Source organism: Hemiscyllium ocellatum, chromosome 31, assembly GCF_020745735.1.
Source record: "Hemiscyllium ocellatum isolate sHemOce1 chromosome 31, sHemOce1.pat.X.cur, whole genome shotgun sequence".
In the NCBI taxonomy this organism is placed as follows: domain Eukaryota; kingdom Metazoa; phylum Chordata; class Chondrichthyes; order Orectolobiformes; family Hemiscylliidae; genus Hemiscyllium; species Hemiscyllium ocellatum.
This window is the reverse complement of record NC_083431.1, coordinates 37,408,073-37,480,161: the sequence shown is the minus strand read 5'-3', so window position 1 is coordinate 37,480,161 and position 72,089 is coordinate 37,408,073. Positions and strand designations below refer to the sequence as shown.

The 72,089-nt window shown below is 43.6% G+C and overlaps 1 protein-coding gene and 1 long non-coding RNA gene across 2 annotated transcripts in view; one reads left to right on the top strand and one right to left on the bottom strand.

The window, feature by feature from the left end:
* Positions 1–17,990: 17,990 nt before the first annotated feature.
* LOC132830537 (claudin-4-like) lies at positions 17,991–56,755 on the bottom strand. Its single transcript, XM_060848304.1, has 3 exons — positions 56,188–56,755; positions 21,429–21,448; positions 17,991–19,345 (listed from the first exon to the last, which is right to left on the bottom strand). The coding sequence occupies exons 1-3, from the start codon at positions 56,684–56,686 to the stop codon at positions 18,734–18,736; spliced, it is 1,131 nt and encodes a 376-aa protein (XP_060704287.1). The 5' UTR covers positions 56,687–56,755; the 3' UTR covers positions 17,991–18,733.
* A 10,270-nt stretch (positions 56,756–67,025) lies between these two features.
* Positions 67,026–72,089, top strand: part of LOC132830539 (uncharacterized) — a 6,874-nt gene continuing 1,810 nt past the window's right edge. Inside the window, exon 1 of the long non-coding RNA XR_009646384.1 lies at positions 67,026–67,077. This is a non-coding gene — a long non-coding RNA (uncharacterized LOC132830539). The remainder of the gene's footprint in view (positions 67,078–72,089) is intronic.

Sequence of the window (72,089 nt, the reverse complement as noted above, 5' to 3'; positions counted from 1 at the left end):
GTTGCATGCAGCTTAGAGGGGTAGTGCTCACCAAAGTCAAAAAATGTGGCGTTGGAAAAGCACAGCAGGTCGGGTAGCATCTGAGGAGCAGGAGAATCAATGTTTCAGGCATAAGCCCCCATTCCTGATGAAGGGCTTATGCCTGAAACGTCAATTCTCCTGCTCCTTGGATGCTGCCTGACCTGCTCTGCTTTTCCAGCACCACACTTTTTGACTCTGATCTCCAGCATCTGCAGTCCACACTTTCTCTCTCATACTCACCAAAGTCCACCAGTCAGTGGTTTCTAATGCAATCAATCAGGGGCAGTCTCCCATACCCAGTCCACTGGATTGGCCACTGTCAGGCCTTTGGTCAGGGTGATCTCGGTGAGCAGGTCCATGGTTCGGCAGTCCAGTGAATGGTCAAGGTTCAAACTTGTGGCTTCATAGCATAAAGTCAACTGGGGTAGGTGAATCAGATCTCCCTGCTGTAGGAAAAATGTTGTTAAACTTGAAATAGTTCAGAAAAGATTTACAAGGATGTTTCCAGGATTGGAGAATTTGAGCTATCAGGAGAGGCAGAATAGCATGGGGCTTTTTCGTCTGGGGTGTCACGGCCTGAGGGAAGACCTTATAGAGATTTATAAAATCATGAGGAGCTTGGATAGGGTGAATAGCCAAGGCCACTTTCCCAGGGTAGGGGAGTCCAAAATCAGAGAACATTGTTTTAAGGGGAGAGGGGAAAGATTTAAAAGAGACCTAAGGAGTAACATTTTCATGCAGAGGGTGGTGCACGTATGGAACGAGCTGCCAGAGGAAGTGGTGGCGGCTAGTACAATAGTAACTTTTAAAGGGCATTTGGATGGGTTCATGAACAGGGGGGGCTTAGAGGGATATGAGCTAAATGCTGGCAAATGGGACTAGCTTCGTTTAGGATATCTGGTCAGTGTGGACAAGTTAGACCGAAGGTCTGTTTCTGTGCTGTATGACTCTATGACCCTATGACTCTATGAAATGTATAGCCACCAGTCAAGGGTCCGAGTAGTTCTCCTCTGGAGGATAATTTTAAAGGGAGGCAACAATATCGGAAAGGGAGGATTATATAAAGGAATGGAAATGGATCGTGCAGGAGGGGAGTTTGTTTCACCCCTGGCTTCAATGGTAGCTGGGGAATGTATAAGCACTGGCTTCTCCTTCATGAGCAAGAAACTGGATGTGAAAGATTGCAGGTGTAGGCACAGTACATGGGTTGGTTGGGGAGCTGGGAAGACGTGAAGTCTATGGGATGCATAGGAAGGGCTATGGATGTTTAAGACTCACCCACACGTTGCTGTAAAGTTTACAAGCTACTGAGCAAGAGCATTCACTGTCATCCTCCATCATGCTAGAAATCAAAAATGTGCAATGTGGAAGAAAATTACTGCAATCAATAGGAGAGGATTGGGTAAGTGGCTCAACTTGTAAGAGAGGGGGCTGCAGGACCCATCAGGTGTTTGGGCTTTTAAAAGGAAAGAATATTGCACACAGACTATGCACTGTACTGTACTGTAGAGTTTCTATTCCCTTGTGCAAAGAAGGCCAAAGGTTTTATCAGCATCTTAGCCCGAGACATGTCAATTTCCTGTTGCTTTTAGATAATGCAGCAGGCTCTCAGCACAGACCTCCATCTTGCTACATTGTCTATACCCATGGAATTATGCCTCATGCTGTAGCATTCAGGACTAAATAATGAGATGGTCTACCAGATGGAAGGTGAAATCAGTGACATGTATAAAAACTGTGCATTGTCACCAAAGTGTCCTCAATAACTCTTCTCTCTCCCTCCCACTATTTCTTGTGTATTCCCATGTTCCACAGCTGGGGAGGCAGTGAGCTTGCAGTGGAGTCTGTAGGCCCTGGGGTTTTGTTGGATGATCCCATGGGCACATTCTGATAGGGTCAGAACTCAGCATGAATTTCGAGGGGTGGGAGAGGGGCAAGCAAGTTTAGGGTGGTGGGCCTGGCACTCTTTGGAGTATCTTGAATATTTACATCTGAGGTCATTGTGTGTGATTCCTTCTCCAGCTGGATGCCTCCTGGCACCACCCTGACTCCTTGTGAGAAAGGGCACCTGGAAAGTTCACCATATTTCCTGTCATCTTCCCTTCAATCCTGACGACCAATGGCTGGGGCAATGAAGAGCAGGAGCAAGCTCCTCTCCACCAGACCTTGAGAAAGTAGGTAGATACAGATAGGCCCCAACTGTCCACGGATGGCCTTCATTCCTGATTAATGACTTTTGCCCGAAACGTCGATTTTCCTGCTCCTTGAATGCTGCCTGACCTGCTGTGTTTTTCCAGCATTACTCTAATCTAGACTCTGATTTCCAGCATCTGCAGTCCTCACTTTTGCCTTGTCTATGGATGCAGCCCAAGATAGATGCATGATTCACTGCGCTGCTATAGCTTCTGATCAATGAGGACCTATATATCTCACATAACTGTCTGTGCATGGGGACAGCATCACTGTTGTTGAGGGACTGAGCAGGTAGTTAGTTTCCGGCAGACCTCCGAGTGTCAACTGCCTGGGATATTTCTTCCCTGGCCAGCTACGGAGCTGTCGCTATGAGGAGCTCACTAGACTGTACTCCTACTCTCTCTAAGTCTACAACAAATGCAGAATTTAGTCCAGATACATGGAAAATGGTGAGAATGCATAGTAATTTTATCAAAACACAACAGCAATTAGATTAATTCAGAAATATTCATGACTAATCCAGTAATGTGATGCACAATTTTTTTAAAAATCATCATTCTATCTAGAAATCTGGTCGCACAATGCCCATGTATTCAGTTAAATGAATTAGAATTTGCTATAAATTCTGTGTCTTACAATTGTCCACAAACACCTGATGAAGGAGCAGCACTCTGAAAGCTAGTGCTTCCAATTAAACCTTTTTGGAAGATAACCTGGTGTTGGGTGATTTTTAACTTTGTACACCCCAGTCCAACACCAGCATCACCAAATTAGAATGAGAATTAGGTTTATTGTCATGTGTACTCAAGTACAAAATACAGGAGTATAGTGAAATGTGTACAATGTCACCACACAAGGTGCCATCTTAGGTACAAAGTAGCTAGGTACATATCTTAGGTATGAAAATAGATTACATACAAAAATAGAAAAATAAAGAGAAAAGCTAAAAGTTATACATTACAATTCTTCATAGTATAAATCAGGATGTCAACGAAATAAGGGTTAACTATTACATGCCTTCTATAGCTTGCAGTCTCTCCAGGCTGTGGGCTTTCCACACAGAGTCTTAGACTCATAGAGATGTACAGCACGGAAACAGACCCTTCAGTCCCACTCATCCAGACCAACCAGATATCCCGGCCCAATATAGTCGCACCTGCCAGCACCTGGCCCATATCCCTCCAAACCCTTCCTAATCATTAACGTGCCATTTAAATGTTGCAATTGTACTAGCCTCCACCACTTCCTCTTCATTCCATACATGTACCACCACTGCGTGAAAAAGTTGCCCCTTAGCTCCCTTTTATATCTTTCCCCTCTCACCCTAAATCTATGCCCTCTAGTTCTGAACTCCCCCAACCCAGGGAAAAGACTTTGTCTGTTTATCCTTTCCATGCCCCTCATAATTTTGTAAACCTCTATAAGATCACCCATCAGCCTCTGACGCTCCAGGGAAAACAGCCCCAGCCTGTTCAGCCTCTCCCAATAGCTCAAATTCTCCAACCCTGGAAACATCCTTGTAAATCTTTTCTGAACCCTTTCAAGTTACACAATATCTTTCCAAAAGGATGGAGATCAGAATTGCACGCAATATTCCAATAGTGGCCTAACCAATGTCCTGTACAGCCACAACATGACCTCCTAACTCCTATACTCAATATTCTGACTGATAAAGGAAAGCATACCAAACGCCTTCCTCACTGTGTTTTCTACCTGCACCTCTACTTTCAAGGAGCTATGAACCTACACTCCAAGATCTCTTTGTTCAGCAACACTCCCTAGGACCTTACCATAAAGTGTATAAGTCCTGCTAAGATTTGCTTTCCCAAAATGCAGCACCTCACATTTATCTGAATTATACTCCATCTGCCACTTCTCAGCCCATTGGCCCATCTGATCAAGATCCTGTTGTAATCCGAGGTAACCTCCTTCGCTGTCTACTGCACCTCCAATTTTGGTGTCATCTGTAAACTTACTAACTGTACCTCTTATGCTCGCATCCAAATCATTTATGTAAATGACAAAAAGTAGAGGGCCCAGCACCAATCCTTGTGGCACTCCAATGGTCACAGGCCTCCAATCTGAAAAACAACCCTCCACCACCATCCTCTGTCTTCTACTTTTAGCCAGTTCTATATCCAAATGGCTAGTTCTGTCTGTATTCCATGAGATCTAACCTTGCTAACCAGTCTTCTATGGGGAACCTAGTCAAACATTTTACTGAAGTCCATGTAGATCACATCTACCGCTCTACCATCATCAATCCTCTTCGTTTCTTCTTCAAAAAACTCAATTAAGTTTGTGAGACATGATTTCCCATTTCCCCTCTTACCCTAAACCTGTGCCCTCTAGTTCTGGAATCCACCCACCCCAGGGAAAAGACTTTGTCTATTTATCTATCCATGCCATTCATGATTTTATAAACCTTTATAAGGTTACCCCTCAGCCTCCAACCCTACAGGGAAAACAGCCCTAGCCTATTCAACTTCTCAGTATAACTCAAATCCTCCAACCCTGGCAACGTCCTTGTAAATCTTTACTGAACCCTTTCAAGTTTCACAACATCTTTCTGAAAGGAAGGAGACCAGAATTGCACGCAATATTCCAACAGTGGCCTAACCAATGTCCTGTACAGCCGCAAAATGACCTCCCAACTCCTGTACTCAATACTCTGACCAATAAAGAAAAGCATACCAAACACCTTGTTCATTATCCTATCTACCTGGGACTCCACTTTCAAGGAGCTATGAACCTGCACTCCAAGATCTCTTTGACATCTTAGATGTATGCTCATAGAATCCCTACAGTTTGAAAACAGCCATTTGGCTCAACAACCCTCAGAAGAATAACCCACCCAGATCCAATCCCCTCCCCAATTACTCTACATTTCCCCCAACTAATACACCTAACCAACACATCCCTGAACACTATGGACAATTTAGCATGGCCAATTCACCTAAACTGTACATCTTTGGACTGTGGGAGGGAACCAGAGCACCCAGAAGAAATCCACACAGTCACAGGGGAGAATGTGCAAACTCCACATAGAAAACTGCCCAAGGCTGGAATCGAACCCAGCAGCAGTGCTAACCACTGAGCCACCAAGCTGCCCTCTGGGATTGATTATCTTTTTATTGTTTCATCATCACAAACTTGAAGTTTTCTAAATCTCAATCACTGTATTCTGCGCTTTAGTGAATATTTTAAGATATACAGATCAGTCTGTCTGAGTGGTTGGTCAAGAGTAAACAGTGGAACACTGATAGCTGATTTTGGGATTCTTTGCAGTTGGTTGAAATCCATTTGTATTCATGATTTGGAGATGCCACTATTGGACTGGGATGTACAAAGTTAAAAATCACACAACACCAGATTACAGTCCAACAGGTTTAATTGGAAGCACAGTAGCTTTCGGAGTGCCGCTCCTTCATCAGGTGATATCAGCTAGTGTGCTTCCAATTAAACATGTTGGACTATAACTTGGTGTTGTGTGGTTTTTAACTCCATTTGTGCTGTTTCCTTCGGCAGTAGTTGGTTAGCAGTACTCAGTGCAAGAAAAGTTTTCTTATGCAGTTTCCTTCCCAATGGCTTGCTGACGAGTTGGTTGCTTGTGTCAGAATGAGAGAATTCTGTTTCCTGTAACATACAGGTGACCTGTGGGTGGTTCATTGACTGTGACCTTCACAGCACAGTAATGCTTGAACCCCGGCTAGTACACCGGAATCTCACTTCACAAATACACTTTTTCTACAAGCACATCCAATCCAGGGTTGCAGTAGTGTTTTAGCTCCCCCCCACCCCCCCATTTCTTTGTATATTCAAAAGGGTTCAGAAAATATTTATAAGGATTTTGCCAGGGTTGGAGGATTTGAGCTATAAGGAGAGGTTGAATAGGCTAGGGCTGTTTTCCCTGGAGCATCGGAGGCTGAGGGGTGGCCTGATAGAGCTTAATAAAATCATGAGTGGCATGGATAGGGTAAATAGACAAGGTCTTTTCCCTGGGGTGGGGGAGTCCAGAACTAGAGGGGATAGGTTAGGGTGAGCGGGGAAAGGTATAAAATAGACCTAAGGGGCAACGTTTTCATGCAGAGGGTGATACCTGTGTGGGACGAGCTGCCAGAGGAAGTGATGGAGGCTGGTACAATTGCAACATTTAAAAGGCATGTGGATGGGTGTATGAATAGGAAGGGTTTGGAGAGATATGGGCCAGGTGCTGGCAGATGAGACAAGATCGGGTCAGGATATCTGGTTGGCATGGATAAATTGGACTGAAGGGTCTGTTTCTGTGCTGTACGTCTCTATGACTCTATGTGGATACAGATTTTAGTGATTGGCGTGTAAGTAAGGGCTATCAATGTTGCAAAGATCAAAATCAGTAATTTTGGTGATGAATAAGGCGTGGCGGTTTTAATCTCATACAAACAAGGAACAAGAATAGACCATTTGTCCCTTTGAAGCTGCTCCGCATCCATTTAGTGGAATTTAGATTTCTTAAATCAGCCATGATCTTGTTGAATAGTGGAGAAATTCTGTGGGCTGAATGGCTTATTTCTGCTCCAATGTATTATGGTCTTAAGGACACAAGAAGCTCCTCACTAGCCATCTCACTGATTTGTTCCAACCTTTTCGCCATGGGCACATATTGTTCAGGGACTGGGAAGATTCCACCAATTATGCTTGTGAGAGCTTGCTGAGTGCAAATTCTGTGATGTCTTTGCAAGTTTGAAACAATGGCAATACAAAAATGTTTCATCAACTGTAAAGCATATTAGAATGCTATGAGTTTGTAGTATGTCCTAAATAATTTCAAGTCCAACTTAAATTATACACAATGTAATACAGAACTCTAAAAATCCCACTCTATTTTATTTCCAAATTGTAAGTCTGGGTTTTTTCTTAAACTTTATTTCTTTTGATAATAGGATTCAGGGCTTAGAGCAAGTTAAAAAAAAAATAGAAATTTCTCTTTTTCTCAGTGACGAGAATGGAATGCAGTACCACAAGTATAGCCTCTCCAAACAATGTACACCTTAAAGACATAAAGAGCTAACTCACTGTGCTGAGGCTGCAAAGAACTATCTGTCTTGCCAACAGGTACTTATCATTTGGAAAGAGAAGACTAAGCCAGGAAAATTTAATCATTTGGTCTGACCTTGTTAGTTAATCATTAGAGACTGTCATATAGAATGCAATTAATGATCACTGAGGGTGGAATTTTCCCATCTCCATTTGAAGTGCATTGTTGAGTGAGATTCATGGTGCCTGATTTGCCGTGGCTCACAATTATGTTTCTCACAAACCTGCTGCTCTTCACCTCATTAGTTAGGCAACCAAAGTCTTTGGCACCTTTATCAGAGAATGACATGGCCAGAGTCAGAATTGCTCACCTCTGCTTGGATCTACCAATCTGCATGCCTCTGGCACAATATTTAAAGGCCAGCTCACACCATTTCAGATGCTCCAAGCCAGAACTAACCCATTATACTGTGGTGTTCGAGCCTCAATAGTCAAGGGATGACCTGGGTGATAATCAAGCTCACTCCTGCTTCACAAGCAAGGACTTGCAGGGCTTGGTGGATGTAGTAGTGAACAGGAGGGCAGTTGATCACCACAGAAGATCACACAACTAGACCGAGCCAATCTGATACATATTGCAGCAAGGTAAATGTGTGAATATAGCAGGCAAGAGTGCGGACTGCAGATGTTGGAAACCAGAGTCTAGATTGAAGTGGTGCTGGAAAAGCACAACAGGTCAGGCAGCATCCAAGGAGCAGGAAAATTGACATTTCGGGCAAAAGCCCTTCATCAGGAATAGAGGCAAGGAGCCTCCAAGATGGAGAGATAAATTTGGGGGGTGGGTGGCGTGGCTCAGGAGAAGGTAACAAAGTGTACAATAGGTGAATGGGGGTGGGGATAGAGGTGATAGGTCAGAGAGGAAGGTGGGGGAAGATCGCAAAGGGTACAATGGGTGGATGGAGGTGGGATGAAGGTGATAGGTCAGAGGGAAGGGTGGAGTGGATAGATGGGAAGGAAGATTGACAGGACAGGTCATGAGGATGGTGCTGAGCTGGAAGTTTGGAACTGGGGTAAGGTGGAGAGAAGGGAAATGAGGAAACTGGTGAAGTCCACATTGATGCTCTGGGATTGAAGTGTTCCGAGACAGAAGATGAGGCGTTCTTCCTCCAGGTGTTGGGTGGTGAGGGAGCGGCAGTGGAGGAAGCCAAGGACCTGCATGTCTTCGGCAGAGTGGGAGGGGGAGTTGAAATCTTGGGCCAGGGGTGGTGGGTTGATTGGTGTGGGTGTCCCAGAGATGTTCCCTAAAGCGCTCTACAAGAAGACTTCCCCGTCAGGGAAGTAAGCTTTGGCGGCATGGTGGCACAGTGGTTAGCACTGCTGTCTCACAGCGCCAGAGACCTGGGTTCAATTCCCGCCTCAGGCGACTGACTGTGTGGAGTTTGCACGTTCTCCCCGTGTCTGCGTGGGTTTCCTCCGGGTGCTCCGGTTTCCTCCCACAGTCCAAAGATGTGCGGGTCAGGTGAATTGGCCATGCTAAATTGCCCGTAGTGTTAGGTAAGGGGTAAATGTAGGGGTATGGGTGGGTTGCGCTTCAGTGGGTCGGTGTGGATTAGATTAGATTACTTACAGTGTGGAAACAGGCCCTTCGGCCCAACAAGTCCACACCGACCCGCCAAAGCGAAACCCACCCATACCCCTACATTTACCCCTTACCTAACACTACGGGCAATTTAGCATGGCCAATTCACCTGACCCGCACATCTTTGTGACTGTGGGAGGAAACCGGAGCACCCGGAGGAAACCCACGCAGACACGGGGAGAACGTGCAAACTCCACACAGTCAGTCGCCTGAGGCGGGAATTGAACCCAGGTCCCTGGCACTGTGAGGCAGCAGTGCTAACCACTGTGCCACCGTGCCGCCCCCCCACACTGTAAGTAATCTAATCTAATCTAATCTAAAAAAAGACATCCAGTCTCTCCAGAATAGAGGAGACTGCATCGGGAGCAACGGATACAATAAATGACATTGGTGGATGTGCAGGTGAAACCTTGATGTTGTGGAAAGCTCCTTTGGAGCCTTGGATGGTGGTGAGGGAGGGAGTTGTGGGCGCAGGTTTTGCAATTCCTGCGTTGGCAGGGGAAGGTGCCAGGACAGGAGGGTGGGTTGTTGGGGGGCATGGACCTGACCAGGTAGTCACAGAGGGAACAGTCTTTGCAGAAAGCATAAAGAGGTGGGGAGGGAAATATATCTCTGGTGGTGGGGTCCGTTTGGAGGTGACGGAAATGTTGGCGGATGATGTAGTTTATGTGAAAGTTGTTAGGGTGGAAGGTGAGGACCAGGGTTTCTGTCCTTATTACGGTTGGAGGGTTGGGATTTGAGGGCAGAGGTGCAGGCTGTAGATGAGATGCGTTGGAGGGCATCTTCAACCACATGGTGAGGGACATTGCTGTCTTTAAGAAGGAGGCCATCTGGTGTGTTCTGTGGTGGAACTGGTCCTCCTGGGGGCAGATACGGCGGAGGCGGAGGCGGAGGAATTGGGAATACGGGATGGCATTTTTGCAGGAGGTAGGGTGCGAAGAGGTGTAATCCAGGTAATTGTGGGAGTCGGTGGTTTTGTAAAAAATATCAGTGTCAAGTCAGTCATCATTACGTCCAAACATGTGCAAGTTAGGTGAATTGGCCATGCTAAGTTGCCTGTAGTGTTAGGTGAAGGAGTAAATGTAGGGGAATAGGTCTTGGTGGGTTGCTCTTCGGAGGGTCGGTGTAGACTTGTTGGGCCGAAGGGCCTGTTTCCATACTGTAAGTAATCTAATCTAATCATTAATGGAGATGGAGAGGTCCAGGAAGGGGAGGGAGGTGTCAGAGATGATCCAGGTGAATTTAAGGTCAGGTGTGAATAAAGCAGGCAGTGCTTGAGTGCCAATGATCTTCTGTGCTCCGTAAAGGTATATGCCATCATCTAATTCCCGATCACAGTGTAATCACCCATTCTAATCCTGCCACTGCACAGACATCTCATCAAGGTTCATGGAATACAATTCTCAGTATTGTGTGCAATATGTCTACTCAGCAGCTTGCACACAACCCAACCTCCCAAACTACTGACCTTTCCTGTCCTCCTTTCATCCAACTTACTCTTTGAAGACACCTTCCCAACTGGCCTGCTCAAGCATCACCACTAACTGACCTACTATCCACTTCCATTGTACTCAGTCCTTCTCTTTGTTTCATCACAGAAGAAATTGTCCACAACCAAGCCAAGAATTTCGAGACTGGCAAAGGGATATCTCTCCCTCCAAGGAGGAAATTCTGGTTTTGGCTGTAGATAAGCGTAGCTGCTCATGTGAGAATGGAGAGACCGCAGTAGCTAACCACCCCAATAAGCTTCATCGTGCTGTGCTCTCCTGTAAGTAATTCTTGTTGCACACAGAAACGTGGTCCATATTTTCTGTTAACCTGGGCCTATCAGACTGTTAAATTGGGGAATTTTGTGTCCTTTGATAAACTTTACCTTTTGTGACAACTGTGGAAACAGTAGCGTTTGATCTCCAGTGCACTAACCCAGCAATAGTAATAGTAATTTATTGTTGCATGTATTTATGAAAATACAGTAAAATGTGCACAAGTCACAATAAGCAGGCACCATTTTAATTACATAAATTATAAAAATAAATAAACCATACAAAATTAAATCAAATTGTATTTCTTGTTCCATCCACAGCTTGTTGACTTCCTCTGTGGCTACACTCTGCAGTCACCAAAGATGCCCCTCAATCTACAACACCAAGGAGGGAGCACTTTGAAGCAACTGCTGACCATACCCACAACATAGCCTCTGCCAAAGCCGCCACATTACTGCCGATACTCCAGCCACTGCCATCTTCTCAAACTACTGACCCTTCCTGCCCTCCTTTCATCCAACTTGCTCTTTGAAGACACCTTCCCAACTGGCCTGCTCAAACATCACCCTAACTTCCAGGAGACTGTTCTAACTCTCAAAGACTGGGGCCTATCTCAACTGCAAGAAGTGATTGACTTTTCAAATTAATTCTCAAGGACAGAGATCATTCACTGTGCCACCATTGCAGATGCTGCCAAAACATCAGAGGAAAAGATTAGACCCCAATTCATCGATGCTGAAACAGTTGCTCAAGCTATGACTATCATGGTCCTGAAGAGCGGACAGATTCACTGCTCAACAGCTCCGCAACCTCTGTCTACCACCCCAGCTGCAGAAAGACAAAAAGTGTTGAGATAAGATTCTCGCTGAGAAACAGTGATTTGCTATTAAAGGAGATTATTGCTTGTTAACAACCTTTTTAACTGCACATCTCACCTCATTAAGATACAATTTCCCATCCTACCAGCTGCTGCAAGCAAACTAGCTTCTGAGCATTCTCAACATGGCAATTTCAACTTGCTGCTTACTCCAGAAGAGCTAATGTTGGACACCAGGAACCAGCATCTCAAGGCACACTGCTAAGGCACCAGCCGCACACACATCTCACATCAACGGACGTTGACATCTGACATTTGACAGCCTCTAACAATACTCATAGCATATCTCCAATCCATTTACAGGATTCATGCCCATAAAATGGGGCAAAAATTTACTTTGTCTGCCAAGTCTGGTGTAAATGTCAGGAACCCTGCAGGGTAGCTCTGAACTCATAAGGGTGACCAGGTATGCAATGGCCTTTTAAAGATGCCATTGATGCTACGGATGCTGGTCAGTTCCAGTTAACTAATATGTTAGCCCCAATCCCAGGTGATTTAATTTTGTTTACTAACTTCTTGTGTGGATATTTATCAAAAGCCTGTTGACAATCTGAGCACATCATATCCATTGGTTCACCCATTTTGATTTTGCTCGTAACATTTCTCAGAAATCTCTGGCACATTTGTTCAACATTATTTCCCCTTCATAAATTCATGTTGTACAGTAGTTTTGAAATATCCGTAGTCATATCCTATATAATATATTCAGGTATTTTCACTATGGAGGAGAAAGTGAGGACCGCAGATGCTGGAGATCAGAGTTGAAAGTGTGGTGCTGGAAAAGCACAGCAGATTAGGTACCATCCGAGGAGCAGGAGAATCGATGTCTTAGGCAAGAGCCCTTCATCAGGAATGAGGTATTTTCACTACAGCAGGCTAAATGGTCTGTAGTTTCCTGTTTTCTCTCTCTCCCTTTTCTTAAATAATATGGTTACATTTGGAACCTTCCAAGCTACAGGCATCACTAAAAGAGGATCACCAATGTATCTGTTATGTGTGGAGCCATTTCTTTCAACACTGGGTGAAGGTTATCAGATCCCAGGGATTTGTGAATTTCCAGTCATGTTGATTTCTCCTATATTGCACCTTCACCACCCCTTTTTTTTTTACGCTTACATACTCTCACTAGACCCTTGGATCGTAGTTACTTCAAGAAAACTACTTGTGTATATATCTGTGAATCTACTTAGCTTCTCTGCCATTTCGCTACATCCTATTATAAACTCACCTGTCTCTGCCCGTAATAGATCCACACTTGATTTTGCTTATCTTTTGCTTTTTATGTACCAGTGGAAGTTTTTACAACTCATTAGCATGTTTCTCACTATTTTACATTCTTATTCTATTCTCTCTTACTTTATTCATTTCTTGGTCCTCCTTTGCTGAGTGCTTTGATCTAACATTATCTCTAAGTTTCCTTGTTTGCCATGGCTCTCTCACTTTTCCTTAAAGGAATGCATGAGTTTTGAAAACTAAGGATTAATACTTTAAATACCAATCATTGTCTATCTACTGTCAAAACTTATAATGTATTTTTCCAACCTGTCTCAGCCAGCCTACTCCTAACTCCTTCATGAATATCTTTGTTTAGATTTAAGGTCTCAGTATCAGAATGAACTACATCTTTTTTCACACTGAATGTAAATGATGTAATACTTTGGTCCCTATTCTCAGAAGGTTCTTTTACAACAACATTATTAATATTTTCTCATTGTATAATACTAGATCTTACTGCAACTAGTAGCCTTACTGCAACAGTAAAAGGTGCTGGTGAGACCACACCTGTACAGCTACAAGCGGGGAGGTGAGGGGGGGGGGGATATAGGTTTGCTCGCTGAGCTATAGGTTTGATACCTGGCAAGGTAACATCATCAGTGGTGACCTCCAAGTGAAGCGAAGCTGTTGTCTCTTGCTTTCTATTTGTATCTTTCTCCTGGATGGGGTTCCTGGGGTTTGTGATTATGTCATTTCCTGTTCGTTTTCTGAGGGGTTGATAGATGGCATCTAGATCTATGTGTTTGTTTATGGCATTGTGGTTGGAGTGCCATGCCTCTAGGAATTACATATACATATACAGCTAGAAGCAGATTTGGTCCCCTTATTTAAGGAAAGGCATAATTTCAATGGAGGCAGTTCAGAGAAGTTCACAGGGATGTTCTCTGGTATGGAGGGACAAAGTTAAAAATCACACAACACCAGGTTATAGCCCAACAGGTTTATTTGGAAGCACTAGCTTTCAGAGCACTGCTCCTTCATCAGGTGGTTGTCCATAACCACTTGACGAAGAAGCAGTGCTCCAAAAGCTAGTGCTTCCAAATAAATCTGTTGGACTATAACCCGGTGTTGCGTGATTTTTAACTTTGTCCACCCCAGTCCAACACCTGCTCCTCCACATCCTGGCATGGAGAGATTGTCTTATCAGCAAAGGCTAAACAATTTGGGATTCTACTCTGTAGCGTCTTGAAAAATGAAAGATGATCTCATTAACATATACAGGATTCTTTAGTGGCTTGACAGGGTAAATGCTGAGAAGGTGTTTCCCTTCATGGCTGAGTTTAGGACCAGAAAATAGAATCTCAGAATAAAACACTACCAATTTAAGACTAATATGAGGAAGAATGTCTCCTCTGAGAGGGCTGTGAGTCTTTGGAACTCCTTGCCACAAGAGAGAGGCCTTGTGTAAATATAAGATTAAAATAGATTAATTCTTGATCCATCAGGAAATCAAGGATTATGACAAAAATACAGGAAAATAGATATGAGGAATAATGAATCAGCTATGATTCTGCCAAGAGAAAGAGCAGGATTCTCCTGTTCCTTTCTTATGGTCGTTTCTAAAGTAGCCTTCTACCTGGTTGATTCCTCAACGATTGCTCCAGAAAACTATTTCAAACACTTTCCACGATTTCTTCCTCCACAGTGTTAATGCTCAATCAATTAATCTACTTTATAAGTAGATTATGATTGCTTTCCCAGGCTATATTTGCCTCTAATTTCCTGATTCATACCATACCCTACATTGTCGCTACTGGATCTACAGACCACCCCTACCAATGTTTGCTGCCACTCGTTGTTTTTGAACTTCATTCAAACAGATTCTATATCCTGGTCTCCTGATTAGAGATCCTCTTTCAGTAATACAGTGACCCCATACCTTATGATCATTCCCCAAATGTTTGCTTTTTGTCTATCTCCATCAAATATTGAATATCCTTTAATATTCAGTTTGCAGTCTTGGTCACTGCAGCAAACTTTGCATAATGGTAATTCAATCTTATCCTTTCACTTCTATTAGAACCATTAATTCTCCTATCTTGGTGCAAATGCTGCTCGCATTCAGATAGATGTGTTGAAATCTGCTTTTTTTTTAATATGATTCCATAATATTACCCTGGGTGATTTGAGGAGTTGTTTCGCTGATTTCCATTTTCATTTACCACTTTACTACTTCCTATAATCATCAACGAAGGAAAGAATTCAGTGTAATGGAAATGAGTGCCACAGCAGGTTATGAGTTTGTACAACCAGATGAGATGCTGGAAAAGCGCAGCAGGTCAGGCAGCACCAAGAAGCAGGAGAATCGACGTTTCAGGCATAAGCCCTTCTTCAGGAATGAGGAAGGTGTGCCAAGCAGGCTAAGATAAAAGATAGGGAGGAGGGACTTCGGGAAGGGGTGTTGGGAATGCAATAGGTGGAAGGAGGTTAAGGTGAGGGTGATAGGCCGGAGAGGGGTTGGGGGCAGAGAGGTCAGAAAGAAGATTGCAGGTCAAGAAGGCGGTGCTGAGACCGAGGGTTGGGACTGAGATATGTTGGGGGGAGGGGAAATGAGGAAGCTGGAGAAATCTGCATTCATCCCTTGTGGTTGGAGGGTTCCTAGGCGGAAGATGAGGCGCTCTTCCTCCAGGTGTCGTGTTCCTCCTGGACACCTGCATGTCCTTGGTGGAGTGGGAGGGGGAGTTAAAGTGTTCAGCCACGGGACGGTTGGGTTGGTTGATGCGGGTTTCCCAGAGGTGTTCTCTGAAACGTTCCGCAAGTAGGCGGCCTGTCTCCCCAATGTAGAGGAAGCCACATCGTGTGCAGCAGATGCAGTAAATGATGTGTGTGGAGGTGCAGGTAAATTTGTGACTGATATGAAAGGATCCCTTGGGGCCTTGCAGGGAAGTGAGGGGGGAGGTGTGGGCGCACCTCACTTCCCTGCAAGGCCCCAAGGGATCCTTTCATATCCGTCACAAATTCACCTGCACCTCCACACACATCATTTATTGCATCCGCTGCACTCGATGTGGCCTCCTCTACATTGGGGATACAGGCTGCCTACTTGCGGAAATTTTCAGAGAACACCTCAGAGACACCCGCACCAACCAACCCAACCGCCCCGTGGCTGAACACTTTAACTCCCCCTCCCACTCCGCCAAGGACATGCAGGTCCTTGGCCTCCTCCATTGCCCGACCATGGCAACACGACGCCTGGAGGAGGAGCACCTCATCTTCCGCCTAGGAACCCTCCAACTACAAGGGATGAATGCAAATTTCTCCAGCTTCCTCATTTCCCCTCCCCCCACCTTATCTCAGTCCCAACCCTCAGACTCAGCACCATCTTCTTGACCGGCAATCTTCTTTCTGACCTCTCCAGCCCCACCCCCTCTCCGGCCTATCACCCTCACCTTAACCACCTTCCACGTAGCACATTCCCAACGCCCCTCCCTCCTCCCTATCTTTTATCTTAGCCTGCTTGGCACACCCTCCTCATTCCTGATGAAGGGCTTATGCCCGAAACGTCGATTCTCCTGCTCCTTGGATGCTGCCTGACCTGCTGCGCTTTTCCAGCAACACATTATTCAACTCTGATCTTCAGCATCTGCAGTCCTCACTTTCTCCAACCAGATGAGATGTCAGCAATGAATAAGAAGGAAATGCGAGAGCAGGAAGTGTTAGTAGTTTGAGTGGATGAGGTAGATGTACGTTGTTGAATAAGTGAGATCCTGAGGCTCACAGGCTACGAAGATTTGTGAGATGTATTTGCTGGGGCTGTCAAATAAATGATAGCCCTTTGAGTGTGAAATAGCAAGGAAAAGGTGCTGTCAGTTAATCAGCAAAGTTGATCATTGACTTTTTTTCTGGCACTCTTTGCCATCTGGTTTGTGTGGTCAAACTACACCAACCTGTGCCAGTATCAGTACCCAAGCTGTGATGTGATGATCTCTTGATTCTATTCACCTGGAAAAGGATGTGCCATCCTTCTCTGACCCCCATCCAGCAGTGTCTGCTCGGTACATCTTTAAAGTGGGGAGCCATCTGACGTTTTTTCCTGACATGACTTGTACTTTAAGGCCAACACAGCCAGAGGGCCAGTTCCTGGCTTGCACCATCTGAATTAGAATCCAATTGGCCGTAAAATTTGATATCTCAATCTTCAAACCCAAGTCTACCTGCAGTGAGAACTTTTGCTCACTCACCACACAATTACAAATAACTTGTGCAAAATCTCATTTGCAGACATAATAAGCTGAGAAGTGCATGATGAAGTGAGATATCTCATCCAAGTTTTGTTGGATATGACACTATCCAACATGCTCACCGCCATACTTTAACTTCAACAGGGAAAATTCCTCCTTGTGGCTTAAGTCTTACGCACGGGTAAAGTGCAACTATTGTAAACAGTTGAAAAATAAAATGCACAAATACCACTAGTGTGAACATTCAGTTTAAATTCCACCACCTCAATTGGAACAAATACTCTGGTATTATGGTTTATTGCACGGATAGAGCTCAACTGACTGTGATGCCCCGTTCCCAACCCCACAAACCACCCATTATTTCACAGAACTTATTATTTGGTCAACCAACTGAATAGAATCTAGTTTTAATGATTAGCTACAATAAAGCAGAAATCTCAAAGCTTTTGTTTTCTTAAACTTATGTCCCAAAATTATTTAAACAATTCTTAGAAAATAACCATTAATGCTGAGAACATTGTGTTAAGAATCTTACTTTCATCTTTAAATCACAGTCTAATTATAGAATAAGTTAGAAGTTATCCTGTATTTCTCGGTGTAATAGTTCTTTGTGTTCCCCATTCATATTACGATTGGGCATCAAATCCACAAACGTGATTTATGTAAATCTCTTGTCAAATTCTGTTTCATTATGTGCCTATAAGGTACTTGATTATGTGAAAGGTTCTACATAAGTACAAGTTGTCCTGACTGAAATTCGATTTCTCAGTTTTGATGATTTGAGTAAACATTTTTCTTATTTCTCCAGTGCCTTCCCATCTGTTTTATGCTATGAACCAGTTACTGCTGCAAATGTAGTCAACCAAGGATCCAGTCCATGTCTGCCATAATTTACCTGCTCTTCTTAGTTATGATGCTTGCTACAGGAGTTTATTTTTGTTTTTTCTGTTGTTGCCTTCTTAGGCCCACCCCTCTTCTCTCCCACCTGACATTCTTTTTAAACCCACAGATAAAACTACAAGACATTGTGAAAGAGATGTACTTTTTTATTTTGGCCTTCATGATATACAGTCCAAATAAGTACGCAGACAAGACTGTTTGAAAAAGATAATCTTCAAAAAATACACGAATGGAAGGAACATTAAGAGAACAATATACAGTGAAAAGTCGAGATACAAGTTCCACCATAGAATACAAATGGGATCTGGTATTAAAATCACATTGTTTAATACACTGAACTATTCTGAGTGGGTCAAGACCCATTTCACAGCTATCACTTCCACGCTGGATGTGAAATGGCGGCGGCTGCCTCTTTCCCATTCTCCCCGGATATTCCGAGTGCCAGGTCACCATTAGAGTTAGAAAGGAAAGTTTTGATCTCACTGGAAACGCGATTACATTGCTATACATTAGGTCCACTGCTGCTGAACATCGATATTATGAAAAATATTAACATTAACATCTCTCAACAAAAATCCCTTTTTTAAACATCTCCACATTCAAACTCTGGCCACATTTCCGATCTCTACTCATGAGTTTGTGTTGGGTGTAAGTGCACTCACTTCAAATCCTTCCTTACATCCATCACTCTCAGAACAGGCAGGTATGGTTCAATGTTAATTACTCGAGTTGTTGTTAGGATATTGATATAGCAAATTAGTTTTACAGTACATTGATTTAATTCGCCGAATGCCAAACAATATAGACAGTGTACAACATTGGTCTGATCTTATCTTTGGAAATTGGTTCGGACCTATCCATTTCCAAGTTACACGTAGTTCTTGCTTGGAGCTGTAGATCTAGGTGCAGAGTATTTTGCTGAGTACGAATTCTCATCCTTGGGAGGACAGGTGCAGCAGAGCAGAGCCCCTCCGAGGATCAGCAGACCCGAGGTCCCCCAACCGACATACAAGGAGGCTCCAAGCTCCCTCCTCTGGGCGTCCGTCACCAGTGGGTTGTAGAAATCCTTAATGATGGTGTTTGCAGACCAGGACACTGGGATCAGGGTGAGCACTCCAGAGAGGATGAAGATAATTCCTGCTATAATTGTCACCTTGGCCTTTGTTGCCTCGTTTTCTATACAGTTGGTGCATTTTCCTCCAGCAATGGAGACCAGAATACCGATGATACCCACCACCAGGGAGATAACGGTCAGAGCTCTGGAAGCCTGCAGGTCTTGCGAGAGGGCCAGCAGCGAGTCGTACACCTTACACTGCATCTGCCCGGTGCTCTGAACAATGCAGTTCATCCAAAGCCCTTCCCAGATGATCTGCGCCACCACGATGTTGTTCCCAATGAAAGCGGTCACTCTCCACATGGGAAGGACGCAGGTGAGCAGAGCTCCCAGCCACCCGAACACACACAGGGCTATGCCCAGAATCTGGAGTCCCATTGATGCCATTCTTGGAACTTGGGGGCAGTAATCGGTGAGCTACTAAAACAAACTGGCTCTGATTTCCCGATCCGGAGCGAGCTGAGGACGATCTGAAATGCAGTGGCAATTATAGCCCCTGAGTGGTGGGCGGGCATTTGCTCCTGTTCTCGGTTTACCATTGCTGAGAACAGGGAATACCCGTTGGACCAGATTCCGAAGTTACTGTCATTTAGTTTCAGATTCTTTTGCTAAATGAAGAGGCACCTGAATGGGGCTGGTAAATAAAGCATTGGCATCTGTGTTGGCAGTTCGCCTCGTGAATAAAACAACGCCATTTTAGTGAATTGCATTACCTGCTGGAACTTTAGTTTCTCGCTGCATCGTAAAGTTTCATCGAGTTAATCTAAAACAAATCCCCTGCCAGCATTTCATTCTCTGATTCTTCTGATGGGAGGTGCTGACTGAACGGTGACCGTTGATATTTTCTTATCTGATTCTGATGGAATGCTAACGAATTGGTTTCAACACACTCATGAAAGGGAAGAAACAAATAAAAAAAAACAAAGGATCACTATCCTCCAGTCCCATCAATAAGCATGTAATTGACATCAACATCTTTGATTAATTTACACAAAAAATATTTGTGGTGCTGCATCATACTGATGTGTGCCTGTCCTCCAGGTCATTGTAGTGACAGCTCCTCTTTATCATCTCTGTTCCAGTCAGTGGCGTGCCCAGCCCTGCATCTGCTCTTTAACATTCAGTCTTAACCAGAAAATCAGCTGCAATGGCGTTTTGTCCCACTGCTGCAGCATTACCTCGGGTGTACTCCCAGGATCTGCCTACTACCACCACCATACATAGAGGAAATGCAACATGTTCATCCGCTTGCTGATTTGACCTACCTCTACCTTATTAGCGTACTATGGCTGCTAGATGCAAACTGTGAAACACTGGAGGTTGAGTAAGTGTAGGAGTTTAGGGAAGTGGAATAGGGAGGACTGTTGTGTTTATTTGCCTTAGTATTACAACAGGTCCAGCGAGGATAGGAGTAGACCAGACGTAACAGTTCAGAAAGTAAGTGGCACCAATGGTAGCAGCAGATTGGTGAGCAAGTCAAGGTGGGTTGAGCAAGGGTATGGACATATCTCTTTTGTCTTTAAGTGACTAGAATGTTTCTAAACTTTAAAGGATTCAGTTAAAAAAAGTCTAGTTGTTAAAGGGGCAGAGTTAGTGAAGGGGTATGCTCCTCCTGTCAGATGTGGGAAATCAAGGAGCAGTCAAGTGTCCCTGGTGACTATGTCTGCAGGAAGTGTATATGGCTGCAGCTCCTCTCAGACCGGGATTGGTTGGAGCAGCAGTTCATAGAGTCATAAGAGTTGTACAGCATGGAAACAGACCCTTTGTTCCAACTCGTCTGTGCCAACCAGATATCCTAGTCCCATGTGCCAGCATTTGGCCCATATCCATCTAAACAATTCCTATTCATATACCCATCCAGATGCCTTTTAAATGTAATTGTACCCACCTCCACCACCTCTTCTGGCAGCTTCCCCCATACAGGCATCGCCCTCTCTATGAGAACATTATCCCTTAAGTCCTTTTTACATCTTCCCTTCTCACCTAAAACCTATACCTACGGTTTTGGACTCCCCTAGCTTGGGAAAAAGACAATGGCTATTCATCCTATCCATGCTGCTCATGATTTTGTTGACCTGTATAAAGTCACTTCTCATCCTCCGGGGAAAAAGCTCCGGCGTATTCGTTGCCTCGTAAAGTTTCATTGAGTTAATCTAAAACAAATCCCCTGCCATTATTTCATTCTCTGATTCTTCTGATGGGAGGTGCTGACTGAACAGTGACCGTTGATATTTTCTCTCCCTATAGCTCAAGCCTTGCAATGGCAGCAACATCCTCGTAAATATTTTCTGAACCCTTTCCAGTTTAACAGCATCTTTCCTATAGCTAGGAGACCAGAATGAACACAGTATTCTAAATGTGACCTCACCAATTACTTGTACAGCTACAGCATGATACTCCAATTGCTATACTCAGTGCACTGGCCAATGAATACAAGCATGCCAAACACCTTCTTCCCCATCCTATCTACTTACAAAGCAAATATGCTCTTGCACCCTGAGATCTTTCTTCAGCAGCATGCCCCAAGGCTCAATTAACACTGAGAAGCATACAAGATTCAGAGAGAATGATAGATAGTAGCTTCAGGGAGGTGGTCACAGCGCAAGTACAGTCAGGTAGGCAGGTGCCTGCCATGAGACATAGGCAGAGAGTGTAGGAGTCTCCTGTGGCTGACCCATCTCAGACAAGTATATCACTTGGATACTTTTGGGGAGACAGCCTCAGGGGAAAATAAAACTGCAGGAGCCAGGTGTGTGGCATCATGGCTTTGCTCTAAAATAGGGCCTGGCAAAGTCCAAGCAAGTAATTATAATAGGAGATTCTCTAATCAGGGACCAAGACAGGCATTTCTGTGCGAGACTCTAGGATGGTGTGTTTCCTCCCTGATGCCAGGTCAAGGACATCTCAGAGCAGTTGCAGCAATTTCTTAAAAGGGTGCGGCAACAGCCAGAGGTTGTGGTACACATTGATATCAATGACAAAGGTAGAAAAAGGGATGAGGTCCTGCAGTGTGAATGTAGGGAGTTAGGCAGGAGTTTAAAAAACGGGACTTCAAGGGTAGTAATCTGTGCCATGTGGTAATGAGAGTAGGAATAGGAGGATAGGGCAGATGAATGTCTGGCTGAGGAGTTGGTGCAGGGGGCAGGAATGCAGATTTTTGGATAATAGGGAACTCTTCTGGGGCAGAGGTAACCTGTACAAGAGGGAAGTGTTACACCTGAAATGGAGTGGGACCATTATCTAGGCGGGGGGATTTGTTAGAGCTACTCGGAAGATTTTAAACTATCTAGCAGAGCTTTGAATCCTAAACAGTGTTGAGACAAAAGAGAAGGTTGAGGCTAGTACAGAAGTTAAGGAGGGCAAGTTAAAAATTGACAGAAATTAAAGACAGCAAGTTAAATAGACAAGGCAGGCAAGAGCATGGCAGGAATAAGGGTAGACTGGTGAATTAAACTGCATTTATTGCAATACAAGAGGCCTAACAGGAAAGACAAATGGTTAGGCCGCTTTTGGAATAATTTGTGCAATGCTTGTCTCCCTCCTATCGGAAGGATGTTGTGAAACTTGAAAGGGTTCAGAAAAGAGTTACAAGGATGTTGCCAGGATTGGAGGGTTTGAGCTACAGGGAGAGGCTGATTAGACTGGGGCTGTTTTCCCTGTGCATCAAAAGCTGAGGGATGACCTTATAGAAGTTTAGAAGGTCATGAGTGGCATGGATAGAGTAAATAGACAAGGTCTTTTCCCTGGGGTGGGAGACTCCAAAACTAGAGGACATAGGTTTAGGATGAGAAGGGAAAGGTTTTAAAAGGGACCTGTGGGGCAACTTTTTCACACAGAGGATGGTGCATGTATGGAACGAGCTGCCAGAGAAAGTGGAGGAGATAAAAAATACTGCAGATGCTGGAATCCAATGTGGACAAGCAGGAGGCTGGATGCACACAGCAAGCCAGGCAGCATCAAGAGGTGGAGAAGTCAACACTTCAGGTGTAACCCTTCTTCAGGATTGGGGTGGGTGTAAGGGGTGCTTCAGAATGAGGGGGCATGGGGAAGGGTTTTTGGTGGGAAGAGAGGTGGAGCAGTGAGGTCGGGATAGGTGAACACAGATAGAGGGTATAATCTGATTAGTCGATGGGAGAAATGAATCTGGAAGGAACGGTCAGTCAGATGAATGGAATGGAGAGGGATGGACTGGAAAGGGAGTTTGAGGATGGGAAAGGAGGTTATTTGGAATTGGAGAACTCAGTGTTGAGTCCTCCATGCTGTAGGCAGCCCGGGCGGAAGGTGAGGTGTTGTTCCTCCAATTTGCGGTCTGATTTTCTGTGGCAATGGAGGGGCCCAAGGATTGTCATGTCAGGAAGAAATGGGAGAGGGAATTAAAATGGGCAGATCTGGCTGAGATACTTGACGAAATGTGCCCTGAGTTTACATCTGATCTCCCCAGTGTAGAGAAAACCACATCAGGAGCACAGGATACAATAAACTAGGTCAGAGGAGAGGCAGGTGATCCTCTGCCCCACTGTTTGGGACTCTGGATGGGGGTGAGGGGGGTTGTGTGCTGGCAGAGTTTGTATCTTTTATGGTTGCAGTGGAAGGTACCAGCGGGTTTGGTGGGGGGATGGGGGGTAGGTTGGTGAGGAAAGAGGCACGAACCAGGGATTGCTTAGGGAACTGTCCTTGTGGAAGGCAGAGACAGGTGAGGTGGGGAGGATGTTCTTGGTGGTGCGATCTAGTTGGCCTTGGAGCAAGTATTTAAGGATGGTACATTGGACGTGGAGACTGGTGGGATGGTTTGTGAGGACATGGGGAACCCTGTCTTTATTGTGTTTGGAGGGGAGGTGGTTTAGAGCAATGGAGCAGGGAATGGAGGAGGTGTGGTGGAGGGCTGTCCAGATGACAGAGGGGAGAAAAGCACTTTGTTCAAAATAGGTGAACATCTGGAATGCTCATGAGTGGAATGTCTCCTCATCCAAGCAGATGTGACCGAGGCGGAAGAATTGGAAAAATGAGTTGGAGTTCTTGCAGGATATTGGGTGGAAGGAGGTGTAGTCCAGGTAGTTATGGGAGTCTGTGGGTTTATAGTAAACTTCTATCTGTAGACTGTCGCTGGAGATGGAAACGAAGAGGTCAAGAAAGCAGGGGGAGGTGTCTGAGATAGACCGTGAATTTAAAGGTGGGGTGGAAGCTATGGTAAGGTCAATGAACTGGTCCAGTTCAGCCTGGGTGCAGGACGCTGCACCAATGCAGTCATCGATGTAACAGTGGAAGAGTTGGGGCATAGTGCCTGTGCAGGTACTAAGGAGGGACTGTTTGACATGGCCGACAAAAAGGCAGGTGTAGCTGGGGCCCATCTGAGTGCCCATGGCCACTCCCTGGATTTGAAGGAAATGGAAAGAGTTGAAGAAAAAGTTATTGAGGGTGAGAACTTGTTTGGCGAGGGGGAGGAGGATATTGATGGAAAGGGGATTGGGTGGGTCTGTTGGAGAGGAAGGAGCTGAAGGCCTGAAAGCCATCCTTGTGTGATATGGACGTGGAGTGGTGGAGGCTGGTACAATTACAACATTTAAAAGGCATCTGGATGGATATATGAATCGAAAGGCTTGAAAGCGATATGGGCCAAGTCTTAGAAATGGGACTAGATTAATTTAGGATATCTGGTCGGCCTGGAAGAGATGGACCAAAGGTTCTGTTTCTGTGCTGTGGTCTATGCCTCCATGAACTCAGGGCATGGATTGGACCATGGGACAGGCTGAGTGAGGCACAGGATGGGCAGTTCAATGTTTCTGGGTACAAATGCTAGATGAAAGGTAGAAAGGGAGGAAACAGAGAAGAGGGAGTGGCATTTTTGATCAGGGAAAACATCATGGCAGTACTTAGATAAGGTATTTCTTAGAGATTGTCCGGTGAGGTGATATGGGTGAAACTGAAAAATAGGAAGGGGATGATCACTTTCTTGGGATTGTATTGTAGAATCACCAATAATCAGTGGGAAATTGAGGAGGAACTACTTAGGAAAATTACAGATAGCTGGAAAAATGATAGGGTTGTAATAATTGAGGATCTTAACTTTCTGAAGATAGACTAGAGCTGCCACAGTGTTAAAGGCTTTGGTTGGAAGGAATCATTACGTGTATTCAGGAAAAAAATATCAATCAGCAAGCAGAGGGCCCTACTAGAGAAACAGAACACTCAACCTCCTCTTGGGAAATAAGGCAGCAGCAAGTGACTGAGGTATTCTATCAGTCTTGAAATTGCAATGAAAAAGAACAGGTCTCATCCACTGGTTAAAGTTCTAAATTGGGGCAAGGCCAATTTTGAAAATATAAGATAGGAACTTTCATAAGTAGATTGGAGGAGACTGTTCGCAGGTAAAGGGACATCTGACAAGTGGAAGTCTTTCAAAAGCGAGATAACGAGAATTCTTGGCCAGCATGTTCTTGGTAGAGTGAAGGGCAAGTCTGGTAAGAGTAGGCACACTGGATAATGAGAGATATTGAGGGTCTAGTCAAGAAAAGAAGAAGGTGTATGTCTAGAATAGAAAGCTGGGATATAGTGAATCCTTCGAGGAATATATAGGCGGTGTAGGACTGTACTGAAGAGGGAAATCAAGAGGACAAAAAGGGGACATGAGATAGTTTTGGTAGATAATACAAAGGGAATCCAAAGACATTATACAAGTTTATTAAGAGCAAAAGACTAACAAGGGAGAAATCAGGGCCCCTTAAAAATCAACAAGTTTTTCGATGTGTGGAGCCACAGGAGATGGGTAGATCCTAAATGAACTTTTAAAAATTTATTAATTTGTCGGATGTGAGCATCGTTGGCTGGTCAGCATTTAGTGCCTCCCCTAGTTGCCCTTGGTAGTGAGCTGCCTTCTTGAACTGCTGCAGTCCACCTGCTGTGAGTTGACCCACAATGCCGTTAGGGAGGGAATACCAGGATTTTGACCCAGTGACAGTGAAGGAATGGTGATATATTTCCAAGTCATGATGGTGAGTGGCTTGGCGGGGAGCTTGAAGCTGGTGGTGTTCCCTTGTCCTTCTAGATGGAAGTGGTCATGGGTTTGAAAGGTGCTGTCTGGGATTTGAAAGGTGCTGTCTCAGAATCTTTGGTGAACTTCTGCAGTGTGTCTTGAAAATATTACACTGCTGTGACTGCTGTGACTGAGCATCAGTGGTGGAGGGAGTGGATGTGGTGCCAATCAAGTGGCTGTTTTGTCCTGGATATTGTCAAGCTTATCTGCCACAAGGATCTCTTTTGGGACCACTGCTGTTTATCGTTTTTATAAATGCATTTGGATAAACTGCAGAATTGGGCTGAGAGGTGGCAAATGGAGTTCAGTGCAGCTAAATGTGAGGTGATGCATCTTGGAAAGAATAACAGGAAGGCAGAGTATTGGGTCAATGGAAAGATTCTTCGTAGTGTAAATGTGCAGAGAGATCTTGGAGTCCATGTACATAAATCCCTGTAAGTTGCCACCAGGTTGATAGTGCTGTTAAGCTGGCATACAATGTATTAGGTTTCATTGGTAGAGGGATTGAGTTCAGGGGCTGCAATGTCATGCTGCAACTGTACAAAATGCTAGTGTGGCTGTATTTGGAATATTGTGTACAATTCTGGTTGCCCCATTATAGGAATGATGTGGAAGCATCGAAAAGATGCAGAGGAGATTTACCAGGATGTTGCCTGGTCTGGATGTATGGTCTTATGAGGAATGGCTGAGAGACTTGGGTCTGTTCTCATTGGAAAGAAGAAGGCTAAAAGGGGATTTGATAGAGACATACAAGATGATGAGAGGATTAGATAGGGTAGACAGTGAAAGTCTTTTTTCTAAGATGATGGCGTCAGATTGTACGAGGGAGCATAACTACAAATTGAGGGTGGTAGATTTAAAACAGATTTCAGAGACAGGTTCTTTACTCAGAGAGTGATAAGGGTGTAAAATGCCCTGCCTGTCAATGTAGTTAACTCAGCCACATTAGGGAGATTTAAACAATCCTTGGATAAGCACATGGATGATGATATTGGGATAGTGTAGAGGGATGAGCTTAGAATAGTTCACAGGTCAGTGCAACATCAAGGGGTGAAGGGCCTGTTCTGCATTGTATTGTTCTATGGTCTATGTTCTAAGCTTCTTGAGTGTTGGGGCTGCTGTCATCCAGGCACTCCACTGGTCACAGGTCTCCAGTCTGAAAAACCACCCTCCACCACCACCCTCTGTCTTCTATCTTTGAGCCAGTTCTGTATCCAAATGGCTAGTTCTCCCTGTATTCCGTGAGATCTAACCTTGCTAATCAGTCTCCCATGGGGAACCTTGTCGAACACCTTATTGAAGTCCATATAGGTCACATCTACTGCTCTGCCCTCATTAATCCTCTTTGTTACTTATTCAAAAAACTCAATCAAGTTTGTGAGACATGATTTCCCACACTCAAAGCCATGTTGACTGTCCCTAATTAGTCCTTGCCTTTCCAAATGCATGTACATCCTGTCCCTCAGGATTCCCTCCAACAACTTGCCCACCACCGAAGTCAGTCTCACTGGTCTATAGTTCCCTGGCTTGTCCTTACCACTCTTCTTAAACAGTGGCACCACGTTAGCCAACATCCAGTCTTCTGGCACCTCTCCTGTGACTATCATTGAAACAAATATCTCAGCAAGAGGCCCAGCAATCACTTCTCTAGCTTCCTACAGAGTTCTAGGATACACCTGATCAGGTCCTGGGGATTTATCCACTTTTACCCATTTCAAGACATCCAGCATTTCCTCCTCTGTAATATGGACATTTTGCATGATGGCACCATTTATTTCCCTACAGTCTATATCTTCTATATCCTTTTCCACAGTAAATATTGATGCAAAATACTCATTTAGTATCTCTCCCATTTTCTGCGGCTCCACACAAAAGCTGACTTGCTGATCTTTGAGGGGCCCTATGCTCTCTCTAGTTGCCCTTTTGACCTTCATGTTATTTGTAAAAACCCTTTGGATTCTCCTTAATTCTATTTGCCAAAGCGATCTCATGTCCCCTTTTTGCTCTCTTGATTTCCCTCTTAAGTATACTTCTACTTTCTTTATACTCTTCTAAGGATTCACTCGATCTATCCTGTCTGTACCTGACATATGCTTCCTTCTTTTTCTTAACCAAACTCTCAATTTCTTTCATCATCCTGCATTCCCTATACCTACCAACCTTTCCTTTTACCCTAGCAGGAATATATTTTCTCTGGATTCTCATCATCTCATTTCTGAAGGCTTCCCATTTTCCAGTTGTCCCTTTACCTGCGAACGTCTTCCCCCAATCAGCTTTTGAAGGTTCTTGCCTAATACCGTCAAAATTGGCCTTTCTCTAATTTAGAACTTGAACTTTTAGATGTGGTCTATCCTTTACTATCACTATTTTAAATCTAATAGAATTATAGTCGCTGGCCCCAAAGTGCTCCCCCACTGACATCTCAGTCACCTGCCCTGCCTTATTTCCCAAGAGTGGGTGAGTCCAGTTGAGTTTCTGTTCACAGGAAGGTGATGGCCTTTTGGTATTATCTCTAAACTATTAATCCAGAATCTCAGGTAGAGTTCTTGGGACCCAGGGACAAATCCCGCCACTGATGGTATCATTGTCAATTGTTGAAAAAACCCATCTGATTTATTAATGTCCTTCAAGAAAGAAAATCTGCCATCCTCACCTGGTGTGACCTACGTTGACTCCAGCCCCACAGCAATGTGGTTGACTGTCAATTGCTCTCTGAAATGGCCTCGCAAGCCATTCAGTTGTACCAATCACTACTAGGGCTCAAAAAAATAAAACCGGGTGGACCATCAGGTATCGACCTAGGCACCAGAAAAGAGAACAGCAGAAACAATTGATCCTGCAAAGTCCTCCTTACCACTATGTGAGGACTAGTGCCAAAATTGGAAGAGCTGACTCACAGACTAGTCAAGCAACAGCATCCCTCAGCTGATGAATCAGTACTCTTCCATGTTGAACAACACTTGGAGGAAGCACTGAGGGTGGCAAGGGCACAAAATGTTCTCTGAGTGGGGGATTTCCATGTCCACCACAAAGAGTGGCTTAGCAGCAGTACTCCTGATCAAGCTGGTCAAGTCCAAATGGACATAGACTGGGTCTATGGCAGCTGGTGAGGGAATCAATAAGAGGGAAAAACATACTTGACCTCATCCTTATCAATTTGCCAACTGTAGACAATCTGTTCATGATAGTATTGGTAAAAGCAACCACTGCACAATCCCGTCTTCACATTGAGAATAACCTCCATTGTGTTGTGTGGCACTATCACTGTGCTAAATTGGACAGACTTAAAACAGATCTAGCAACTCAAGACTAGTCATCCATGAGGCGATGTAGGCCATCAACAGCAGCAGAACTGTACTCCAGCACAATCTACAACCTCATAGCTCAGCCTATTCCCCACTCAACCATTACCATCAAGCCAGGGGAACAACCCTGGTAAAATGGAGAATGCAGGAGGGCATCAAACATGCCTGAAGACAAAGTATCAACCTGGTGAAGCCACCAAAGAAGACTACTTGCATGACAAACAGCATAAGCAGCAAGAGATAGACAGAGCTAAGTTTTCCCACAAACAAAGAATGAAATCTAAGCTCTGCAGTCTTACCATATCCAATAGTGAATGGTGGTGGATGATTAAACAACTCATTGGAGGAGGAGGCTCCACATTCCAGCCTCAATGATGGAAAAGCCCAGCACATCAGTGCAAATGATTAGGCTGAAGCTTTAACAACGCGGAAGTGGGTACAGCAGATGCTGGAGATTAGAGTCAGGATTAGAGTGGTGCTGAAAAAGCACAGCAGGTCAGTCAGCATCCAAGGAGCAGAAAAATTGACATTTAGGGCAAAAGCCCTCGATCAGGAATCCTGATGAAGGGCTTTTGCCCGAAACTTGATTTTCCTGCTCCTTGGATGCTGCCTGACCTGTTGTGCTTTTCCAGCACCACTCTAATCTTGAAGCTTTAACAGCAATCAGCCTCCTCCAGAGGTCCCTAGCATTATAGATACCAGTCTTCAACCAATTTGATACATTCCATGTGATGTCAAGAAATGGTTGGACACACTAGAAGTTGCAAAGGCTACAGGCCCTGACAACGTTCTAGTAATAACACTGAAGGCTTGTTCTCTAGAGCTTACTGCCCTCCTAGCTAAGCTATTCCAGTACATTTACGATGCTGGCATCTACCGACAATGTGGAAAATTGCCCAGGTATGTCCTGTTCATAAAAAGTAGGACAAATCGAACCCAACCAGTTACCGCCCTATCAGTCTACCCTCAATCATCAGGAAAGTGATGTAAGATATCATCTGTAGTGCTATCAAGCTGCACCCGTTCAGCAATAACTTGCTCAGTTTGGGTTTCACCAGGGTCACTCAGCTCCTGATCTCATTACAGCCTTGGTTGAAACACGGATAAAAGAGCTGAATTCAAGAGATGAGTTGAGAGTTATAGCCCTTGGCATCATGACTGCATTTGACTGAGTGTGTGGCATCAAAGAGCCCTAGGAAAAGGGAAATCAATGGGTATCATGGGGCGAATTCTCCAGTTTGGAATCATACCTGATGCATAGTAAGATAATTGTGGTTGTTGGAAGTCAGTTATCTCAACTCCAGGACATCCCTGCAGGAGCTACTCAGTATAGTGTCCTTCATAGGCCCAACCATCTTCAGCTGCTTCATCAACGACTTTCCCTCCATCATTAGGGCAAAGTGGGGGATATTTGCCAATGATTGCACAATGTTCAGCACCATTCACAACTCCTCAGATACTGAAGCAGTCCGTGTACAAATGAAGCAATGATTTGGAGATGCCAGTGTTGGACTGGGATGTACGAAATAACAATCAAGGTATTTTTCAATGTATAATTTCAGTTACATTGCATATTTTGCTATAAATTCTGTGTCTTAAAATTGTATCCTCCACAACCACCTGATGAACGAGCGGCGCTCCGAAAGCTAGTGCTTCCAATTAAACCTGTTGGACTATAACCTGGTGTTGTGTGATTTTTAATAAATGAAGCAAGATCTGGACAATATCCAGGCTTGGGTTAGCAAGTGGCAAGTAACATTCGTGCCATACAAATGTCAGGCTATGAACATTAACAATAAGAAATAATCTAATCCCTGCTCCTTGACATTCATTGGTGTTACTATCACTGAATCCCCCACTCTCAACATCCTGGGAGTTATTTCACATCAGTATTTGCTGTGGAGAAAGACATGGAAGGTAGAGAACTTAGGATGCAAATAGTGATGGCTTGAAAAGAGTCCATATTATATATAAGGAAGTTCTGGTGGTCTTAAAATGTATAAAGGTAAACAAATCCTCGGGACCTGATCAAATCATAGAATTGTAGAATCTCTACAGTGTGGAAACAGGTGTATTCCAGGATATTTTGGGAAGCTAGGGAAGAAATTGTGAGTACGTAGCAGAGATATTTGTATCATCGATAGCCATGGGTGAAGTGCCAAATGATGGAGAGTGGTTAATGTTGTCCCCTTACTTAAGAAAGCCTGCAAGGAAAAGCCAGGGAAATACAGATAGGTGAGTCTAACATGAGTGGTAGGTTAGTTATTTGAGGGGATACTGAGAAACAAGGTTTACATGCATTTGGAAAGTCAAGGATTGTTTAGGGATAGTCAACATGGCATTGTATATGGGAAATCGTTTGTAACAAATTTGATTGAGTTTTTTGAAGACCAAGGAGGTAGATGAGAACAATGTGGTGACATTGTCCACATGCACTTTAGCAAGGCCTTCAACAAGGTTCCACATAGTAGACTGGTTATTAATGTTACATCTCACATGGGATCCAGAGTGAGGTAGCCAGTTGGAAGCAAAATTTATTTGATGATATGAGACAGCAGGTGATGTAAGAGGGTTGCTTTTCAAACTGAAAGTCTGTGACCAACAGTGTGCTTCAAGAATCATGCTGAATCCATTGTTGTTCATCATTTGTATAAGTGATTTGGATGACAATATAGGAGGCATGGTTATTAAGTTTGTGAATGTCACCAACATTGGTAGTATAGTGGACAGAAAAGGAGCTTACAACAGGATCTTGAGCAACTGGACCAGTGAACTGAGGAATGGTAGACAGAGTTTAATGCAGATAAATGTGAGGGGTTGCATTTTGGTTAGACAAACCAGGGCAGGATTTGCACAGTTAATGATAGGGCTCTGGGATGTGTGGTCAAATAGAGAGATCGAGGGATACAGGCGCATAATTCCTTGAAAGTGACGTCAAAGGTAGACAGGGTATTTGTAATGCTTGCCTTTTAATGTCAGGGCATTGAGTACAGGGGTTTTGACATCGTATTGCAATCATACATTGCTAAGGCCAAATTTGGAGTACTGCATACAATTCTGCTCATCCTGCTATAGGATAAATCTTATTAAACATGAAATGGAGCAAAAAAGATTTACAGACTTGTTAGTAAGACTTGAAGATTTTAATTGTAAAGAGAGGCTGGAAAGTCTGGGACTTTTTCCCCAGGAGTGTTGGAGATTGAGGGGTGAACTTATAGAGGTTTATAAGATCATGAGGGACACAGATAAGGTGAGTAGTCAAGGTCTCTTCCACAGGTCTCTTCCAAATCTAGGCAGGTTTAAAGAGAGACGGAAAAGATTTAAAAAGGACCTTAAGGGCAACCTTTTCACATAGAGAGTGGTATGCTTATGGAATGATCTGCCAGAGGCAGTGATAGTGGCGGGTACAATTACAACATTTAAAAGACATTTGGCCAGATAAACAACTAGGAAAGGTTTAAGAGGTGCATGGCCCTAAGGCAGACCAATGTGACAACTTCAGTTTAGGAAGCCTGGTCGGCATTGATGAGTTGGGCCAAAGTGCCAGATTTCATGCTGAATATTTCTATGACTCTTACCACCATCGCTCAAGATTTCCTGCAGCCTCTGATTTGTCACACTGCTTAACAGAAGTCCAATACTTGATAACCAGTAATTTCTTCTAATTTAATATTAGGGAGAACGAAACCACTGCTTTCATCTCCATAAACAACTCAGTTCTCTCATCACCAAACTCATCTCACTCTCGAGCAGCTGTCTGTATCCGAACCAGATTGCTACAATGTGATAGCACATTCTATTCCACATCAGCTATAAGTCACATATACACTTCATCACCAAGACTGGATTGAGGAATTGTTCTCCTTCAGTCCTCAGGGCAAAGGCAGGTTAAACACATCGCCCCACAACCTCTGCAATCGGTAGAACATGGAATCAGACCCCTGAATCTGCCTTCAAGTTAAATAGGGATAATATTTTTATGTCTGCTTAATTTTAAAAAGTAAGTTGACTCATTCTTGCTGTGTCTGCGGTCACACCCAGTACACATTCATTCCCAAAGGGTATAATGGTTACAAAACAGAAAGAAACCACTTGACTGCTCATCTTTATGTTAGCTCATTGTAAGAGAAATTTAAATAGCTCCATCCCTTTCCTTTATCCCCCTAATTTCTTGGACATTATTTTTTTCTCTTCCTTCTTAAAGTATAAAGTTAAAAATCACATAGCACCAGGTTTTAGTCCAACAGGTTTATTTGGAAGCATTAGCTTTCGGAGCGCTGTTCCTTCATCAGGTGATTGTGTGGAGAATAAGATTGTAAGACACAGAATTTATAGCAAACGTTTACTGTGTGATATAACTAAAATTATATATTGAAAATGGCCTGGATTGTTTGTTAAGTCTCTCATCTTTTAGAATGACCGTGTAGGTTTCAGGGTGTAGGTTTGCTTGCTGAGCTGTTGGTTTGATATCCAGACGTTTCATTACCTGGCTAGGTAACATCATCAGTGGCGACCTCCAAGTGAAGCAAAGCTGTTGTCTCCTGCTTTCTATTTATATCTTTCTCCTGAATGGGGTTCCTGGGGTTTGTGGTGATGTCATTTCCTGTTCATTTTCTGAGGGGTTAATTGATGGCATCTAGATCTATGTGTTTGTTTATGGCGTTGTGGTTGGCGTGCCAGGCCTCTAGGAATTCTCTGGCATGTCTTTGCTTAGCCTGTCCCAGATGTTTGTGTTGTCCCAGTCAAATTGGTGGTTTTTTTCATCCGTGTGTAGGGCTACGAGGGAGAGAGGGTCATGTCTTTTTGTGGCTAGCTGGTGTTCAAGTATCCTGGTGGCTATCTTTCTTCCTGTTTGTCCTGTGTAGTGGTTGTGGCAGTCCTTGCATGGAATTTTGTAGATGACGTTGGTTTTGTCCATGGATTGTACTGGGTCTTTTAAGTTTGTTAGTTTTTGTTTGAGAGTATTGGTGGGCTTGTGTGCTACTGGGATTCCGAGGGGTTTAGTAGTCTGGCTGTCATTTCTGAAACTTCTTCGATGCATGGTAAGGTGGTTAGGGTTTCTGGCTGTGTTTGGTCTGCTTGTCGTGGTTTGTTCTTGAGGAATCTGCGCACTGTATTTTTTGAGTATCCGTTCTTCTTGAATACGTTGTATAGGTGGTTCTCCTCTGTTTTCCGAAGTTCATCTGTGCTGCAGTGTGTGGTGGCTTGTTGGAATAGTGTTCTGAGACAGCTTTGTTTGTGTATGTTGGGATGGTTGCTGGTGTAGTTAAGTATTTGGTCAGTGTTTGTTGGTTTTCTGTATACGCAGGATTGTAATTCTCTGTTGTCCTTTCTTTCGACTGTGACATCCAGGAATGCGAGTTTGTAATGATTACATATGATAAAATTAAAACCAACATGAGAGGCTTAACAAACAATCCAGGTTGCTTTCAATGTATGATTTCAGTTACATCACACTGTAAACTTTTGCTATAAATTCTGTGTCTTACGATATTATACTCCACAACCACCTGATGAAGGAGCAGCGCTCCAAAAGCTAGTGTTTCCAAATAAACCCGTTGGACTATAACCTGGTGTTGTGTGATTTTTAACTTTGTACACCCCAGTTCAACATTGGCGTCTCCAAAACTTTCTTACAGTATGGTGCTCAGAACTGCACACATTATTCCAGTTGATGTTACACCAGTGTTTCATATCTGTTTGTCATAACCTTGCTTTTATACTTGCTTCCCTCTTTTACAAAGCTCAGAGTCCTGGAAGCTATTTTATCCACTTGTTGAAACTACCCTAGCATTTTAATAAATTGTACACATGCATGCCAAAGTTTCTCCTCAAAATTGCACCACTTAATTTATATTTCCATTTTTCTAACAAAATGAATGACTTTGCACGTTTCTGCATTAAACTGTATTTATCAGTTGCCTGCCCATTCCATAATATTGTTATTGTCTCTGGAAATTAATCGCTATTCACCTCACAGTTGACAATGCTTCCAGCTTTACGTCATCTACAATTCTGAATATGTCCTCCATACACAAGTATAGGCCATAAAAACAAATCAGGAAAAATATGGGGTTCTTACACTGCCTTTGCTGAACTCCACGATATAGCTTCCCTCAACCTTGAAATTAACCATTCGCTGTGACTCTGTTTTCCTGTGCTCAATTCATTTTATGTCAATGCTGATACTGTCCTATTTATTCTATGGCCTCTGGTTTTGTTCACAAGTCTGCTCATCAAATTTTGTTTGAAGTCCACGTCAAACCACTCTCCTTATCATCACGACCTTATCAAAAAAATGGAACAAATTAGACTAAAACAATTTGCCTTGAACAAATCAGCTGCTCTCCTTAACTAATCCATTTTTTCTGGGTAGCTGTTAATTTTCTTTAATTATAATTTCCAAATGATTACTCGTTATTAAGGTCAAACCAACAAATGTAACTGTTGGGCTTATCCTTAGAATTTTTGAATAAGGTGTAACATTTGTTACTTTTCAGTCCTTTGGGAATATCATTATCTCTGAGGAAGACTGGAAATACATGACCACTTTCATTCTTGCTTTCCCCCCAACCCTTCATTGCACACCACCCAGTCCCAGTGGTTGAACAACTTTCAGTACAGTCAACCTATCAACCGAACCTTCTCGTTAACAGGTTTTATCCTACATCATAACTATCTCCTCTTATACCAGGCAGCAGTTCCTTAGTTGTAAAGTTAAAAATCATAAAATGTCACTTATAATTCAACAGGTTTATTTGCAAGTACTAGCTTTCAGAACATTGCTCCTTCATCAGGTAACTTGTGGGGCAGAATCATAAGACACTGAATTTATAGCAAAAGATCAGTGTCATGCAATTAAAATAATATATTGAACAAATCTAGATTGATGTTAAAGTCTTTCATCTTTTAGAATGGGTTGCAGGTTTCGGTTCATTAAAATGTAAATCCCAGAACTTCTTTTAAGTCGCATTTTTGAGATAACTTAAGGTTTTATTAAAAAAAAGTGACATCTCAGCTCAGACAATGTATTAAAGGTGTAAGGTTAGAATCTGTCTATATCTGAATCTTGAGACAGACTGGTTCTATTTCCAAAGTAGGAATTTATGAAATGTCACATGGATTGACTGTCTGCATTGACTGTCTGCAGGCTGTTTGCTTTTTGAGCAAAAATACAATGTATCTGCAAATACAGCCCATAGACTTATATGTGAGTGTGTGTGCATGTAAGGGAGAGAGTGTGTGTGAGTGTGTGCACGCAAGTGTGGGCACGTGAGAGAGTGTGTTTGCGTGCGTGCATGCTTGGTAGAGTGTGTGCAAGAGTGTGACGGATTATAAACCTGTGAGAGTGTGTGTGTGTGTGTGTGTTGGGGTGTATCTGGGAGAGAGTGCATGAATGAGAGAGGGTCTGTGTGAGTGTCTGAGTGTGTACGAGTGTGTTTGTATGTGTGTGTGTGTGCACATGCTTGTGCGTGAGAGTGTATCGTGTAGTGGGGTCACCTGTAGTGTGACATGAGCCCAAGATCCCGGTTGAGGCCATCTGCACAGCTACCAAGCTTGGCTATCAGCCTCTGCTCGGCTATTCTGCATTGTTACATGTCCCAAAGTCCGCTTTGGAGGATGGTCACCCGAAGATCCAAGACCGAATGTCCCTGACAGTTGAAGTGCTCCCTAACTGGGAGGGAACATCCCTGTCTGGTGATTGTTGCGCAGTGTCCATTCACCTGTTGTAGCATCTGCTTGGTCTCAGCAATATACCATGCCTCGGGTCATCCTTGCCTGCAGCATATGAGATAGACAATGTTGGCCGAGTATCTGCCTTGTATTGCATGAGTATCTGCCTTCTATATGGTAGGTGGTGTCCCCACATGTAATGGTGGTATCCATGTTGACACTCTGACATGTCTTGCAGTAGTTGCCATGACAAGGTTCTACGGAGTTGTGATTGATATTGACCTGAAGGCTGGGCAGTTTGCTGCGAACAATGGTCTGTATTGAGATTTGGTGGCTGTTTAAAGGCAAAAGATGGAGGCATAGGAAAGCTCTTTGCGAGGTGCTAACCTCATCAACAATGTGTTGCAGGCTGTGAAGAATATGGCATCATTTCTCCATTCTCAGGAAATATTGGACAACAAAGGGTATAATGCTCAACTCATTGATTGCCAGTTCCGACGTGCCACAGCGAAAAACTGTAATGACTGCCTCAGGAGACAGACACAGCATGGAATCAGTAGGGTCCCCTTCGTTGTCCAGTACTCCCCAGGAGAGGAGAAACTAACCATGTTCTTCACAGCCTGCAACACATTATCAATGAAGATGAGCACCTCGCCAAGACTTTCCCTATGCCTTCACTACTCCCCTTTTAACAACCACCAAATCTTAAACAGACCATTGTTCACAGCAAACTGCCCAGCCTTCAGGACAACATCGACCACAACACCATGCAACCCTGTCAAGGCAACCACTGCAAGATGTGTCAGAGTGTCAATATGGATACCACCATTACACATGGGCTCACCACCCGCCATGTACATAGCAAGTACTCATGTGACTCAATCAACATTGTCTACCTCATACACTGCACGCAAGGATGCCCCGAGGCTTGGTACATTGGTGAGACCAAGCAGATGCTATGAAAATGGATGAATGGACACCGCGCAACAATGGCCAGACAGGGGTGTTCCCTCCCAGTTGGGGAACACTTCAGCTGTTGGGGACATTTGACCTGGGATCTTCCAGTGACCATCCTCCAAGGTGACTTCGGGTTATGCAACAACACAGAGTGACCAAGCAGAGGCTGATAGCCAAGTTCAGTACCCATGAGGATGGCCTCAAATGGGACCTTGCGTTCATGTCACACTACAGGTAACCCCACTACACTATGCACTCTCATACACATACACACACACAACCACCCATACACACACACACTCTTACATATTCACAGACTCATACTGACACTCTCTCATACACACACTCTCTCAGAGAAACACACACATATAAGCCCCATACTCACACCCATGCACACACCCTCTCACAGGCTTATACTCCGTCACACTCACACACACACTCTATCAAGCACACACACACAAACATACTCTCTCACCGCATTCACACTTACACACACACTCGCATGCACACACTCGTACTCTCTCTCTCTTTCTCTCACATGCACACACGCACACATATAAGTCGATGGGGTGAATTTGCATTTGCAGAATTGTATTTGCAGATACATTCTATTTTTTGCTCAAAAAGCACACAACCTACAGAGAGTCAATCCATATAACATTTAATCAATTCCAACTTTGGAAATTGAACCAGTCTGACTCAAGATTGGATTACAGACAGACTCTAACCTCACATCTTTAGTACATTGCCTGAGTTGAGATGTCACCCATTTTTAATAAAACCTTAAGTTATCTTGAGAATGTGGCTTAAAAGAAGTTCTGGGATTTAAATATTAATAAACTGAAATGTGCAACCTATTCCAAAAGATGAAAGGCTTCAACACCAATCTAGGTTTGTTCAATATATCATTGTAATTGCATGACACTGTCACCTTTTGTTATAAATTCTGTGTCTTATGATCCTGTCCTACTAGTTACCTGATGAAGGAGCAATGCTCTGAAAGCTAGTACTTGCAAATAAACCTGTTGGACTATAACCTGGCATTGTGTGATTTTTAACTTTTTCCACCCCAGTCCAATACCGGCAACTCCACATCATGCTTTTGTAAAGACAGATGCAAATTTATGATTTTGTACATCAGTCAAACTTCCAACTCCCACCCAGAACCACCACTCTATGTGAATCCCTTGTAGGTTTCAAATTGGCCCCATTCCTTTCACCGCTGTTTTACACTATATGTGCCTAGAGACAACATTTGGATTCTCTTTCAGGTTGGTTTAATGTTTCTCTAAATTTATTTCAGCAGTTAAGTGACAGGTTTAAAACAAGTGTTTTGGAACAAAATGTAGATTGGTTTAGATGATTTAGAATGGAAACAGACACACATGAAGCACAAAGGCAGACAGATACATTGTGTTATATGTAGTGTACTTATGCTGTCTGTCATTCTATGTAATTCTCTGCAAAGTCTCAGCTGTCTGTTCAAAGTGCAGCATTGTAGCCTCTGAGTCAGAAGTTGTGAATTCAAGGATTACTGCATGAGTAGAGCAGAATAATCACGTCTGACACTCCAGCATGATAATGAAGGAGTATTGTACTGTTGGAGGAGCTTTTGTTTGTACGTCCTTTCTCAGGTGCATATATATATGAACACCTTAGATTTGTAAAACTTCTAATGGTATTATTTGAAAAAGCTATCCCTGGTGAATACTTATCTCTCAATTAACATCACAAAGGTTTCCTGGTCATTGTGGAAGATAGTATGCAATTTTGCTGTCACATTTTCATTGCATCAGTGATCAAGTTTAGATCTACCACATTTTGAGTGAAGTAGTTTTTCTTTGTCTTAATTCTAAATGACCTGCCTCTTCTTTTAAGACTGTGTGTGTCGTGTTCCAGTTCCAATGTTTTATGTTTTCTGAAAAGCAGTAACAATCTGTTACTGTGTCCACCATCAAACCCCTTCAGAATCTTGGTATGTCTCAATGCTGTTACCTCTCATTCTCCCAAAGGCTAGAGAGTAGAGGCCTAACTTAATCAGACTTTTATCATAAGACAATTCCCTCACCTCAAGAATGATTGAACCTTCATTGCACAATCTCAAATGAAAGTATATTCTTTCATAAATGGAAGAATTCATGTTGCATCATGAAAACCTTACACAATTTTCGCAAGAATTTTTATTCATATCAATAAAGGCCGACTTACCATTTGTCTGCCTAATTGTTTGCTAGTCTGCAAACTAATTTTCGGCCATCCTGGCAACGATTGCATCTGGGTTGCACCTGAGCTGGAGGGGGAACCAATATCCTGGTGAGGAGCTTTGTTAGAGCTACTTGGATGGTTTAAGCTAGTCTGGCAGGGGTGTAGGACCTGAAGCACTAGTGAGACAAGAGAGAAGGTTGAGACTGGTGCAATAACTCATCAGTCTTCATCATTCTCTGATGTGCTGCTGCCTGTCTTGTGTATTTAACTTGGTCTCTATGCCAGCCTGGATACTGGTGCAGCTGTTTCAGCGATCGCAGAACCAGCCTTTAACAAAATTCACTCACTGTAGGAATTCTATGATTCTATAATGATTTACCTGACAGGCAAAAGTGGAGACAGAAATCAGAAGGCTGGAATAAGTTGGTTTGCCTTTGTGGGAATTTCAAACAAATGGTAAACCGCTTTTCATAGCTGGATAAACACCCAATCCCTCGCATAAAGGATTTATACACAAAGCTGGCAGGGGAACTGCCCTTCACAAACTTGACATAAACCATGTGGATTTGCAATTGTGGTTAGATGAAGGTGTAGGTATACTATTAATACCCATTCGGGTTTGGACCAATATATGAGAGTGCCATTTGGCATATCATCAGCCTATGCAATTTTTCAGCAAATGATGGAAAATATTTTACAAGATCGACCCCAGGTCGTCATTTAGAGTACAGCGTGGAAACAGACCCATCGGTCCAACTCATTCATGCTGACCAGATATCCTACAGTAATCAAGTACCATTTGTCAGTATTTGGCCCATATCCCTCCAAACTCTTTCTTTTCATCTACCCATCAGATTCTTTTTAAATATTGTAATTATACCAGCCTCTACCACAACCTTTGGTACCTCAAACCGTATACGCAACCCCCTCTACATGAAAAGGTTACCCCTTAGGACCTCCTAAATCTTTCCCATCTCATCTTAAACATATGCGGTCTAGTTTTGGACTCCCCTACCCTGGGGATCTTGGCTATTCAGCCTATTCATGTCCCTCATGATTTTATATGCTTCTATAAGGTCATCCCTCAGCCTCCGACACTCCAGGGAAAATAGCTCCAGCCTATTCAGCCTCTCCACATAGCGCAAATCCTCCAACATCCTTGTAAATTTTTTCTGTGCCCTTTCAAGTTTCACAACATCCTTCCTATAATAAGGAGATGAGAAATGAATGCAGTATTCCAAAAGTGGCTTAACCAATGTCCTGTACAGTCGCAACATGACCTCCCAACTCCTTTACTCAATGCACTGACCAATAAAGGAAAGTATACCAAACACCGTCTTCACTACCATGTCTACCTGCGATTCTACTTTCAAGGCACTATGAATCTGAACTCCAAGTTCCCTTTGTTAGGCAATACTCCCCAGGACCTTACCACTTAGTGCCTAAGTCCTGCCCTACAAAATTGTAGCACCACACATTTATCTAAACTTTAAAATCTGGTTGAAGATTTGTAGCTCGGGTATCCGTTGTTGTGGTTCTGCTCGCCGAGCTGGAAGTTTTTGCTGCAAACGTTTCGTTCCCTGGCTAGGGAACATCATCAGTGCTGTTGGAGCCTCGTGTGAAGCGCTGCTTTGATGTTTCTTCCGGTATTTATATTGGTTTGTTCTTGCCACTTCCGGGTGTCAGTTTCAGCTGCAGTGATTTGTATGTGGGGTCCAGGTCGATGTGTCTGTTGATGGATGTTCTTGCCGTTTCCGGGTGTCAGTTTCAGCTGTAGTGGTTTGTATATGGTGTCCAGGTCAATGTGTCTGTTGATGGAGTTTGGGGATGAATGCCATGCTTCTAGGAATTCTCTGGCTGTTCTCTGTCTGGCTTGTCCTATGATAGTGGTGTTTTCCCAGTCAAATTCATGTTGCTGGTTGTCTGAGTGTATGGCTACTAGAGATAGCTGGTCGTGTCGTTTTGTGGCTAGCTGATGTTCATGGATGCGGATTGTTAGCTGTCTTCCTGTTTGTCCTATATAGTGTTTTGTGCAGTCCTTGCATGGTATTTTGTAAACTACGTTAGTTTGGCTCATGCTGGGTATTGGGTCCTTTGTTCTAGTGAGTTGTTGTCTGAGCGTGGATGTTGGCTTGTGTGCTGTTATGAGTCCTAAGGGTCGCAGTAGTCTGGCTGTCAGTTCTGAGACGCTCCTGACGTATGGTAGTGTGGCTAGTCCTTTTGGTTGTGGCATGTCCTCGTTCCTCGGTCTATCTCTTAGGCATCTGGTGATAAAGTTGCGTGGGTATCCGTTTTTGGCAAATACCTTGTATAGATGTTCCTCTTCCTCTTTTCGCAGTTCTGGTGTACTGCAGTGTGTTGTGGCCCTTTTGAATAGTGCCCTGATGCAGATACATTCTATTTTGTTCAAAAAGTGCACAATCTGTAGACAGTCTATGTGGCATTTCATAAATTCTTACTTTGGAAATAAAACCAGTCTGACTCCAGGATGAGATACAAGCAGACTTGAAACATGGTCTCACATCTAAAATGTATTGTTTAACTTAAAATGTCACCCTTATTCTGATAAAATGTGAAGTTATCTTGAGACAGAGATTTACATAGTAATCAATTGAAACCTGAACCCCCATTCTAACTGTTTAAAGACTTAATAGCCATCTAGGTTTGTTCAATACATTCGCATAAGCTGTATGACCCTTTGATCTTTTACTATAAATTCTGTGTCAATGTATTCTCTCTCACTAGCTGCCTGAGGAAGGAGTAGGATCCGAAACTTTGCAGTTTCAAATAATCCTGTTGGGCTAAAACCTGATGTTGTGTGATTTTTAACTTAGAGCACATTGTGGATGAACACGAGGCTTAAATTAATATAAAGAAAACATAAAATATTGGAAATTTAAATCAGAACAGCATCTGCAGAGAAAGAAGCAGAAATGTTTCAGCTAAGAGCTGGGAACAGTTTGAAATGTAATCAGTTTTACGTGAGTATAAGGGTGTGAAAATAGCAAAAGGGGACATGATGGAAAATAGAAAAGTTTAAGTGATGAAAGTGTTGGTGATGCAAGACCCAAGAGAGTGGCAATGGGAAAAGTAAAGAAACAGTGTGTTTAGGGTTAGTGTGCATGGCAGAATAATGAACTGCTGCTCTTTGAAAACAAATACCTGGCTGAAGTGAAGCTGAACTGAAACCAACAAAGAAAACGGGAACAAAATGTTGCAAAGTTTATGGTCTGAAATTGTTGAACTAAATATTGGGTTTCATGTGTTAATAACTTGATGCTAGTGGAATACAGAATTTTTTCTTCACAATCTTTGAGTTGTCTGTGTGTTCAACTTTAATGTCGCATTGGGTTCGGAAGGATACATAACACCCACTTGATGAATACTTTCCATGAAATTAGTACACTGGTCACAGGCCTCCAGTCCGTAAAGCATCCCTTCACCACCACCCTCTGTCTCCTACCCTCTCACCAATTTTCTATCCAAATGGCTTGTTCTCCCTGTGTTCCTTGTGATCTAACCTTGTTAATAGTCTACCCTGCGGAACCTTGTTGAACACTTTACTGAAGTCCACATAGACTACATCCAGCACTCTTCCTTCATCAATCATGTTTGACACTTCTTCAAAAAATCCAATCAAGTTAGTGAGACATGATTTCCCATGTCCAAAGCAATGTTGACAAATCCCTATTCATTCCTGATGAAGGGCTGTGGCCCGAAACGTCAAATTTCCTGTTCCTTGGATGCTGCCTGACCTGCTGTGCTTTAACCAGCAACACATTTTCAGCTCAATCCCTAATCAATCCTTGCCTTTTGTGTCCCTCAGAATCTCCTCCAACAACTTGCCCATCACTGATGTCAAGCTCACTGGTCTATACTTTTCTGGCTTTTCCTTACCACTTTTCTTAAATAATGGCATCACTTTAGCCAACCTTGAGATTATGTGCTAATAACTGGGAAGACCAATAACGAGCACCTACAGAACCTGGGCTTAGTTCTTACATGTTTCTTGAAGGCAGGCATACACCTTAGAAGAGAAAAATGTGTGTTCTAGGCACCCCAAGTACTTGGGCTATAGAATTGACAAGACAGGGTTACACCAGTTGGAAGATAAAATGAGGGCAATCACACGTGTCCCATCTCCATGTCTGCATCCTTGGCCTGGTGAATTATTACAGAAAGTTCAGATATAACCTGGCCTCCATCCTGCCACCTTTGCAAGAACTTTTTAAAAATGGTCAGCCTTGGAAATGATCACCTAGTCAAGCAATAACTTTCAGTGAAGTGAAGAAGCACCTACCATCCTCTAAGGTATTGACACATCACAATCCAAAGCAAGATCTGGTATTGACATGCAATGGCTCCCTGTATGGAATTGGTGTAGTATTAGCTCAAAGGTGGCCCAAGGGAGAGGAGCACTCAATGTCGTATGCATCCAGACCTTGGCTAATGAAGAGCGTAAATATGCCCAGATAGAGAAAGAAGGTTTGGCTGTCATATTTGGAGTCAGGAAGTTCCACACATGTAAATTTATAATAATAACAGACCGTAAACCCATGTTAGGTCCACTTAAACTGTACAAGGCAGTACACACATAACTTCAGGTTGAATTCAGCAGTGAGCTCTTATACAAAATGTGTGCAATTACAGGTTGGATCACCATTTGGGAGGAGAGAGTGAGGTCTGCAGATGCTGGAGATCAGAGGTGAAAATGTGTTGCTGGAAAAGTGCAGCAGGTCAGGCAGCATCCAAGGAACAGGAGATTCGACGTTTCGGGCATAACCCCTTCTTCAGGAATTGGGAGGCCAAGTAGCAGATGCAGATATATTGAGCCACCTCCCACTGGCAGCTACACCACCAGTAGTACCGCCACTGGAAGAGGCTGTAATGGTTTTAAGTTTTATGGAAACCTTTCCAAACACAACTGACAGTATCTGACTTTGGATGCAGAAAGATCCGGTCGAGGCAAAACTGAAACAGCTGGTGATGATGGGGGAAACCAAAGAGCTCTCACAACCAGAATTGAAACCTTTTTGGACCCAAAGAGACCAGAACACAATAGAGAATGGCACATTATTATGGGGAACATGAGTGATTGTCCCAAGCAAAGGTTGCCGCTAGATATTGGCTGAACTCCCCTAGGGTCATCCAGGATTTCCAAAATGAAGATATTGTCAAGAAGTTATGTCTGGTGGCCAGGATTGGATGCGGACATAGATGCATTGTTGGTACAGTGCCCATAATGCCAACAAGGATACAAACTACCGCCAGTAGCACCCCCACATTTGCAGGAATGGCTGGGTAAACCCTGGACTCAGTTACGTACTGACTGTCTAGGTCCTTTCATGGGCTCAATGTTCTTAGTCATTGTGGACACCCACTCAGAGTGGCCGGGTGTGCATAGAGTTCATTTATCAAACACAAAGATGATGATAGAAAAATTGCACGCATCTCTTGCAGCACATGGACTCTCAGGAGTACCACTTCATTTGATACCAAACTTTCCCAGCTCCTATTTGATTATTGGTTCACCCCTCATCCAACTACAGGGATGGCTTCAGTGGACCTGCTAATAGAGAGAATAGAGAATACTCAACACTAGGTTAAATCTGACCTTTCCAGACCTGGTGGGGAGAATGAGATGGAATCAGGAACACCAATGCTGGGCACAAGACTCTGCTAAACAAGAGGGACCATTTACTTTGGAGAACGAAGTTTTGTGTAGGAACCACGAAAATGGTCCTGTATGGCTGAGAGACAAGTTTGATGCAAGGTCAGGTCCAGTGACATATAAAATTCGAGTAGATGCAACAGTTATGAACAAGCACATGGACCATATGAAAATTGTAAACTCCCAGTGTGGGAGCAGAGCGTGCACTGTTCCTGGGCAGCCTTTCCAATTGTTCTGGAACCCAGGAGTTCAGTCTATCTGTCCAGCATTGATGATACCTCAAAGTCTGAGTTGGACACAGTGTATGTCACTGCCCCAATGCCTTTGCTGCCTAAGGAGGAGGAGGAATTACATCTGAAACACTCCTGGCACAACAGGCGAGCTACTGTGCAATACATGCTGCTCGTATTTGAGGCAGAGTTGGAGGAACTTGACCAGGTGCTAAAACGCCACAGGAGGAGATACAAAAGGAAGACCCAGCCTATGTCCTTGGGGTCAGAGGGGGAGCAATGTTAGGGGCGGCACGGTGGCTCAGAGGTTAGCATTGCTGCCTCACAGCACCAGTGACCCAGGATCAACTCCCCCCTCGGGCAACTGTGTGGAGTTTGCACATTCTCCCCATGTATGCATGGGTTTCCTCCGGGTGCTCCGGTTTCCACCCACAGTCCAAAGATGTGCAGATCAAGTGAATTGGCCATGCTAAATTGCCTGTAGTGTTAGGTGTATTAGTCAGGGATGAATGTAAGGGAATGAGTCTGGGTGGATTGTTCTTCGGAGGGTCGGTGTGGACTTGTTGTGCCGAAAGGCCTGTTTCCACACTGTAGGGAATCTAATATATTGGAATGTAATGAGATCAACCAGGAGGACCTTATAGAATATCAGTTGCCTGATTGGGGCTGTTAATTGGGGCTGACAGATAAAACAGAAGTGTACACCTGTAACCAGTAGGGCAATACAGGGATCAAGTTTGTGACGAGAGTTATTGACAATATATGTATTAATGATTTAATAAGGGAAGTGAGTGTACTATCAACAAATTTGCATATGACATTAGAATAAATGGAAATGCAAATAGCGTGGATTGCACAAAGAGTCTACAAAGGACAAGCGATTGGGCAAGCATGTGACAGTTGGCATATAATGGGGGAAATGTGAAGTTATGCACTTGGTCAAGAAAAATAAAAGAAATTAGTATTATTTAATTGGAGAAAGTCTGCAGAAACCTGTAGCACATAGGGATTTGGGGGTCCTTGTGGATGGATTACAAAAAATTGCATCCAAGTTCAGCAGGTATTAAAAGAAGGCAAATGAATTGTTGGCCTTTATTTAAAGAAAACAGAAGTGTCAGAGATTCTGTTCACTCTGACAGTTGGCTCTGTGGGAGCTGAAGCAATGGCAAGTACATTTCCACATATACATAAAGGGTGATTGGTGGTGAGATACTGGCTTGTGTGGAGTTATTTCAAGGAAGATCAGAGGTGGCAATCATCGTCTTTAACTGAGGGCGGGTTTTTGTTCCTGTTCTCGGTTTACCATTGCTGAGAACAGGGGATACCCGTTGAACCAGATTCCGATGTTACTCTCATCTAGTTTCAGATTCTTTTGCTAAATAAAAGGCACTTGAATAGGGCTGGTAAATAACACGGTGGAAGCTGTATTGGCAATTCCCCTCATAAATTGTACAATGCTATTTTTGTAAATTGCATGACCTGCTGGAACTTTAATTCCTTGCTGCTGCTTTCACATAAGAGTAAAAAATGAGGTCTGCAGATGCTGGAGATCACAGCTGCAAATGTGTTGCTGGTCAAAGCACAGCAGGTTAGGCAGCATCTCAGGAATAGAGAATTCGACGTTTCGAGCATAAGCATTCCTGATGAAGGGCTTATGCTCGAAACGTCGAATTCTCTATTCCTGAGATGCTGCCTAACCTGCTGTGCTTTGACCAGCAACACATTTGCAGCTGCTTTCACATTGCAAAGATTCATGGAGCTGATGTAAAACAAATCCTCTGCTATCCATTTCCTTCTTTGATTCTTCTGGCGGGAACCGCAGACTGAAATGTGAAAATTGATACTTATCTGAATCTAGGAAAACTGAAATGCTAAAGAATTAGTTTCAACAGACACTCGCAAAAGGGAAGAAAGCAATGAATAAAACAAGGGATCTGTTTAAACCATGAACAATATCAAGTAAGTAAAATCACTATCCTCTAATCCGATCAATAAAGATGGATTTGACATCAACATCTTTGATTAATTGACCTAAAAAATATCGCTGGTGCTGCATCATGCTCATGTTTGCCTATCCTCCCAGGTCATTGTAATGGCAGCTCCTCTTTATCATCTCTATTGTTCCAGTCAGTGGCTCTGCTGAGCCCAGCCACTCTCTAACATCCAGTCTCAACCAGAAAATTATTCGCAATGGCTTCTTGTCCCACTGCTGCAACTTTACTTCCAGTGTATTCTAAGGTGTTCCTTTGACTGCCTCCTATATCTTCTGTACAAGTTGGCCCTTGGGGACAATGCAGGAAACAAAAACATGTGCATATCTTTGCTGATGTCACCTAGCTCTACTATGAGTGCTAGCTGCAAAGAGTTCAACATTAGGAGTTGAGTTATGTGTGGGAGTTTAGGAAAGTGGGGGAGGAAGGCATTGCTGTGTTTGTTTCCCTGAGTACTTCGACAGGCCCAGCAGGGGTGGGGGCAGACCAGACGTAACAGTTCAGAAAGTGAGTGGCACCAATGGTAGCAGCGGATTGGTGAGTAAGTTATGGTGGGTGTTCACAATTTGTTATTTTATAAATCTTGGTTTGAGCAAGGGGATGGCTTTGTTTTGTTTATTGGTTTAAAAAGTCTACTAAAGTTTGTGAACTTTAAAGGGTTCAGTCAAGTAAAATTAGTTAAAGGGATAGAGATGGCAATCAGTGGAGGGGTATGCTCCTCCTGTCAGAAGTGGGAGATCAGGGAGCAGTATCAATTGGAGCAGCAGTTGGACACACTGAGCACACAGAAGGCAAAGATTGTGATGGCTAATTGCTTCAGGGAGGTGGTCACACCACAGATTCAGTGAGGCAGGTGGGTGACCACCAGGAGAGATATGCATGTAGTGCAGGAGTCTCCTGTGGCTATCCCCCTCTCAAACAAGTGTGCCATTTTGAATACTATTGGAGGGTATTTCCCCCACCTCAGGGGAAATTAGAAGCAGTAACCAAGTCTGTGGCAGTACAACTGACTCTGATGCAAAATAGGGCATGGCAAAGACCAAACAAGCAATTGGAATGGGGGATGCTCTAATTAGGTGTGCAGACAGGTGTTTCTGTGGCCATGTATGAGGCTCCAGAATAGTCTGTTTTTTTTCCCTGATGCCAGCATCAAAGATGTCTTGGAGCAGTTGCAGCAAATTCTCAAAGGGAGACATGAATAGTCAGAAATCTTTGTATGTATTGTCATCAAGATGGCAGGGGAATAGGGCTCCTGTGCCAGGGCTTTTCCACATTGACTGGTTTTCTTTTTTTTTCTTTGTTTTCTTTTGTTTTACTGATTTAGAGTCAAAGACATAGGCGATGTACAGCACGGAAATAGACCCTTCAGTCCAACACGTCCATGCTGACCAGATATTCTAAACTAATATACCCATTTGACAGCATTTGGCGAATCTCCCTCTGAACTTTTCCTATTCATAGACCCATCCAGATGCCTTTTAAATGTTGCAATTGTGCCAGCCTCCATCACTTCCTCTGATATTTCATTCCATACATGCATCACACTCTGCGTGAAAAAATTGCCCCTTAGGTCCCTTTTAACTCTTTCCCTCTCACCTTAAACCTATGCTGTCTAGTTTTGGACTCCTCTACCCTGGGGTAAAGACCTAATCCATGTCCCTCATGATTTTTTTATGCTTCCATACGGTCACCCTTCAGCCTCTGATGCTCCAGAGAAAATAACCCCATCCTATACCTCAAATCCTGACAAAATCCTTGTAAATCTTTTCTGAACTCTTTCAAGTTTCACAACATCCTTCCTATAGCAGGGAGACCAGAATTGAACACAGTATACCAAAAGCAGCCTAACCAAGAGCCGCAGCATGACCACCCAACTCTTTGAGGAGAAAGTGAGGACTGCAGATGCTGGAGATCAGAGCTGAAAATGTGTTGCTGGAAAAGTGCAGTAGGTCAGGCATCATCCAAGAGGCAGGAGAATCGATGTTTCGGGCTTGAGCCCTTCTTCCTGAAGAAGGGCTCATGCCCGAAACACCGATTCTCCTGCCCTTTGGATGCTGCCTGACCTGCTGCACTTTTCCAGCAACACATTTTCAGCTCCCAACCCTTTGCTCAAGTCTTGGTTGACTTGCTTTTGAAAGCCTCCCACTTGCCAGATGTCCCTTTACCAGCGGAGTAGTTCCTCACCAGAACTTGTCTGCTCCACCTTTTTTCTTTCTTCTTTTCTCGCTTTTCTCTTTTTTTTTGATCTTTGGAGCTCGGTTGTGGACACGGTGGTAACAGCGGCTAGGAGACTTTGATTATCAGTGACAAGGCGGCTGGTCACAGTCCACGGCATCACAGCTTCATCGATATCCAGAGCAGTGCCAGAGCAGGATTCTGCAGCGAGGTGGCTCCAGTGGCAATGGAGCAAGGCAGCGGCTGGGGCCTAGCGTGGGCCCAGATGGCAGCAGTGGCGGTCAGTAATGAGGATGGGTGGCAAGCACAGGCAGGTCTTAGCCCAGTGTGGGAAGCATGCCCAGCACAGGGGAGAGTGAGCCCTCTTGTAGAAAGTCCAGCTTGGAGTGTCTGCATGCTCATGGCTTAAGAAAGGTCTGTAATGCTGGATTTTTAAACTTTATTTCTTTATCTTTCCATTTTATACTAAGACGACTGTAATACTGATTTTATTTTTTAAACTTATTCTTTCATTTTCCACTTCCGTAACTAAGATTTGTACCTAGGTACTTTGTATCTAAGATGATGTGATGTGTGGTGGCATTTGTACATCTCACTGTACTCTTGTGCCTAGTACTTGAGTATATGTGACAATAAAACCTAACTCAGCTGCACCAAATCTACTTTTGAAAGTTCCTGCCTTATAGTATCAAAATTGAAAAATCACACAACACCAGGTTATAGTCCAAAAGGTTTATTGGAAAATACAAGCTTTCAGAGTGCAGCTCCTTCATCAGATCGCAAGTGGGGCAGGGCACAGAATTTATAAGAAAAAGATCAAAGTGACATACAACTGATGCGATGTATTGGACTAACCTAGATGGCCATGATGTCTGTAATCACTCAGAATTGTGAAGCAGGTTTTCATTGATTAATATGTAAATCCAAGAATTTATTGCCTTGAGATAACTTAAGGCTTTATCAATAGATTAGATTAGATTAGATTAGATTAGATTACTTACAGTGTGGAAACAGGCCCTTCGGCCCAACAAGTCCACACCGACCCGCCAAAGCGCAACCCACCCATACCCCTACATTTACCCCTTACCTAACACTACGGGCAATTTAGCATGGCCAATTCACCTGAACTGCACATCTTTGGACTGTGGGGGGAAACCGGAGCACCCGGAGGAAACCCACGCAGACACGGGGAGAACGTGCAAACTCCACACAGTCAGTCGCCTTGAGTCGGGAATTGAACCCAGGTCTCTGGCGCTGTGAGGCAGCAATGCTAACCACTGTGCCACCGTGCCGCCCTAAATATATAAAAAAAGGTGACATCTCAGCTCACACAATGCATTAAAGGTGTGAGATTAGAGTCTGTCTTGTCCCAATCTGGAGTCAGACTGTTGTTATTTCCAAGGTAGGAATTTAAGTATGTCACATGGACTGACAGCCTACAGATTGTATGCTTTTTGAACAAAATAGAATGTTTCTGCGAATGGAAATTCATCCCACAGACTTATATGCGTGTAGTGTGTGTGTGTGTATCTGGAGGTTGGGGGTGGAGCAAGTATGTGTGTGTGCTTGAGAGACTGTGTGCACGAGTATTAATGGAGTATTTCCCTGTGAGAGTGTGTGTCAAGTGTGAAAGACAGAGAGAGAGTGTGCCACTGAGAGATGGTCTGTGTGAGTGTGTTTGTCTGTGAGTGTGTGTGTGTATATGTGAGAAAATCTGTAAAATAGATTGTAAAGCTTTTCCATGAACAAAGACATGGAAGCTGTGGAACTTGGGAAAGTAATTGGTATGTTTTGAAGAATCCACACTAGAGAAGAGGAGGTTCTGGAACTCTTAAAGTGCATAAAAGCAGATAATTCCCTGCAAGCAGATCAAGTATATCCCAGGTCATTTTGGGAAGCTAGGGAAGAAATTGTGAGGCCTCTAGCGGACATCTTCAACCTCTCCCTGCAGCAGGCCATTGTCCCTGCTTGTTTCAAGAGGCCAACATCATCCCTGTGCCTAAGAAGGCTCATGCAGCATGTCTCAAAGACTACTGTCCAGTGGCCCTAACTTCGTTGGTCATGAAGTGCTTTGAAAGGCAGGTCATGGCATTAATCAACTCCCAGCCTCAATCCTGATGAAGGGCTCCAGCCCAAAACGTCGATTTTCCTGCTCCTCTGATGCTGCCTGATCTACTATGCTTTTCTAGCCACACACTCACAACATTAGTCAACTGCAGTCTCCGCACTACTCTTGAATTAATCCAATTTTCCTATTGGACCAACAGATCCACGACAGATGCCATCTCACTTGCCCTTCATTCCTCCCTAGAACATTTTGACACCAAGAACAGCTATGTAAGAATCCTACTCATTAACTTCAGTTCAGCCTTCAACACTATTATCCCCTCGAGACTGATTATAAACTGATCTCAGACTAAGCCCCACTCTCTACAATGGAATCCTCAGTTTCATGACCTACAGGCCACAATCAGTGAAGATTGGCGACAATATTTCATCCTCACCAACACTCAACATTGGAGCCCCCCCGGGAGTGCATATTCAGCCGCCTACTGTACTCACTGTAAACCCATGACTGCGTCGCCAAATACCAGACTAATGCCTTTTACAAGTTCGTTGATGACACCACCATAGTCGGTCGAATCTCAGATTGTGATGAAACAGATTACAGATGGGAGGTGGAAGACCTGGAAAAATGGTACATTGAGAACAATCTAGCTCTCAATGCCAGAAAAACCAAGGAACTCATTATTGACTTTTGGCGGGATGTTACTCATGCCCCCCTACACATTAACAGCACAGAGGGGGAATGAGTGGAGAGTGTCAAGCTCCTGGGAGCTTTCTTGGATCCTTCATGTGGACGTACTGGTTACAAAGGCCCAACAACGTCTCTCCGTCCTCAGGCAGCTGAGGAAATTTGGCATGACAGCGAATACCTTTGCCAATTTTTATAGGTGCACCATCGAGAACATTTTGTCTGGATGTATCACAACCTGGTATGGCAACTGCACCATTCAAGATAGGAGACAGCTACAGAGAGTGGTGAACTCAGCCCGGACAATAACAAAGGCCAACCTCCCATCTATAGAATCCACCTACCAGGCCCGCTGTCAGGGAAAGACCACCAGCATTCTCAAAGATCCATCCCACCCTGGCAATGATTTCTACAACCTCTACCATCGGAGAAAATCTACAGAAGCCTGAACGTATGCACCAGCTGGTTTCGCAACAGTTTCTACCATACTGTTGTTAGAATACTGAATGGATTCACAAACTCTTAATATTCGCCTGTACCTGTGTTTTTGTTTTTGCTGCTGTTTACCTATTATTTACTATCTGTGCTACTTAACTCTGTGTCCTGCCTGTATTACTCGCAAGACAAAGCTTTTTCCTGTGCCTTGGTACACGTGACAATAAATTCAATTCATTTCAATGTTTATATCATTGACAGCCATGGGTTAGGTGCCAGAAGACTGGAGGGTGGCTAATGTTGTACCATTATTTAAGAAAGGCTACATGGAAAAGTCTTGGAAATACAGACCAGTGAGCCTAATGTCAGTGGTAGTTAGTTATTTGAGGTGATTCTAAGATGGCCGCATGGTGCTTCACAGCACCAGGGACCTCGGTTTGATTCCACTCTCTGGTGAATGTCTGTGTGGAGTTTGCATATTCTCCCCGTGTCTGTATGGTTTCCTCCTGGTACTCCATTTCCTCCGACAGTCCAAAGATGTACAGGATAGGTGGATTGGCCATGCTAAATTGCCCATAGTGTCCAGGAAGGTGAAGGAAATGGTGGGTTAGCCATGGGAAATGCAGGGTTACAAGGGATAGTGTAGAGGGCAAGTCTGGGTGGGATGCTGTTCAGAGCAAAAATGTGAACTTGATGGGCTGAATGGACTGTTTCCACAATGTAGGGATTCTATGAATCATTCTAAGATCTATATGCATTTGGAAAGACAAGGGCTGATTAGGGATAGTCAGTGTGGCGCTGTGCATGAAAAATTGTGTCTCACAAATTTGATTGAGAGTTTGGAAGAAGTGACCAAGAAGCTCAATTAAATACAAACTTGGCTTGATGATAAGAGACAGTGGTTAGTAGTAGAGACTTGTTTTTTAGACTGGATGCCTGTGACTGGCAGTGTGCTGCAGGGATGGATGCTGAGTCCACTGTTGTTTGTCATTTATGTAAACAATTTGGATGAGAATTTAGGAGACACAGTTAATAAGTTTGTAGATGACACCAAAATAGGTGGTATAGAAGTCAGTGAGGAAGGTTATCTAAGAGAACAACAGGATTTTGATCAACTAGGCCAGTGGGCCAAGCAGTGACAGATGGAATGTAATTTAAAATCTGATTGAAGATTTGTAGCTCGGGTATCCGTTGTTGTGGTTCTGCTCGCCGAGCTGGAAGTTTTTGCTGCAAACATTTCGTTCCCTGGCTAGGGAACATCATCAGTGCTGTTGGAGCCTCGTGTGAAGCACTGCTTTGATGTTTCTTCCGGTATTTATATTGGTTTGTTCTTGCCGCTTCCAGGAAGACAGGAAGACAGCTAACAATCCACATCCATGAACATCAGCTAGCCACAAAACGACACGACCAGCTATCTCTAGTAGCCATACACTCAGACAACCAGCAACATGAATTTGACTGGGAAAACACCACTATCATAGGACAAGCCAGACAGAGAACAGCCAGAGAATTCCTAGAAGCATGGCATTCATCCCCAAACTCCATCAACAGACACATTGACCTGGACACCATATACAAACCACTACAGCTGAAACTGACACCCGGAAACGGCAAGAACATCCATCAACAGATACATCGACCTGGACCCCACATACAAATCACTGCAGCTGAAACTGACACCCGGAAGGGCAAGAACAAACCAATATAAATACCGGAAGAAGCATCAAAGCAGCGCTTCACACGAGGCTCCAACAGCACTGATGATGTTCCCTAGCCAGGGAACGAAACGTTTGCAGCAAAAACTTCCAGCTCGGCGAGCAGAACCACAACAACGGAATGTAATTTAGATAAATGTGAGGTGTCGCATTTTGGTAAGGCATGATGTGGAAGTAACATTAAGAAAACAAAATACAGTGAAACGTCGAGGTATAAGTTAAACCACAGGGAAATACAAATGGGATCTGGTATTAAGAGCACATTGTTTAATAATATTCTGAGTGGGTGGAGACCCATTTCACAGCTATCACTTCCATGCTGGATATGAAATGGCGGCGGCTGCCAGGTCACTGTTAGAGTTAGAAAGGAAAGTTTTGCTCTCAGTGGAAACACGATTACATTGCTATACATTAGGTCCACTGCTGCTGAACATCGATATCATGCAAAATATTAACATCAACATCTCTCAACAAAAATCCCTTATTTAAACATCTCCACATTCAAACTCTGGCCACATTTCCAATCTCTATTCATGAGTTTGTGATGGGTGTAAGTGCACTCACTTCAAATCCTTCCTTACATCCATCACTCTCAGAACAAAGTTAAAAATCACACAACACCAGGTTATAATTCAACAGGTTTATTGGAAGCTACGAGCTTTCGGAGCGCTGCTCCTTCATCAAGTACCTAGCCCTTCGAAACTTTATGCTTCCAAATAAGCCTATTGAATATAACCTGGTGTTGGATGATTTTTAACTTTGTCCACCCTAGTGCAAAGGGGAACTGAGGACTGCAGATGCTGGAGAGCAGAGTCAAAAAATATGCTGCTAGAAAAGCGCAGCTGGTCAGGCAGCATCCGAGGAGCAGGAAAGTCGATGTTTCGAGCATAAGCTTTTCATCAGGAATCAGCCACGATTTATGCATTTCCAAGTTACATATATTTCTTGCTCGGAGCTATAGATCTAGGTGCAGAGTATTTTGCTGTGTACCAGTTCTCTTTCTGGGAGGACAGGTGCAGCAGAGCAGAGCCCCTCCGAGGATCAGCAGACCCGAGGTCCCCCAACCGACATACAAGGAGGCTCCAAGCTCCCTCCTCTGGGCGTCCGTCACCAGTGGGTTGTAGAAATCCTTAATGATGGTGTTTGCAGACCAGGACACTGGGATCAGGGTGAGCACTCCAGAGAGGATGAAGATAATTCCTGCTATAATTGTCACCTTGGCCTTTGTTGCCTCGTTTTCTATACAGTTGGTGCATTTTCCTCCAGCAATGGAGACCAGAATACCGATGATACCCACCACCAGGGAGATAACGGTCAGAGCTCTGGAAGCCTGCAGGTCTTGCGAGAGGGCCAGCAGCGAGTCGTACACCTTACACTGCATCTGCCCGGTGCTCTGAACAATACAGTTCATCCAAAGCCCTTCCCAAATGATCTGAGCCACCACAATGTTGTTCCCAATGAAAGCGGTCACTCTCCACATGGGAAGGACGCAGGTGAGCAGAGCTCCCAGCCACCCGAACACACACAGGGCTATGCCCAGAATCTGGAGTCCCATTGATGCCATTCTTGGAACTTGGGGGCAGTAATCGGTGAGCTACCAAAACAAACTGGCTCTGATTTCCCGATCCGGAGTGAGCTGAGGGTGATCTGAAATGCAGTGGCAATTATAGCCCTTCAGTGATGGGCGGGCATTTGCTCCTGTTCTCAGTTTACCATTGCTGAGAACAGGGAATACCCGTTGGACCAGATTCCGAAGTTACAGTCATCTTGTTTCAGATTCTTTTGCTAAATGAAGGGGCACCTGAATGAGGATGTTATCTGGCACTGTGGTGGTCCTCGGCATCTTTGTTTGCAGCTAAGTATATTTTCACTGTATGGGGTTTTTTGTCACTGCAGTATTGTGCCACCTGGGAGTTAGGTAGCCGCAGTTCAACTCCCAGCTGCTCTGGTGGCGTACAGAAACATCTCTGACTAGGTTGATGAAAAATTCTATCGTCTCCTTGTCAACAAAAACGTTTATGTTTATTAATTCATTGCCAACTGTATGTTTTAGTAATGTACCTTTTCAAAAAAAAACTTTGACAGAATATGGAAATAGCTGGCTTGGCCAGCATTTATTACCCTTCACTAATTGCCTTTGCGAAAGTCAAAAGTCACCGGATCGCATGGTGCAGTCTAACAGGTTTATTTAAAATCAAGCTTTTAAAGGGCTGCTCCTTTGTCAGGTGAAGTCAGCGCTCCAAAAGCTTGTGATTTCAAATAAACCTGTTGGAGTATAACCTGGTATGTGTGGAAGGGAGTTCCTCCGGTTTGACCCAGTGACTGTAAGGGATTGGTGACATAGTACAAGTCAGGGTGTGGGAGTGTCTGGCAAGAGAATTTGTAGGCCATGGTGTTCACATCCACCAGCTCCTCCTGTCCTTCTAGGTTGTCCAGATCATTGGTTTGGGAGGTGCTAGTGAAGGAGTCTTGATGATTTGATATAGTGCTATTTGTATGGATAGTGATTCCATAAGACAAGTGAAATTAGAATCTTCAAGCTTGTCCATCATCCTCAAGGTTGGAAATGTGTTGCTGGAAAAGCACAACAGGTCAGGCAGCATCCAAAGAGCAAGGGAATTGACGTTTCGGGCATGAGCCCTTCTTCAGGAAACCTGAAGAAGGGCTCATGCCCGAAACGTCGATTCCCTTGCTCTTTGGATGCTGCCTGACCTGCTATGCTTTTCCAGCGACACATTTTCAGCTCTGATCTCCAGCATCTGCAGTCCTCACTTTCTCCATCATCCTCAAGGCACAAGTCAAGAGTATGATGCAATATTCCCACTTGCATGTATAAGTGCAGCTCCAACAGCATTCAAGAATGCCAAAGCTAACTGTTTGATTGGACCACATCACAAACATCTTAAATATTCTCTCCCCGCACCATTGACACAAAGTGCTGGCAGTCTATACCATCTGCAAGATGACTGTAGTAACTCACCTAAGCTCCTCCAACAGCATCTTCCAAACCCAAGACCAATACCACCTCAAAGGATAAGGGCAGCAGATGCATGGGGATTGCACAAACTGCAAGCTTCTGTCCAAGCCCAGCAGAACCCTCATCTTGAAACTACAATTCTTCATGATCACTCTGTCAAAATCTGGAATTCCCTTCCAAACAGCAATCTGATGTCCTCAAACCACAAGCATTTCAAGAAGGCAGCTCACCACCAATGTTTCCAGGGCAATTGTGGATTGGCAATAAATGCTGCCCAACCAAGTGATAGCCACATCCCAGAAATGAGCCTTTAAAATCTTTGATATGAAATTGTGTTCCAGAAAACAACAGAGTCATGGAGATTTTACAGCATGGTAAAAGACCTTAGGATCCATCATGTCCACATTGGTCATCAAACATTCATCGATTCAAATGCTATTTTCCACTACTTGACCCATAGCTTGGATACGATGACATTTCAAGTGATCATCTTAAATATCTTGGGAGTTCCCATCTCTTCCACCATTTCAGGCAATGACTGTCAGATACCCATCACCCTTTGAGTGGAAAAAATAATTCCTCAAATCCCCTCTAAACCTCCTGCTCCTTACATTAAACTATGATCCTTTTGTATCACCTAATCAGATCCTCTCTCAGCCTTCTCTGCTCTACTGAAAACAACTACACCCTATCTAATCTCTCTTCAGAGCTCCAGCCCAGGCAACAACCTAACGAATCTCCTATGCACCCTCTTCAGTGTAATCATAACCTTCCTATAGTGTGATGACCAGAACTGCTCACAATACTCCAGCTGTAGCCTAGCTGATTTTATATACAGCTTTATTATAACCTCCTTGCTTTTGTATACAGTTCTTTGAACAATAAGGGCAAGTATCTGATATGCCTTGTTAATCACCTTCTCTGAAAATGTGTTGCTGGAAAAGTGCAGCAGGTCAGGCAACATTCAAGGAACAGGAGATTCGATGTTTCGGGCTTATGCCCGAAACGTCGAATCTCCTGTTCCTTGAATGTTGCCTGACCTGCTGCGCTTTTCCAGCAATACATTTTCAGCTCTGATCTCCAGCATCTGCAGACCTCACTTTCTCCTCTAATCACCTTCTCTACCTGTCCTGCTTGTTTCAAGGATCGACGGATATGAGCACCAAGGCCCCGCAGATACTCTGTACTTCTTAGGGTCCTACCATTCAACATGGACACCCCTGTCTTGTATTTGCTCCCAAAATGCATTACCTCATGCACTTTAGGATTAAATTTACTTTGCCATTTGCTCCTCTGGCCAACCTGTCTATGTCATCCTGTAGTGTAAGTCTTTTCTCCTCAGTATTTATCACACCACCAATTTTTGTTTCATCTGCGAACTTACTGATGATAGCTCTTACTGACTAGATCATTAATATACGCAATACATAGCACGGGCTAAGCACTAAACCCTGTGGTACATCACTGGATCCAGTCTTGCGGTCATAAAAACATCCTTCAACCACTTATCTTAACCCTCTCAGTCAATAACACAGACAGCTTCTCATGATGCCAGGATTTCTGTTGACCCTTGTCCATCTTCCTTTGAAGGCCAGTTTTAGAGCTCCTTTGAGCTGCTTACAGGTCATAGATACATAAATGACTCATCTTTCAATCCTTTTGTTGATTATTTTCAGATGTCCACATGAGATGACCTCATGGCCATAAACTAATTCAAAAGGATTAAATTCTGTCAACTCATTAGGTGAAATCTGTGTAGGTAAGGAAAAAAAAAATAAATCCTTTGACCTAATCATGAGGATATTCATGAGTATGCACTGACCATTGATCTGAGTATTGGATAGTACCATTTTCAAGCTCCTTGTGGCAGGGAGTGGGAAAATGAAGACTTTAGTTGAGTTATATCATGATTGCTCATAACGTTTTGAAAATAGAGCCATAGAATCATGGAGATGTACAGCATGGAAACAGACCCTTCGGTCCAACCCGTCCATGCTGACCAGATATCCCAACCCAATCTAGTCCCACCTGCCAGCACCTGGCCCACATCCCTCCAAACCCTTCCTATTCATCTACCCATCCAAATGCCTATTAAACGTTGCAATTGCAAATGAAGCAACTTTCATTGCTCCTCAGGACAGAAACATATTATTTTTCAAATATTGCTTTGATAATGGGGTGGTGTGGCGCCTGATAAAACTTTTGTTTCTACATGTAGGAGGCTAGCTTCTACTGTTTTCACACGGATAATCCCTGGAATGGTAAATCTAACATATGAGGAATGGCTGAGGATCGTGGGATTGTATTCATTGGAGTTTAGAAGATTAAGGGGAGATTTAATAGAAATGTACAAGATAATACATGGCTTGGAAAGGGTGGACGCTAGGAAATTGTTTCCGTTAGGCGAGGAGACTAGGACCCGTGGACACAGCCTTAGAATTAGAGGGGGTCAATTCAGAACAGAAATGCAGAGACATTTCTTCAGCCAGAGAGTGGTGGGCCTGTAGAATTCATTGCCACAGAGTGCAGTGGAGGCTGGGACATTAAATGTCTTCAAGGCAGAGATTGATAAATTCTTGATGTCACAAGGAATTAAGGGCTACGGGGAGAATGCTGGTAAGTGGAGTTGAAATGCCCATCAGCCATGATTGAATGGCGGAGTAGACTCGATGGGCCGAATGGCCTTACTTCCACTCCTATGTCTTATGGTCTTATGGTATTACAGTTAAATGAAGTTTATACTACACAGAAAATACTAAATGTGGAAAACTAAGAGGACACTTGGTAAGCAGTTAGATAGGCGGTTAGATACAACCTTAGATATGTGGTTCAGTTACTGAAAACAGGACTCCTGGATGGTATGTTGTTTCCCAGGTGCTCAGGTCAGGGATATCACTGATCAGCTGCAGAGCATTCAAAAAGGGGAGGGTGAACAGCCAGTTGTCTTGGTGCATATAGGCACCAACGATATAAGTAAAAAATGAGATGAGTCCTGAAAGCAGAATTTAGGGAGCTAGGAGAGAAGTTAAAAAGGAAGACCTCAAAAGAAGTGATCTCAGGATTACTACCAGGGCCACGTGCTAGCCAGCGTAGAAATGAAAAAATAGGCAGGATGAATACGTGGCTTGAGGGATCATGTAGGATGGAGGGGTTCAGATTTGTTGGACATTGGGACCAGTTCTGAGGAAGGTGAGACTATTACAAATTGAATGATCTACATCTGAACCAGACTGGAACTAATGTCCTTGGAGGAGTTTTTGCTACTGCTGTTGGGGAGGTTTTAAACTAATGTGGCAGGGAGCTGGGAACCAGAAGGGAAGACAAGTAAACAGCGAGGTGGAAACTGGAGACTGTAAGAATCATGAAATTAGCATTAATAAGGGGAAGAGTAGGCAGAGAGCAGATGAACGCAAAAGAACTGGTAGCCTGAAGTGCATCTATTTTAATGCAAGGAATATAGTGGGTAAGTCAGATGAACTTAGGGCTTGGATTCGTGCCTGGGAGTATGATGTTACTGCAATCACAGAGACTTGGTTGAAGGAAGGACATAATTGACAACTGAATGTTCCAGGATATAGACGCTTCAGACAGGACATGGAGAGAAGTAAAAGGCTGGTCAGGGATGATATCACGGCTGTGCTAAAGAAGGACACTATGGAGGGCTTGAGTACTGAGGCATTATGGGTGGAGCTGAGAAATAAGAAGGGTGCAGTTACATTACTATGTAGTGTTACAAATACATAGCTATGGAGAAGGAGAGGATTAGGCAAAATGGGAGGATATTTAATTGGGGAAGAGGAAACTATGATGTGATTAGACATGAGTTAGGAAGCATGGATTGGGAGCAATTGTTCCATGGTAAAGGCACTATAGACATGTGGAGACTGTTTAAGGAACAGTTGTTGCAAGTGATGAATAAATATGACCCTCTGAGACAGGCAAGAATTGGTAAGATAAAGGAACCTTGGATGATGAGAGCGTGGAGCTTCTCGTCAAAAGGAAAGAGGTAGCTTACATAAGGTGGAGGAAGCTATGGTCAAGCTCAGCTCTAGAGGATTACAGGCAGGTCAGGAAGGAGCTCAAAAATGGTCTGAGGAGAGCCAGGAGGGGGCACGAGAAAGACTTGGAGAACATATTAGGGAAAACACAAAGGCATTTTACACTTATGTGAGGAATAAGAGAATGGTCAAAGAAAGAGTAAGGCTGATCAGGGATAGCATAGGGAATTTGTGTGTGGAGTCTGAGGTGGTAGGGGAAGCCTTATTTAATTTTTTGCTTCTGATTTTACGAAAGAAACGAACTTTGTCGTGAATGAAACCTTTGAAGAGCAGGTGTGCATGCTGGAATGGATAGAGATAGAGGAAGCTGATGTGCTGAAAATTTTGTCAAACATTAAGATTGACAAATCGCCAGGCCCAGACCAGATTTGTCCTCGGCTGCTTTGGGAAATGAGAAATGCAATTGCTTCACCACTTGCAAAGATCTTTGCATCCTCGCTCTCCACTGGAGTCGTACATGAGGACTGAAGAGAGGCAAATGTAATTCCTCTCTTCAAGAAAGGAAATAGGGAAATCCCCGGCAATTACAGACCAGCAAGTCTCACGTCTGTTGGCTGCAAGGTATTAGAAAAGATTCTGAGGGATAGGATTTATGACCATCTGGAAAAGCATGGCTTGATTAAATGCAGTCAACACGGCTTTGTGAGGGGCAGGTCATGCCTCACAAATCTTATCGAGTTCTTGAGGATGTGACTAGAAAAGTTGAAGAGGGTTGAGCTGTGGATGTGGTGTATATGGACTTCAGCAAGGCATTTGATAAGGTTCCCCATGGTAGGCTCATTCAGAAGGTCAGGAGGAATAGGATTCAGGGGAACTTAGCTGTCTGGATACAGAATTGGCTGGCCAACAGAAGATAGCGAGTGGTAGTAGAAGAAAGATATTCTGCCTGGAAGTCTGTGGTGAGTGGGGTTCCACAGGGCTCTGTCCTTGGGCCTCTACTGTTTGTAATTTTTATTAATGACTTGGATGAGAGGATTGAAGAATGGGTCAGCAAGTTTGCAGATGACACAAAGGTTGGAGGTGTCGTTGACAGTATAGAGGGCTGTTGTAGGCTATAGCGGGACATTGATAGGATGCAGAGATGGGCTGAGAGGTGGCAGATGGAGTTCAACCTGGATAAATGTGAGGTGATGCATTTTGGAAGGTCGAATTTGAAAGCTGAGTACAGGATTAAGGACAGGATTCTTGGCAGTGTGGAGGAACAGAGGGATCTTAGTGTGCAGGTTCATAGTTCCCTTAAAATGGCCACACAAGTGGACAGGGTTGTTAAGAATGCATATGGTGTTTTGGCTTTCATTAACAGGGGGATTGAGTTTAAGAGTCGTGAGATCTTATTGCAGCTCTATAAAACTTTGGTTAGACCTCACTTGGAATACTGCGTCCAGTTCTGGTCGCCCTATTATAGGAAAGATGTGGATGCTTTGGAAAGGTTTCAGAGGAGGTTTACTAGGATGCTGCCTGGACTGGAGGGCTTATGGAGAGAGGTTGACTGAGCTCGGACTTTTTTCATTGGAGAAAAGGAGGAGGAGAAGGGACCTAACTGAGGTATACAAGATAATGAGAGGCATAGATAGAGTCGATAGCCAGAGACTATTTCCCAGGGCAGAAATGACTAACACGAGGGATCATAGTTTTAAGCTGGTTGGAGGAAAGTATACAGGGGATTTCAGAGGCGGGTTCTTTACACAGAGAGTTGTGAGAGCATGGAATGCATTGCCAGCAGCAGTTGTGGAAGCAAGGTCATTGGGGACATTTAAGAGACTGCTGGACATGCATATGGTCACAGAAATTTGAGGGTGTATACATGAGGATCAATGATCGGCACAACATCATGGGCTGAAGGGCCTGTTCTGTGCTGTACTATTCTATGTTCTACTGGGGCTGTGTTACAGGCCTCCCAACAGTAAGCATGAGGTAGAAGAACAAATAGGTTGACAAGAGTATGGGAAGATGTAGAGGCAACAGGGTGGTGGTGATGGGAGATTTTAATTTTCAACATTGACTGGGATACACTTTGTGTCAGAGCTGTAGATGGGGCAGAACTTGTAAGAAGCATCCAGGAGAGTTTTCTAGAGCATATATGTCAATAGTCTGACAAGGGAAGGGGCTATGTTGGACCTGGTATTGGGGAATGAGTCAGGCCAGGTGGTAGAAGTTGCGGTGAGGGATTTCTTTGGGAACAGTGACCACAATTCCGTAAGTTTTAGAATACTCGTAGTCAAAGATGAGAGTGGTCCTAAGGGAACAGTACTAAACCGGGCCTTATCTGTCAGGGCCCCAGGTATTTCCTCTCTTGCCTCCCTCAGCAACCTTAATAATCTCTAGCCTACCTGAGAGAATGGGTGAGATTCTGAATGATTACTTTTCATCGAAGGACGTGATGAATGTTGAGATTACAGATAGAAGTTTGATTACTCTGCATCATGTTGATATAAGTAGGGAAGATGTGTTGGGTAGGCTAGAGATTATTACAGTGAACAAATCCCCAGGACCAGATGGGATCTATCCCAGGTTGCTGAGGGAGGCAAGAGAGGAAATACCTGGGGCCCTGACAGATATCTTTATAGCATCCTTAAACACAGGTAAGGTGCCAGAGGACTGGAAGGTCGTACATGTTGTCCCCCTGTACAAGAAGGATATTCCAGGTAAGAGCCTGGCATCAGTGTTGGGAAAGTTGCTGGAGAAGTTATGGAAGCCACAAATCTATTTATATTTGGCAAAGAATGGGCTTCTCAGAGATAGGCATCATGGTTTTGTGCAGGGGAGATTGTAACTTACCAACTTAATAGAGTTCTTTGAGGAAGTGACCAAGTTGATAGATGAAGGAAGGGCTGTAGATGTCATATACATGGATTTTAGTAAGGCGTTTGATAAGGTTCCCCATGGTAAACTAATAGAGAAAGTGGTCACATGGTGTGCAAGGTGTTCTAACTAGGTGGATAAAGAACTGGTTGAGCAACAGGATACACAGAGTAGTAGTTGAAGGGAGTTTCTCAGAATGGAGAAAGGTGATCAGTGGTGTTCCACAGTGATCAATGTTGGGGCTACTTTGTTTGTGATATACATAAATAATCTAGAAGAGGGCACTGTTGGTATGATCAGCAAGTTTGCAGATGACACGAAGATTGTGGAGTAGCAGAAAGCATAGGAGACTGTCAAAGAATACAGGAGAATGCAGATAGACTGGAGAGTTGGGCAGAGAAGTGGCAGATGGATTTCAATCCAGACAAATGTGAGGTGATGCATTTGGGCAAGACTAATTCTAGAGCAAATTATACAATGAATGGAAGAGCCTTGGGAAAAGTTGATGAGCAGTTGTACATCTCTATGACTCAATGACTCTATCTGGGAGTTCAGGTCCACTGTACTCTGAAGGTTACTGCACAGGTGGATATGGTATGCTTGCCTTCATTGGACAGGGTATTGAGTATAAGAGCTGGCAGGTCATGTTAAAGTTGTACACGACATTGGTTCGGCCACATTTAGAATACTGTGTACAGTTCTGGTCGTCACATTACCAAAAGGATGTGGACGCTTTGGAGAGGGTGCAGAGAAGGTTTACATGGATGTTGCCTGGTATGGAAGCTGCTAGTTATGAACAGAGGTTGAGTAGGTTAGGATTGTTTTCATTAGAAAGAAGGAGATTGAGGGGGAATCTGATTGAGGTCTACAAAATCATGAAGAGCATAGACAGGGTAGATAGTGATAAGCTTTTTCCCAGCATGAAGGATTCAATAACGAGAGGTCATGCTTTCAAGGTGAGAGGTGAAACGTTTAAGGGGGATAAAAGCGGCAAGTACTTTACACAGAGAGTAGTAGGTGCCTGGAATGCATTGCCAGCAGAGGTGGTAGTGGCAGGCACGGTAGATTCAAAGTTTGTGAAAAGATTTGTAGCTCAGGTGCTCGTTGTGGTTCTGTTCATCGAGCTGGGAATTTGTGTTGCAGACGTTTCGTCCCCTGTCTAGGTGACATCCTCAGTGCTTGGGAGCCTCCTGTGAAGCGCTTCTGTGATCTTTCCTCTGGCATTTATAGTGATTTGTATCTGCCGCTTCCGGTTGTCAGTTCCAGCTGTCCGTTGCAGTGGCCGGTATATTGGGTCCAGGTCGATGTGCTTATTGATTGAATTTGTGGATGAGTGCCATGCCTCTCGGAATTCGACTGGGACAACACTACTATTATAGGACAAGCCAAACAGAGAACAGCCAGGGAATTCCGAGAGGCATGGCACTCTTCCACAAATTCAATCAATAAGCACATTGACCTGGACCCAATAAACCGGCCACTGCAACAGACAGCTGGAACTGACAACCGGAAGCAGCAGATACAAACCACTACAAATGCCTGAGGAAAGATCACAGAAGCGCTTCACAGGAGGCTCCCAAGCACTGAGGATGTCACCTAGACAGGGGACGAAACGTCTGCAACACAAATTCCCAGCTCGGCGGTCAGAACCACAACAACAGTAGATTCATTTAAGATGCGTTTGGATAGATGCATGAGTAGGTGGGGAGCAGAGAGATACAGATGCTTAGGAAATGGGCAAAAGGTTTAGACACTGGATTTGGATTGGCTCAGGCTTGGAGGGCTGAAGGGCCTGTTCCTGGGCTGTAAACTTTCTTTGTTCTTTGTCCTTTGTTTGACAGAATGTTAAAGGGCACCCCAGTTTCTAACATTGTCTACATCATTTGTTAGGCCATAACATGAGTACTGCCAGGAAAGAAAATTCCACTGTGCTAGGATGGGTTTTGCAGGCAGTGGCAGCCCATGTGGTCTTCCTGTGCTGTTCGGCAACGGTGAGGGTGGACAATCTGGTCCCTGGCAATGACCTCAAGCTCTGGTGCAGCAGGGGGACAGACTACAAGTCAGAAGGCTGGGAACAGCCTCAGGTCTGAAAGCAGAGCAGTCACTCCATTAGATCAGGTAAGGAACAACGTTAATATAAAACTTGGGATACTGAACAAGACTTCCTGTCCTAATAATTTAATTATGTTAAATGAAATTATACTACCAGAGGCAATGTCAATCACAAGCTCCCTGCAGTTTGAATGTTCAGAGTTCTGTATCCTGTCTCTGTATCACAGATGTCTTTTAAGTGACACTACTCAATACACAATAGGTACAAACCAGTAGAAAACAAATAATAACTACAATCAGTATTTATATAGTGCCTTTTGAGGAACAAAATATCCCAAGCTGCCTCACAGGATTGCCATAAGAAAAAATTGACACTGTGCCACATAAGGTAATATTGGGACAGATTACAAAATTCTTGTTCAAAGTCACGGGTATAAGGAGCATAAGAGATACAGTTAGTAAGTTTGCAGATGACACCAAAATTGGAGGTGTAGTGGACAGCAAAGAGGGTTACCTCAGATTACAACAGAATCTGGACCAGATGGGCCAATGGGCTGAGAAGTGGCAGATGGAGTTTAATTCAGTTAAATGCGAGGTGCTGCATTTTGGGAAAGCAAATCTTAGCAAGACTTATACACTTAATGGTAAAGTCCTAGGGAGTGTTGTTGAACAAAGAGGCCTTGTGAATCAGGTTCATAGGTCCTTGAAAGTGGAGTCGCAGATCGATAGGATAATGAAAAAGGCATTTGATATGCTTTTCTTTATTGGTCAGAGTATTGAATACAGGAGTTGGGAGGTCATGTTGCGGCTGTACAGGACATTGGTTAGGCCACTGTTGGAATATTGCATGCAATTCTGGTCTCTTTCCTATCAGAAAGATGTTGTGAAACTTAAAAGGGTTCAGAAAAGATTTACAAGGATGTTGCCAGGATTAGAGGATCTGACCTACAGGGAGAGGCTGAACAGGCTAGGACTGTTTTCCCTGGAGCGTCGGAGGTTGAGGGGTGACCTTATAGAGGTTTACAAAATCATGAGGTGCATGGATAGGATAAACAGACAAAGTGTTTTCCCTGGCGTTGGGGAGTTCAGAACTAGAGGGCATAGGTTTAGGGTGAGAGGGTGGTACGGCTATGGAATGAGCTGTCAGAGGAAGTGGTGGAGGCTGGTACAATTGCAACATTTAAAAGGCATTTGGAGGGGTATATGAATAGGAAAGGTTTGGAGGGATATGGGGCTGGGTGCTGGCAGGTGGACTAGATTGAGTTGGCATATCTGGTCAGCATGGACTGGTTGGACCGAAAGGTCTGTTTCTGTGCTGTACATCTCTGTGACTCTATGACTATGACAGATTCAAATTTACTGCAGCAGTGAACTTGTTGTGAGCTTCGATAAGAGTGGGGTTGGTTTCCAGTAAATAGCAAGTTTAGCTATTTAAAAGACGAATGATCTCTTTGCAGCAAGAAAGAGTACAGGAGTTGGGAGGTCATGTTGCAACTGTATATGATGTTGGTTCGTCCACTTCTGGAATATTGTGGTAATTCTGATCTCCTTCCCATCGGAAAGATGTTGTGAAACTTGAAAGGGTTGAGAAAACATTTTCAAGGATTTTGCCAAGGTTGGAGGATTTGAGCTATAGGGAGAGGCTGAACAGGCTGGGGCTGTGTTCCCTGGAGCGTCAGAGGCTAAGGGGTGACCTTATAGAAGTTTATAAAATCATGAGGGGCATGGATAAGATAAATAGATAAAGTCATTTCCCTGGGGTGGGGGAGTCCAGAACTAGAGGGCATAGGTTTAGGGCGAGAGGGAAAAGATATAAAAGGGACGTAAGGGGCAACAGAGGGTGGTGCATGTATGGAATGAGATGCCAGAGGAAGTGGTGGAGGCTGATACAATTACAGCATTTAAAAGGTATCTTGATGTGGATATGAATAGGAAGGGTTTGGAGGGATATGGGCCAAATGCTGGCAGGTGGGACTAGATTAGGTTAGGATATCTGGTCAGCATGGACACGTTGGACTGAAGGGTCTGTTTCTGTGCTGTACATCTCTGTGACTCCATGTACCTCTCAAACAAAAACAGTGCAGAGACTCTGGAAAGAATGTAGGAAGCAAGCAACAGAGTGGCTGGGAACTTTCAGAAGCCCTACTTCTGAGGGCTGGAGTGGCACATGGGAGGGTCACTTCAACTAAACAAATCTGAACTGCAGCCAAAATATCAGAGAGGGCCAGGACAGAACCCGAAGGAATCAAAAGTACTAGAGTTAAACGGGCAATTTTTTCACGCAGAGGGTGGAGCTATCAGAGGAAGTGGTGGAGGCTGGTACAATTACAACATTTAAAAGGCATCTGGATGGGTACTGTATGTGAATACGAGGAGGTTAGAAGGATATGGGTCAAGTGCTGGCAAATGGGACTAGATTAGGTTAGGATATCTGGTCGGCATGAATGAATTGGACCAAAGGGTTTGTTTCCATGCTATACATCTCTCTGACTCTATGGCTCTGTATAGGTATAACCAGAGCCAGAGAAGGTGATAAAAGATGATATAACAGAGCCTGATTACCAGATATCTTCAGGATCAATTTGAAGAGAGACTAGAAAGCTTCTCAGACAGGCCAGGAGAAGGTAAAGGTGAAGCCTTGCTTTGTGGAATATCCACAAGGGTTAAGAGCAGAAGGTGAACATCCTATAGCATTTAGTGTTCCAGGAAAAGTAAAACAGGTAAATACATTCCCAAAATGAAGGGAAAAGAACATACCCCAAAGCGGTAGAGATCACCAGAGCATGAAAATAAGGCAAAAAGGGTGACCCTGCGAGAGGTTAAACAATTTGAATCAAATTTCAAACCTCAGCTAGTCCAATTGGATTATGACAATTTCAAAAAAACGTTAAGTGCTGGATGCAAGTACAGACACTCTATAGGATGCAAACATCAGAATACCACCAGGAACATCCTTGACGTTGAAATTTCAAAATGTGCCTGAATGGCACTTTACATGAAACAATCCAGATGCTATTCATAAAGAGTTTGAATCCAGTTAGGATGAATGAGTATGTGTGTGTATGTGTTTCTGTATTTAAGTATTGCTGTCAGGAAACTGGAAGCTTTTGCTCTCATGAGAACATTTCCAAATAATACAGGATAATGGGGAAATGACATGGTAAACTATTTTGGCAGAGTGAGTGCTGATTTGTTAGCAAGTTTGCAAATGACACCAAAATCTCCAAATCATGACACCAAAAATGGTGGTGTTGTGAACATGAAGAAAGTTATCTTAGAATGCAATGGGACCTTGATCAGATGGGCTGATTGGCCGAGGAGTGGCAAGATGGAGTTTAATTTGGATAAATGTGAGGAGCTGCATTTTGGTAAAGCAGATCAGGGCAGGACTTATATACTTAATGGTAGAGTTGTGGGGCGTGTGGCTGAACAAAGAACCTTGGGTTGCAGATTTATAATTCCTTGAAGGTTGAATCACAGTATACAGGGTATTGAAGAAGGCATTTGGTATGCTGGCCTTTATTGGTTAATGTATTGAATACAGGAGTTGGGAGGTCATGTTTTTACTGTACAGGACATTGGTTAGGCTACTTTTGAAATATTGCATTCAATTCTGGTCTCTCTGCTATAGGAAAGACTTTGTTAAACTTGAAAGGGTTCAGAAAAGATTTACAAGGATGTTGCCGGGGTTGGAGAAGTTGAGCTACAGGAAAAGACCGAATAGGCTGGGGCTATTTTCCCTGGAGCATCGGAAACTGAGATAATTTTATAGAGTTTTATAAAATTATGAGGGACATGGATAGGGTGAATAGCCAAGATAGTTTTCCCAGAGTAGGGGTGTCCAAAACTTGAGGTTGTAGGTTTAGGCTGAGAGGGGAAAGATTTAAAGGGTTCTAAAGGCAACTTTTTCACACAGAGGGTGGTGTGTGTACAGAATGAGCTGCCAGAGGAAGTGGTGGAGGCTGGTAAATTAGAATAGAATTAGAATATTTAAAAGGCAGCTGGATGGATACATGAATAGAAGGATTTAGAAGTGTTATGAACCAGGCCAGATCCCCTCAAAATATTTTAAGAAGGTAGCCTAGACCCTATTTGTTTTCTTATTTTGAAGGCAGATGTGAAGTTGAAGTTGCAGGTGTGTTGCAACTGGTCAAATCACTTAGCTTTCAGTAAAACAGAATTTATTTAAACACTACAGTTGATACACAAACAAAAGAAAACAGAATTTAGAATAATTTAATTATTGGAATACCTAATTGATCTGATACAGTAACTTAATTAATTAACTGCTCTAATTCAGTAACATCCCGTAAGCACACCCGTTGGCAAAAAAGTAAATTCAAACATAGATTCTCACAGACAGGAAGGAACAACATCCAGAAAGAAACAACATCCAGAAAGACATTTCAGAGGAATCATTTACTGAAGCTTGCAACACTTCTGGAGTCCAATATTTTGTGACTGCTACAGCAAAAAAAACTGGAAAAAACATGAACTGGGAGAATGGCCACACCCTTTCCATTGTTTAGCTGTTAGCCCCAGACTCTTTGGCACATCTGCATTTACGCCCTCGCTTCAAAAAACAACCAAGGACAAAGTAATCTTCTTCAAAGTGACAGAATCATCACGGAAGGATATGGGCCAAATGCAGCAAGTGGAACTAGATTAATTGAGGATATCTGTTCAGCATGAATGAACTGGACCAATGGGTCTGTTTCCATGCTGTATAACTCTATGACTATGTGACCTTATAAGTAGAATCTGATGGATTGAGGTACTATAATGGAGAATACACCAGTTGAATGATAACTGATAGTTCACTGCCAAGCTTGTTTAAATTTTAACTCAGCATTTTGGCTCTGATTGGTCAAGGCATTGCACTGAGGACTGAACCAAAGTATGACTGTCACCCATTTTATTAACTTTAAAACAAGTGCGATGTGAATACATGTCATTCTGTCTACACGAAAAAGTCAATGTGCATTCATGTATGTAGATTCCACTATGAACATTTGCCACATTGCAAGCCTGACTAACAATCTTAAATTGTTGTCAACATAATCCCTAACACACTCAGA

Coding starts and splice junctions, on each gene's coding strand:
- LOC132830537 (XM_060848304.1), bottom strand. CDS start 56,686: ATGGCATCAATGGGACTCCAGATTCTGGGCATAGCCCTGTGTGTGTTC. Junction 21,449..56,187: donor TGGAGCCTCCTTGTATGTCG/GTTGGGGGACCT, acceptor TTGCTTTGTAAG/TAGATAGGATGGGGAAGAAG. Junction 19,346..21,428: donor TAGATAGGATGGGGAAGAAG/GTGTTTGGCATG, acceptor ATGGGACTCCAG/ATTCTGGGCATAGCCCTGTG.